Genomic DNA, 72089 nt, shown 5'->3' on the forward strand with positions numbered 1-72089 from the left:
CCCCGCACAGGGTGAAAGAACAGTTTCTATATTTAAGAAAATAAAGCACTTAGAAGCATAGATGCTTAGAGTATTAAAATGGATTATTTGCCTTGTTCGTTTGGGAAAGTCTCTATCAATAACAGGTGTGACTTAACTGCATTGCATTAAAAGGCTAGATTGTTCATTAATAAAGAAAGGAAGAAGCTAGAACTATACATCAACAGGGACTCCTAGGGAGTTTTATATTAGGTAGTAATTAAATAATAGTTCATGTTGCTTTCTTTCACTGGGAATTACATCCTTTTCACCTCTTCCCTGCTAAAGCAGAGACATCCATTACGACGAGTAGCTACAACACTTGTCAGATGCAATCAGCTCCAAACGGCTGAAGGCCAACTGACGTGTACTCTCTTAAAGCAGGGTTTCTTCTCCCCCACAAGCCCACTGTCCTTTCACGTGCATGCAACAGTCAAAAGGGATCACATCACCTAATGAAGAAAAACAGAAGCATATGGTAGGAAGGGGCCTCAGCAGGAGATGGCTGAAACGCCAAGGCTTGCACATAAACAAAATATATGCAAAAATGAGTGTTCACAGAAGCTGTCAGACACAGCTTCAGGAAATAATAAGCTTGCAAAGGAAGATAGAGTTTTACTGAGACCACAGTTACCTAGGAGTCTGTATTTTTAGTTTAATTTTTTATTACTCTATAAAGTGGTGCACCAGAGCAGGCTAGTCCCAGATAGTTAATTATGCATAAGCAGTTGCAAAGTTTGATTTTGCTGTATAATATTGAGCCACATATTCCTCGCAGTATATTTTGCTCATACCTACTGCAGACTTTCACATGACAGCCGAATTGCAAACTGTAAGTGACTTCATCGCTTGCCTTCTTTTTTTGCACCCGTCACTATCCAAGGGTGAATGCTGAACTCAGTTCACGAATTCACCCTGCCTTTGTAACTGAAACATAAGCACTCACTTTTCCGGAGGTGTATTAATTAGTATTTTAGATGTGCACCGGGCACATCTCCCTGTATTGTTTTGTTCAAATTTGCTTCTGTGCTAAGTTAACGGTTTTAATCAAAATCCTTTCTTCCCGTAATGGCTCTGATCTCGGGAATGCTGCTGCCCTGCTGCACTGAGTCTTTATCATTTGCCAGGGAAAATGCACATTTTCTCCCCTTGTGACTTGTCAGCTTTTATGTTGGGACAACCCTAGTGTTATTACTTTGGATAATCAGTTTGACTGGAACCTTCAAACTTGTGTGTCCCTTTACTGTGAACATTTTAATATTCTATGATGATATTATTAGAACCAGGGGATTTGTAAGGACAGAACTCAAAGACAGAACTACGTGTGATTTCTAAAATATGACTACAAGCATTTCATGTACCAATGCTGACAACAGATAAAACAAGCTATTGTTCTAAAAAAACAGAAGTGACTCTCCTGTGGACAGTGGCAGTTATAAAAAATATATTATCTTCAAATTGAGTAAAAATGCTTTGAGTTTTAAGTTTGAATAGCATAAAAAATATCCTTGTTCCATTTAATTATTTTGTATTTTATGTGAAGGATGATCACGTTTCTAATATTATATTTAAAAGACATTTTCTTAACCCTTAACCATCTGTTCTTCATGGCACCTAAGAAAGAAAATATCTATTTATTTAACCTAAGAAAGAAAATAGATATTTATTTATAGTTTGAGGATAATATTAAAATATGCCATATGCTTTTCATTCTTAAAAAGAATCCTTTATTGAAAATGTGCCTGGAATTTCGGGGCTGTCTCTGTAATTTAGTGTCCGTCTAAAGCTAAAATCTGAAAAGGGCTGCAACTGGTTATGTGACAAAAAATTGCCATACAAAGTTTGTTTTCCCCAATACTCCAAAAGCTTTATATCCATTTATTGATCCATTTGTTTCACTGTACGAATGTAAATGTATCAATGGTACTTGTGAGCAGTATTCTTTCCTTTGAAAGTGCTATGAAGACACTTCGCCAGGCATTGACATAGTCAGAGTATCAGGGCTTCTGTTGGAGTCTTTACTTTGAGCCAGACAAGTATCTGACAGAACACCTTCCTGTCAGATAGTCTTACTGTTGGTAGTAGCATGTGGGTAAATGTCTTCTTGGGTCATTTTTAAAAATGTCTGTTCCTCTTCTTTTCTCTCATCATTTCATCCTGAAACTTCCACTTTGAGTAACTGAGGATATCAGAAAACACACCATTTGGGAATATGCATCCTAATGAAAACCACTCCCAAACGAGCACTGACTGGGTCAAAATGAAGGCAGAGTTCAAACAGGTGGCAATGTACTGAAGACTATTCAGCACCAACTGATGGAACCTCGAATTCTATTCCCACTAAGGTGTAAGTTTTCTTAAATATAGAGAATTGGATTAAGATATTTTTTCAGAATCATTTTTTTTCTTTTGGCTATGATTCTTTAGGTGGATCTAAGACAGCTCTGCTTGGCCCAGGATTGTCCCAAATGTCCTTTTAACTACTTCATTACAGGCAACGGGAGAGCCAGAGAGAGCAACTTCAGGCAAAATGTTGACTCCTCGTGGCACGCCTTTGATTCCAGCGTGAAAGGTGCTCTCAGCATTCTGTTGCGTCCCTGATTCATCTCTTAATGCTTGGTGTGTTAGCAAAGCTTGGCCCTGAAGTGCCTTTTTTTTTTTTTTTTTTTCCCTGAAGTACAGTCTTTCAGACACTTCTGGCAATTTGGTTTTAAAATGTGGAGTAAAGAGGCTAAGTCAGTTGTGCTGGGGGAAGAGTTTTACTGCACAATTACTAGAATAATTCAAAATAGAAAAAAAGAAATTTGCCCGAATACTGTGGTCATTATGTATTCTGGTTTAAAGGAACTTATTGGGCAAGTATTTTGCAAGCGGGAATAAACATTTCTGAGCAGGCTCTAGGATAGGTTTGAATGCTGACTAATTTTTCTCCTGTTATCCTTTGAAAAAGTCTCCAGGAATAAAAGAAGGTAGACATCTAACAATATCTTAACACAATCAAAAACAAGCAAACAGGACCATAGCTTACCGGGTTCACAAACATATTCAGCTTCCTAAAAACTGTATTATTAAATAGCTCTTGGATAGATCGTTTTAAGGTTCTTCTCAATGGCTATGATCATGTGTATTTTGTAACAGATAATTCAATTTATCCTTTACTGAACAAATAATTGAAGAAATTGACAAATTTCTCATAAAAAGATATATATGGCAGTAAGAATTTTGGATTCATATTGAATAGTTGAGGATTGTTTCATAAACATGAAATTCTTCTTTTTTAATTATAATTGAAGTTATTTGGAGAAGTATGTGTTGGTGTTACAAAATATCTTAAATGTCAAATGCACTAAGAACAAATAAAGGTATGATTTTTAAGAAGTGAATTATTTGAATATAAACTTAGATTTTTAACCTCATCAAAGATAGTGTGAATGCAAATTAAATCCATCTTTTTTCTTATATTACTAGGATTGTACTATATCCTATGGAATTTGAAAACAATGAGTATTTTCATATCTTATTTGATCTCATGAAAATGAAAAGACTACTAACACCTGACTAGAGGCAAGTGGCAGGATCCAGCTGAACACAGTTCACAGATTCCACAAAATTAAGGACTGTTATTTGCCAAGGAGAGATGGCTCACATTCAGCTCGAGGCAGAATCATTTCTCTTCTCAAAACAATACTGTACCGAAGGCAATTCTTAGAGCGGTGTTCCAAAGCAGACACGCACTTTAGAAAATGCCTAGACACAGTGGTCTGTCACTGGAGCCTTGTTCAAACGGTACAAGTGTAATACTTGGAATTTTTTTTTAACTTTTGCTTGCTTTACTCTCATTTTCAGTTATAAATGAAACAGGAAAAAAGCAAGTCATATACAAGCAGAAAACATGAGACAGTGTAACTGTGGGAGATCAGGAAAAGTGAGTAAATAAGAAACTGAGCAAGACATCGATGATTCTCGGTACGGCTGGACTGCTGAAGCACCTCAGATGATACTGATAGAACTTTGGGACCATGTAGACCTTTCTTTGAATTCTTTTCAAACAGGACCAAAAAAAAGATAGACACTAAAAGCCCTCTCTTCCCTTTCTTGGTCCCTTTGCATTTCTAGATGTTCACCAAGCTTGCTGTTACATATCCTCTTTTACTAACATTCAGTGCACCTTGCTGCTATCTAATGATTTATTTATTTTACTGTTGAAAGTTTCTGTAAAGACTTTGATGTCTAAAATATGAAAATATAAAATACAAATAAGCCTCTGGATCAGTTTCCAATAAGCAAGAGGAATAAACATAGTTAATATAGATCCCTGGAGAAGATGTCTGAATACAAAAACAGAACAAAAACATTACATTTGATTGGTGGAGTCATTCAATATATTTTTATATCGAGGTGCCAAAGCTGGATGCATTAAATGTGTTTAACAAAAGCACAAAGATCATGTGGTATCAGAAACAATAGGAGACGTGACATTTTACTTTGTATTTTAGCAGGAGTTTCAAAACATTTGGGGCTTCATTTATTTTTAAACTTAGGTGTTTTAGCAGTGACACATTTGTAAATCTCTAAATATTAGCTCCTAAAGGTTATGCTTTTAATATTCTCTAACAGCATATATTATTTGAACTAGTTGACAGATATTTCAATTAAGAGAGCCTTAAGTTAAAGATTGTTTTGATAGAGTAGCTCCAAAGATTGACAATTTGGCACTACCTTTCAAAAGGCTTGGCATGTTGCTTTCAAAACAGGCAAAAAAAAAAAAAAAATCACCCACATAATCAATACTAATACTAACAATGATAATAAATGGGTCTAGTACAATTAATTTTCTACATGGATTGTGGCTTTACACCCCCTACTCTTTTACTTTGACAGGTAAATGGTTGAAGACAGAAGACTTATTATAGATTTTACATCCAGCCCATGAGGATTTTGACTGATTCCATTGAGCAGGCTCAGGTCAGCTAAGTCCTTCCCTTCAAAGCATCATGGGTGTCTCCAAGCATCATTGCAAGCTTGTCCTGGCAGTAAGCCAGGCTTCAAAAGCCTTTCACTGCAGTCACTGACTCACTAATGGGCAACTGCAGGCTTTCTGATTTTCCTTTCGTTTCATGTGTTCATTTGACATAAATTTAATTAAACCAAATCTGGTGTTAAAGCAAGACGAGATAAAAGTGATATGTCTCAAATTAAAGAACTGTGAAAGATACAGGAAACAGAACTATGCTTTTTTTTTTAAAAAAAATCTGTAAAACATTGTCAATTTTTGTAAGCTCACTACTTAAAGTCAGCCAAAAAAAAAAAAAAAAAGATACCGGTATGCATTATTAAGAATAATGTGTATCCAGGGTTAGATGAAGGTCTTGGCCCCATATTCTCTGTAGTCAAACCTTTCATAGAATTCTTACGTTTTCTTTCATTCTCACACTTCAGGTAGTCACCTCTTCACAGGATATAAGACAAGTCTGCCCTTCTTCTGGCTACATAGCTATAGTTGTTAGACAGCTCAAAAGCATACAACAGCAGAAACATGAAAAGATCATATATTAAATATAAAAAATCATCATTTTTCAAAGGTCTCTTTTGGTTTTTACTTAAGGCTAAAGAGGAGATTGAGAGAGTGAAAAAGATCATGTTGCTTAAAAAGCTCCATTTAATTGCTTTGAATGTTGCTTTAGGAAACATCCAAGTTTCTTCTTTTCAAAATCGTTTTTTCCCCATTAAAAGAAATCCCAGACTAGAAATACACTATGTGAACTAAAAGCGGTTTTGCAATCTTCCTCAAGAATGCTCAGACTGATCCCCTTCCTTCCTGCAGCTGAAAGGTTGTTACTTCTTAGGACCACACTGTAAGTCGCTGGATGTAAAATGATTACTCTGAGCAAAGACACACAAACTACCAAGTGATTGCAGTGTCCTGTGGATAAGAATCAGGAAAACCAAAAGAACTGAGCTGACAAACTGTGTGATGGAAGGTAGATTTCCTTGGAGCAGAAAACAGTATGTGGCATGGAGACCCTCCGCCTTTCTTGCGTTTCAACTTTTGATGGCCAACTTCTTTCACTGCAAACAGAACTCAGATGCCTCCTGCATACTCCCCTGACTTGATTACTTTCTGTAGAATTCACCAGGATTTAGACTCAAGGTTGTCAAATCCCTCTGTAACTTTTTTTATTTAAGAGATGAAAAAATTAAGACCCAACAAGATTGACTTGCCCAGGGTCACACAGCCAGCTGTTAGCACAGCTGAGACAAAATCCACATCAACTGACTCCTAGATGAGTGTTTTGTTTCAGTTTTGGGTTTATTTTTTTTAGCACTTTGAGTACATCATTAAAATGGGTCTTTTGGATTCTTTAAAATAAACTCTTCTTTGTATTTACAGGTGTCTGTCATGTCTCTGACCTAAGAGAAAATAATCCTAATGATATAGGAATAATTCAATCTATTTAAGATTCTCAAAAGCCTCATACGGTTTTCTTCTTTTAGCACTCACTTAATACATGTTATTGACTGGTCAAACCTTTGGTCTTCCAGTTACTAATGGGATCGTTTTTAAACTATCTATGATTTACACGGAGTAGACATTACTCATGGGAGCCATTTACATCTTTTATGTAACTATAGAACAAGCCTACATTTCATTAGCAACCAAGCAGAGCGGTGGCCCTCAGTACAACAGACATTTATTTAGTCCTTAAGAGATTTCAGTTTAAATTTGACTCTGAATTCAAATTATCACTGAAATAGAAAAGACAGAGATTGTTATATCCCCCTTAGACATAAGCTTTAAAAAAAAAAAACCATGAGGTTTTTTTTTTTTGCCATCGACCTAAGTTTACTTACAGACTTATTGTATACTTTCTATAGCTATATCTATTTATCTATCTATATACACACTTTTAAACATAGACTCTAGTCTTTATTAAAACTAAGACTTTTATGAAGACTCTAATCTTCCTTAAGTTTTAAAATGCTTAATGAGACTCTGACAAGGTCCACAGTGATAGTGTGTGTTAGCATAATTTTATCAGTGTTTGTTCAATTTACTGAGTTCATTTATTTAACAGGTATTCATTAAATGAGTACTACATGTAATTCACTGCACACACACAGCAAAAAAGGTGATACAGCCACTGAGCACTTGGTAATCACTCTACCTAGCAAAGATGCTGTATTTTTCTTACGGTATCTACATATTATATGTTCAAGTTTTACAGTGTTAAACTTGACATACTATTCAAATTTTTGTAATTACACAATCCTGGAATTTAAGTATTTTCTTTTTATAAAGGCTGAACTCCTAGCAATAGATTTCAAAGGTAGAAGTTCTTATAAGATGCTAGACGATTTAACCATTGTTGAGCTGATTAATCAGAATGTAACTGAGAGTGTTTATAAACTCGTTATGCTCAACAAGTGACAGTTTAAAAAACTTTTCAAAGAGCACAAATAAATTTCAAATCACCAGTGTTAACTATAGGGGCAGAAATAAAGTATCATTATCATCTAATTATTTAAAGACTATATAATAGTCTTCAAAATTTTCTCTTTCTTAATTGTTGCAAACCTGTCTTATTAAGTCTGTGTTAAAAAGGTAGACCTTTTAAAAAATGTCATACAAGATTCCTGTATATTTAAAAGATTTATATTTCTGTTTCAAAAATGACTTTATACAACATAAACTGAATGTCTTTTCAAATATTTAATAAGTGGATATTTGGGAGTTTAATTTTTAAACTTTGTATCAATTAATAACAAAAATTAAAACTTCAGATGTTCTTACCACAATATTTTAAAAAGCAGGTAAAATACAATATTGCATGGGCAATAAACACATGTATCCTTGTTGCAGGACAGAATCTTTGAAAAGCAGAGTGACTCCTATGGTGCAGGAAATTCTGAATGTGTCCCCACGAGGGATTTTTTTCCAAGATTCTCAACAGTAATAAAAGACTTCTGATAAATTAGCATCAAAGATTTCTTTGAATAAGTATGAAAAACTATCAGTTCATCACTTCTTAAGAGTGTTAAGATGCAAGTTGCTTATAAAAACTGACATGTGAAATAAAATCAGAGCTCAGAAAAACAAGTAAGAATTTCAAAAATACTCTGCAGAAATCATGTTTTAAAAATCCCTCTGATATTCAATGTATTGGCATTTAATCTCCAATAGTTAGAATTTGGCTTAATGTCTTAGCAACCATTATTAGGCAACTAGCTCTTGAAAATGATTGAAAAGTGTAGGCTGATCCTTGGCAGAGTCTATATCTTCCCTTGTTAAGAATTTATATAAAATTTGAGGCTTGGCGCCTGACATCTTGAACTTCCTCAGAGTGAAATGGGGGTGCGAGATAACCCAGTACAACACATGAAATGACATGTATTCAAAAAAAACCAACCAATGTTTGGTAACATCTGGATGAATGATTACCTTTTGAAGTCTATGTTCCCCCAACCCTTCATCTTAGTTGGCATCATATTAGAGTCAATCGTGTGCACAGGATTTCATCTGGGTCACATGGCATAATTTGTCCTACTCCTGTCCCTCCTCCCCTTCCGCCTGCCCTTCTCCTCCTCCTTCTCTTTTCCCTTCTCATCTTCCTTCACTTCCTCCTCTTCCTGTTTATTTCTTTAAAAATACAGTAAGGATGAGAAGCATCCATGCCTGCCATATTATTAATCAAATATATTCCATTTGGCTTATTTCCTCTCTTCTGACTGACAAAGAGGGTTGGCAAGGAGTATAGTCATCACAAAATTTTATTGATCTGTATCTTAAACTAAAGAAGAAATTCTTGGTAGAAATATGAACACAATACTAGGCCTTAAATACTGTTGAGCAGGAATTGGCGAGCTCTTTTATAAAAGCCCAGACAGCTAATGTTTTAGGTTTTCTGGAACATACAGTCTTCCCTGCAACTGGATGATTTCATAAAATTTTGATATTGTTGATAATTTTGATATTTTGTATATCACGAACTTTTTCCCTCATTATCTTTGAGCTTTAAATATTGCAATAAAGTGTTATTTATCTTTATTACTGAGTTTCTGAGTATCTCTTTAAATTCTGTGCCCAAGGTGAGTGCCTACTTGTCTAAACCTAGTTTTGGCCCTGTGTAACTCAAAAGCAGCCTTAGACAATATCTAAATAAATCAACATGGCTCTATTCTAACAAATCTTTATCTGTTGACACTGAAACTTGAATGTCATGCTATTTTCACAGCATTAAATGTTATTTCTTCTTTTGATTTTCAGCCATTGAAAAATCATAAAATCCATTCTTAGCTTGCAGGTTGTACAAAAACAGGCAGCTGACTAACTTTAGCACTTTGGTCGTAGTTTGCCAACTCCTCCTTCTGAAATTCAGGTATGTCTTGTTTTTTAAGAGAGACTACTCTGCAAAGGTCATATTAATATTAAGAAGCCTATAAAACAATAATAGTTTTCTTAGGAGTATGTAATTACGGATAACTGTTTCCTCTATAATGTGGTTATATTGCTTTCATAATTAAAACTACTTTAAATATTGATAGCTTATTTTTATAATTTGGTAACATCTCTCTATTGGAATGCATCAGAATCTCAGAATTGTGTGAGTTCACTTCTGAGTGATTTTCAGTGAGCAGCTATTCTTAACATGAAATTTCAAGCCAAACAATGCTTAGCCCTTAGGTCAAGTTGTTTATGATTTATGGACAAGAGTGGGCACACCACAGGCACTCAGGCTCTTAATTCATTGTCTTTAGAAACTAATTTATAAACATATATTTGTATATATATTTACGGTAGACATGAGTCATATTTAAGCATTCAAATATTTGGATTTTTCAAAATAATTATAACCATTTCTCAAACATGATCTACCCCTCTCCCAAACAGAAGAAGAATATTAAAGAAAGGTGACAAGGCATAATGAAAAAACAAACAAAAAATGTGGATTTGGGAGACAGAGAATCTAGATTTGTACCCCAGATCTGCTCCTTGAACAGGTGATCAGTACTAGAATTTCTTTTCTGCTCTTCAATGCTGGGAAAGAAAGAGAATCTGTTCACCATTCCTTATGTGCAGTGGGGAGAGAGGCTCATCAAATCAGAGTCAAATTTGAAACAAATTTGCTCATAAAAGGTCACAAAAAGTGGTTAAGACCTCTAGTGTTAGTAGTTCTATGTGGCAATCGGGCAGCTATATGGGGCTATTTAATTTACCACGCGATCTCCAACAACTTTCCCTATGCAAAAATATATTTCATACTGGAAACTCCTTAGTTCCCAGCACAGGTTTGCTGCACAAATTGTCTGTGAGTTTTGCTTTATCAATGCACATAAACTTATGCATGGCTTAAGTGATGCTGTAAACAAATAAAACATAGAAGATACTGCCTATCTGGCTACAGAAGTGAACTACCACCAGATTTCAGCCCAGTTGGCACAAGGTTAATGCTCTGGAGCAATTCACGTCTGAAGCAGCTTCAGCGATACCATTTAAGTTTGAGGTATACTGGCAGAACAAGGATATGACTAAACTAAATCTGGCTTAAGCCACCTATTACTCATACCCTCTTTCTACTGCATTCACACTCCAATTAACAAACTGTACATGATACACACACATATATTTATAGTTTATGTTTTTCCTGTGTTGGCAATGAAACTTTTTAAACTACTTTCTGTAAGCTGTAAGAATCTTCTATTCAAATCTATTTGATAAGATAAACTTGGCTCCGGAAGTGGTGGGGTGCATGGGCTTTTCCTGTTCATCTTGGAGAAGAGTTACATTTGTACCCATTACCTCTATCCCATTACCACTTTCCCACTTCTCTCGTATGTGGGACAATGATCATCTGCATCCTTTTCACAATAAATAACACTCAGAAGGTGGCTCTGTGCCAAACACTTTGTATGCACTACTATCATTTCCAATATAAAGAGAGGTACACTGATATTTCAAAGTTAAGAAACTCGTCAATGGTTACAAAGTCAGTTTCTTCTATACCAGTTTATCAATCTAGTTCTTTCTAAATCAAAACCCGTGTTTTTTCAAAGGGTAAGGTTTACTGAGGTATAATTTAGGTACGTTAAAAGTCACAGTTCTATGAGTTTTAACAAACATACTAAGTATGTACCACAACCGCGATCAGTATGAAAGATTCTCACCCTTGTAAAAACATTCCCTTATTACACTTTATAATCAATCTGCTTTCCCTTCTCATAGATCCTGGCTTTTGCTGATCTGATTTCTGTCCCTACAAGTTTGAGTTTGCTAGAATATCAAAAATATGGAATCATACAAAACACAACTTTTTGTGTGAACTTCTCTCACTTAGCATCATACTTTAAGATCTGTCTTCATTTTTGCAGTTAACTCTTTTTTATTGATTGATAAATTGATGAGCAGTATTCCATTGTACAGAAGAACTTTTATTCATTTATTCATTCACATGTAATGGCATATGGGTTGTGTCCAGTTTTTAATAATAATAATAATTAAGTCTCTATAACCATTCATGTAAGGCATTTATGTGGACATATAATTTTGTTTCTCTTGCATAAATACCTAGGAGTAAGATTGTTGAGTCATAAATATGTTTGTTGTGTATGTTTCACATTTTATCAGGAACTGCCAGACTGTTTTCCAAAGTGAGCATAACATTTTGCATTCCCATAGGCAACGCACACGGGTTCCAGTTGCTTCGCATCCGCATCAGCCACTTTAACAGATGTGTAGTGGAATCTCATTGTTGTAACTTTTATTTCCCTAATGAATAATGACACTGAACACCTTTTAATGAGCTTGTTTTGTCATTTGATTCTTTCCTTTAGTGAAATAGCTTTTCACATTTTTTTTGCTCTTTTTAAAATTGGGTTATTTTTTATTACTGAATGCCACGATTTTTAACATATATTCTGGATACAAGTGATAAAGCAAATATATGTTTTGAAAATATTTTCTCCCTGGTTGTGTGTTTTTTTTTTCAAGTTTTGTGTTTTTTAAAAACAGTTTGGGGTTTACAGTAAAATTCAGAGGAAGAAACAGAGATTTCCCATATGCCCCCTGCATATGCACAGCTTCCTTCATTGTCAGCATCCCTCACCAGAGGGTACATGTTTTAAAAATGTTGAACTTATATTGACCTATCATAATCACCCCAGATCCATAGTTTACCTTACCGTTCACTCTGGGTGTACATTCTATGAGTTTGGACAAATATATAACGACATGTATCCATCAATGTAGTATCATACAGAATATTTTTACTGTTCTAAGAATTCTCTGTGCTCCACCTATTCAACCCTCTCCCTCAAACCCCTAACAACCACTGATTTTTTTTACTGTCTCTATAGTTTTGCCTTTTCCATATGTTCAGATAGTTGGAAAGATACAGTATCAGATTGGCTTCTTCCACTTAGCAATATGCGTTTAATGTTCCTCCATGGCTTTTCATGGCTTGACAACCCATTTCTCTTTAGCACTGAATAATAATTCATTGTCTAGATGTACCACAGTTTATCTATTGAGTCTTTTACTGATGGAAATTTTGGATTCTTCCACCTTTTGGCAATTATGAATAAAACTGCAGTAAAGACTAGTATGCAGGTTTTTGTGTAGACATACATTTCAACTCCTTTGGGAAATACCAAGGAGTGCAGCTGCTCAACTGTATGGTAAGAGCACATATAGTCATGTAAGAAACTGCCAAACTCTCTTCCAAACTGGCTGTACATTGTTGCATTCCCAAAAGCAACAAATGAGAATTCCTATTGTTCCACATTATTGCCAACATTTGGTGTTTCTAGTGTTTTGATTGTGGCAGTATATGGGTAATTTGTTTCTAACATTTTGTTTTAAATAATCTTTTAAGAAGAATATAAATTTTTAATTTTGATGAGGTCTAATTTATCACTTTTTTCTTTTATGGTTTGTGCATTTTCTGTCCTAAGAAATCTTTGCATATCCCAAAGATACAAAGAGTTTCTTCTGTTTTCCTCTAGAAGTTTATAGTTTTAGCTTTTAAATTTATGTCTATGATCCATTAATGTCAAGTTAATTTTTGTGTATAATTCAAAGTATGGATACAAGTTAAGGTTTTTGCAATTTTCGAAACGACTATCTTTTGATAGCTATTAAATTGCATTTGCACCTTTGCCAAAATCAATTGCCTAATTGATTCTAATTGTCTAATGCTCTGACCTCTTTGCATATTCTTATGGCAATGCATACTGTCTTAATTACTACAGCTTTAATGTAGGTCTTGAAATCAGGAAATGTAGTTATTCAACTTTGCTCTTTTTTTGTTTTCTTTTAAAATAGTGCTTTATAACAGAGCTTTATACTAATGTACTCTTAACTAATATGATCTAAAATCTTCCTATGCTGTATGTTAGAATGAGTTTATAACTTTGAGACCTATTAATCTTTCTTGTACCTCAAAGAAGTTAAGTTTAAATTCTTCAAAGAATTAGATTCCTTATTTAGTAGGTAACATAGTTCTTCTAGAATAGTTTGAAAATTCAAGACTGTAGCTGGAGGAATCGTATTTTGAGTAAGTTCTCAAATGTATTACTTAAACACCCATTTCATAATTTAAAAATATATTTAGACTAACATAAGTCTCAAGACCTATTTCTATTTCTCATCAGGGAGATGTAGATCACAAACATAATGAGATATCACCTCACACCTGTCAGAATGGCTATCATCAAAAAGACCACAAATAACAAATGTAGGCAAGAATGTGGAAAAATGAGAACTCTCATACACTGTTGGTGGGAATGTAAATTGGTGCAGCCACTGTGGAAAACAGTATGGAGGTTTCTCAAAAAACTAAAAATAGAACTATCATATGACCCACCAATTTCACTCCTTGGTATAGCTCTGAAGCAAATGAAAACAAATTCAAAAAGATACATGTACCTTAATGTTCACAGCAGCATTATTTACAATTGCCAAGATATGGAAGCAATATAACTTTCTATCAACAGATGAATGAATAAAGAATATGTGGTATATATACAGTGGACTATAACTCAGCCATAAAAAAGAATGACATTGTGCCATTTCAACAACATGGATGGACCTAGAGGACATTATGCTTAGTGAAATAAGTCAGACAGAGAAAGACAAATATGATATGTTACCATTTATACAAGGAATCTAAAAAAATAAAACAAACAATGGACATAACAAAACAGAAACAGACTCACTGACATAGGGACCAAACAAGAGGTAACCAGTTAGGAGAGCAAGAGGGACGGGGCAAGATAGGGGTAGGGAATTCAGAGGTACAAACTACTCTGTATAAAATAAAAAGCTACAAGGATATATTTTATACAATATACAATGCATCCTTGTATAGCAAGACTATATTATATATTTTATAAAATATAGCCAATATTTTATAATAACATTAAATGGAGTATAATCTATAAAAATACTGAAATACTATGTTATACACCCAAAACTAATGTAATGCTGTAAATCAACCATACTTCAATAAAAATGATATGATCATTAAATGTGCCATAATAGCATCAGAATAGATATATTGATATTACAGAACAAAAAAATACAAAAGTAGACCAAAGTGCGTGTTTGTGCATGTGGGTGCACACATATTAGGAAAGACGTTTGTAGTCTATTATAAAATGTTATTTAAAATAATTTGGCAACATATCCAATGAGATGAGTGATAACCACTATGTAGGGGAAATATATAATAGATTATCCAAGCCAAGATACGTATGAGGGTGAAAATGTCTCCATTTATGATTATACCCGGTGGACCAGAATATACTTAGTCAGCTATGGTAAACCAGAGATTTGTCATCTGCTTACCTCTCAGTAATCCCGTTGACAAGGATCATCCTTGGCTACAAGAACCTCTGACATTCATTTTAGGTCCCATCATGTTTGGAGTTACCATTGTCTTCTATTATCGCAAAAGCGTTCATGGTGATTATCATGTCGTAGAGCCCATGCTAGTGGAAACATAGAGATATGAAGGTAAAGGAGGCTGAGTAATACATTATGTGCAAGTGTACAGATTGCAGAAGGGGCTATTTGGACAATTTAAATAGTCTTAGAAATCCACGGGAGGCTACCATCCAACTTAATTAAAGATAGGGACAATTTCACTCTGTATTAACGTACATAGTAATGTGTCTGAAATGTAAAAGGAGCCTAATAAATACATTGTTAAATGAATAAAAGAAAAATACCTACACAGGAGTCTTAACATTCCCTGAGGAATTTTGTTCGTGTTTAAAAATAATAACCTTACTATATGCCAGATACTGTTTTAAGTGTTTTAAATACATTAACCAATTTAATATTTATGATCATCCTATACCCTGCAAAGGCCAAGAGAAACACACCTGATATTGAAAAAAAAGTAGGATTATTAATTTTGTTTTCAATAAAAGAAACTGCACAACATTGAAAACCATGGGCCATCTCAGCAAGAAGGTATCAGAAGGAATTCAGAGGATTTGGTCCTGACTGGGTGATTTTAGAGAGAATTAAGTAAGTAGGAGTTTTCTCTGAATTGAGTGTTATCAGGAAGGATGGGGAATTCCATGATTGGATATATTAATTTGTGTGAAGAACATGTTAGAAATGAAGTGGGGCTAAAGTGTGATGGATAAAGAAGCAGCTGTTTCTCATGTTATGGGTGAGGGGGAATTTGGTAATTTCTGTGGTTTACCTTGTGATTGTATTTTTGTCTCTCCTCAGACATGATGTGGTCACAGAATGACTGTCTGATGGTGGTGATGTCTCGCACAGTTTTGCTCACTGGGAGAACACCAAAGCCCAGCTGTGAGCGCAGGCCTAGCAACAGGCTAGCTGCCAACCGGCAGAGGTAACTTTTATCTTTCTCGGCACTATTTTATCCCCATTTTTCAGTCAAGGAAATTGAGGTACAAAGAAGTCGAGTCACTTGAACAAAGGCATAGAGTTAGTAAATGGATAGAGGTAGGAAACTGGCCTTTCTGATTCTAGAGCCCCTATGAATTACTATGCTAGAAATGATTTTCTATAATATTCAAAACTTTCTTGGAATTTTTATGAAGGAAAGATGGAATTTTTCTTGTTGAACCTCAAGTTTTTGTTTTGTTGTCTCTTGAAAATGAAGAGTGTTGCTGGCTTCTCTTCTATAACTGATTCTATGTGAAGCTACAGTGAATTCTTTTTACTGTTTGATATTGATATATTTTCCAACAGTATCTGATATACACATAATCCTTTTTTGGTGTGTCTAAGTGACCTTGACCCTGTGTTTCTGAAGATCAGGAAGTCTCCAATTTAAGAACTTTTGACTTTAGACTTACGTACAGCAGGGACACAAAAGTTGGCTAATGTAGGTGGTGAGCCTGAAGAGAATATTGTTTTCAACTTAAAATCTCAGTACAAGGCATCCAGTCATAATGACAGCATGTTTATAGGAAATCAAGTCTCTTGTAATTCTGATTATATTCTAGTAATTGTCCTAGAAGATGACTTTAAATCCTACTGAAGGAAGAGGGAAGGGAGAGCATGGAAGAAATGATTACAATGCCTCCTGCCTGTTTGGGGGTTTACTGGGGACTGAAAAAGCATGGAAGGAGATGGCAGTGGAAGCAGAAGCTAAGAAGACTGGAAGAGAAAATCAGTCTGTGCTTGGTACCCCATCTCAGTAATAGCCTTCATATTTTACCAGTTCTCTTTAGCAGGGAGCCTATATTCTCTTCTTTGACCTACTGACAACCATTGCTACTACTTGCCTAATAATAAACATTATTTCTAATTTGTGATGGTTAATTTTATGTGTCAACTTAGGCCATAGTACCCAGATATTTGGATAACATCAGATTCAATATCTCTGTGAAGGTATGTTTCAGATGAGATTAATATTTAAATAGTAGGCTTTGAGTAAAGCAGATTACCTTCTATAATGTTGGGCTTTCTCCAATCAAATAAAGGCTTTAAGAGAAAACAGAAGTGCCCTGAGGGAGAGAAACTTTGCCTTCAGACAATCTCTGGACTGGAACTTTACCAACTTGGATCTTCAGCCTGCTGGCCTACCCTGAAAATTTTGGACTTTCCAGCCTTCAGAATCATGTGAGCCAATTCCTCAAAATCTATCTATCTATCTATCTATCTATCTATCTATCTATCTATCTATCTATCTATCTATCTATCTATCCATCTATCTATCTATTCATCCATTCATCCATCCATCCAACCTATTGGTTCTGTTTCTCTGGAAACTTCTGACTGATGAGATTTCAATCCCAGTTTCATGCTGGAGATTCTCATCGACTTCTTCCTTTACTATTCTTAGCTCTACTGCTGAAGACTTGGGATTCCCATATCTCTCCTTCCAAATCTTAAAATCAGAACTTCTAGAAGTCCTTTTTTTTTTCATATCACCACCACTACCAACCCATTTCATGTCATCATCATCATCTCTCTCCTGAATTAATGGAACTTCCTAACTAGTCAATTTTCCCCTTTCTTTCCTTCTTCTGCTACAGTTTCCACAATGCTACAAAGTTAACTTTATAAAATATAGATCTAACGTTGCCACTCTCAACATTAACTATTTTGGTGGTTCCCATAAATATTGGGAAAATATATTTAACAAAAAATTTTAGTTGAAAAATGCATGATTATAGCCATTAAAGGCACAGAAGAGCTCATAAAAAATAGAACCATACTTTGGCTTGTGTAAAAGCAAAATACACTTAAAATAGTCTAATGAATTTTAGAAATTGAAATAAGAATATATCAATGCATATTTTCCTTTCATATTCTTTAATCAGGCATATCTACTCTAAGATTACTTTACTGTGATAAAAAATGTTTATTCTTTAATAATAAGCTACTACAGATTACTTTTGTCTATAATTAGGATCAAGGTTTTATGGCTAAATCGAGGAACTAAATAACTCTATCCTTTCTCAAACATTTATTGTAGTTTTAAAAATAGATTTACAAAATTTTCCTGGAGAATAGAACTAGTTCCATGGTCAAAATTGTATTCGTTTAATAAATTTAGAAGAATATATATACATATTATTTCAGAACAGCTTCTAGAACACTTAGGAAATCATAAAGCTATCCTAAGCTAACTAATGTGATAGGAAGCCAGCCTGCCTTCAAGGTCCTCACATAAAATCTACATAGACTTGTATTATTTTTTCCTGAGAACACAAAAATATACTGTGCTTATGTCATCAAGATGATCATCCTAATAATTTCACATTTTAGTTTGAATGTTTTAAAGTTTGATCCTTTTTGGGGGTAAAATAAAGGTAGAAACATATAATGAAAAAATATAATGAAATGATCTAATTGTATTATCAGTGCCTATTCAGTTTAAGTCTAGAATTGCTACTTAGATATGCTGATATTTTATTTTCTATTCCAGTTTAGTTTATTTCATTTTATTATAAGGCTGATTGCTACCACTTAAATGATTACACAACTCTAATCTGTCATGATACATAGCTTGAGTAGCCTCACCTTAAAATATTTTATCTTTCCATTGGTGCTCTGGAGAGAATTATGGTAAGCTTTCTTACACACGTAATTGGTTTAAGTTCAAGAACTAAAAGGAGAGAGATTCAAATTAAGAATATTAGAAAATATTTTCTTGCTTCTTCCAAATTAAGATTTGTAACAACCATTTATAACAATTTACTATTTTAAGTGTTCAAGTATAAATAGTAAGTTGCAAAATCAAGTTTGGTTTTTGTTTTGTTTTTTCAAATCTTACCTCTTCTGACTTGAAGCCCACTTTTATATCCAGTACACTATGGCTCTCTCTCCTCTATTAGTAATAATCCACACATTTTCCTGATTCTGGTCCCAGATGACCCCACCATTTTCTGCCCATACTTTCGAGGCACCACTGAAATAAAAGTATAAAAGTCTATAAATAAATACAAACATAACAGTGAAGAGAGCCAGGGGGTGTAAATGGGTAAGAGTGAAAAATTAAACATTTCAATAAATTTCTATATGACAGAATGAAATGAGCATAGAAAGTCTCAGCCCAGAAAATATCAGGGGAGTGTGGTAATCTGGGAATCAGTCTGCTGGTTGGCACCCTAGTGAGTCTCTGGTCTCAGTCAGCAGGTACAATGAGGGCCAAGGGTGACAGAGTGAAAGGAAGGCACTGACTAGAGATTTGACTAATTGCCTTAAGTAGCACCAATCCCTTCCCAACCTCCACCTTCAGAGGGATATTTTAGCCTTTAACCCCAGGCTAAAATGAAACAAGTAAATGCCTCAAAACAAACAAAGTGAAAAAATGCACAATTACTCCTCTCTAAAAGTACTGAACAAATTGAACAAATCACAGATCTTCCTTCTGGATATTGGTACCCCAGAATCAAAGCCTTTTTATTCTGGATTTGGCATTTGGGGATTTCAGGTGCAAGAAATAAAGAGACACTGTCAAGCTTAAGCAGAAGGACATTCACACCTGGGACCTGGGCTGGGCTGGAACTGGAGGGTCACTAGGGAGTCGCCGCCCTTCTATGCATGGACTGGCAGAGTGACTTTTCTGTCATGAACGCCAGGGCAGTTGTCTCTCTGGTTCCTCTGTTTCCATTTCCCTGTTTGCTCACTTGTCCTCTCTTGGTTGGTTGACTTTGCTGGTTCACAGTTTTTGCTCCCAGATAACTTCCATTTGTTCTTGATTGCTCTTGCCCCATGTCACTTTTCCCCCTATTCATCCTTTCTATTTGTTTCCGTGAGGCAGATTGCATAGATTTCTTGATAACAGAATTCTAGATAAGAGTGAAGTTATCTTGGACCACATCACAATGATAGGTATCCCTTGGTATCAGATGTCCAGCTTTGATCTCAGATATGGCTAAGGGGTGACAAGCTATAAAGCATGGCTGTGGCCCCTTAGCTGGATTTTGAGCTGAAGTTTTCCTTAAAGAGTTAATAATGGTATAAAAATAATGAAATCCCTAGCACGTTTCATTTTTGCCCAGTTAAATATTTTCTTAATTATCATTCTTAAGCAAATTGATATTTGGTTACTTTAAATTCACTTATATTGATATGTCAGTGTGAGTCAACAATTTCTTTACCTCTGAATCTTTCAGTGACTCTTTCTTCTCTCATTCTCCTTCACTGATGTTTACTCCAGCTAGAGATGCATGGTGCTTCCTTTTTTAATCTTGCGTTGGTGGTACCTTAATTTTCTGAGTGACCATATACTGGGGAGTTTTCACTAAACTTATGCAATGATTTTTTTGGGAGGTCTATCACTTTGCTAATTCCACCTTTTGGTAGAAGGAAGAAGCAAACTGTTGTCTCTACAAATGTATTCTTCAAATACAAATATAACAATATTCCATAATTGTGTTTATTTTATATTTTTCATTAAAATTTTTTCTCCAGGTTTAAATTGTATGTACAGAAATTGTACAGCATAATGATTTGATATGGATATATTTTGTGACGTGATTATCACAATCAAGTTAATTATATCCATCACTTCACATAGTTACCTTTTGTGTATGTGTGTGATGAGAATGCTTAAGATTTACTATATTCAATATAGCATTCTTAACTATAGTCATCATGCTGTACATTAGATCCCCAGAAATTATTCATCTTATAACTGAAGACTTTTACCCTTTGATCAGCATCTCCTTCATCTTCCCAATCCTCCAGCCCCTAGTAATCACCAATCTACTCTTTGTTTCTATGAATTCAACTTTTTTTTATGTTCCACATATAAATGAGATCATACACTATTTGTCTTTCTCTTATTTCACTTAGCATAATATTCTTTAGCTTCACTCACGTTGTTGCAAATGTCAGGATTACATTCTATCTCTATCTCATGGCTGAGTAATATATATATATATGTGTGTGTGTGTATATATATGATATTGTGATTAACGCTGCAATGAACATGGGAATGCAGATATCCCTATGAGATGCTGATTTCATTTTCCTCTGATACATACTCAGAAGTTGGACTGCTGTAGCATATGGTAGCTCTTATTTTTAATTTTTGAGAACCCTCCATACTGTTTTCCATGATGGGTGTACCAATTCACTTTCCTATCATCAGTGTACAAGGGTTCTTTTTTCTCCACATCCTCACCAACACACAACCGTGGTTCTTAAACCCTAGCGTGCATCAGAATTGCCCTGGAAGACTCCAAGAGTGGATTTCTGGGCCCCATCCTCAGAATTTTTGATTCAGTAAGTCTGAGCTGGGGCTGAGAATTGCATTTCACAACAAGGTTTCAGGTAATTCTGATGTTGAATGTTTAAGAACCATATTTTGAGACCTACTATGTACACAGTTGAGATTTCAATATGTTTTTTGAGCCAGTAAGACCTGAATTCAAACTCCAGCATATTCCCACTAAAGCAAAATGATCTTGGAAAAATGACCTAAATTCTAAGAGTTTCTGTTTATTTTTTCTGTAAAATGAGGATACTAAAAGACTATTGTAAATCTTAAATAATATAATGAACAGAGCCCAGCACATGCTAAATAGTCAATAAATGTTACTGCCATTTAAAAAATGTAAATTGATAATATTTTTATATCATCAGACATTTTAGGTTTTCCATGTTTGTTTTCCTAGCAATTTCTCCCCGTAGGCAACAGTGGCAGACTCTAAAATATAAATAGGGAACTCAATTAAAAGTCTCTTACATTTATGTCATGACTTCATCTGAGTCTTCCTTGATTTTGCTGATAGTCTGTGCATTGGAGTTAGTGCTTTCATATGATGAAACTGTTTGAAGGGTAACAATATTCCACAGCTCTTCTGATTTGGTACTTTATGTTTCTAACATGCTCAAATACAAATAATTGTTCTTGCTCTCTGGCTATGGCTTGCCCCCTCTTCAATTTGACAGGGAGTCACGGTCTGCCTTTCAGCTGGGGATATCCACATAAAATATATCTGGGGTGGTTCTTTAATTAAGGACGTCATAACAAAGAGAAGCTACTTAGAAATGGTTAAACCCATTAAACCCATATGTAATGAGAACTTTACACATATATAGGTATTAAAAGATAACACAGATATACACATTTGCTGCTGAAATGCTTTTATATTAATTTTCAGTTCACCCTTGTTAAGAAAATGGTAATAGTACAAGTCCCTCTCTGTTTTGGTTTCATCAAGTCTCTGTTCTTCTTTTCCAAAGTCCTAAGACCCTTTCCTTGACAAGTCTGTTGGCTGGCAGGTCCGTTTTTCAGTTACAGGCCAATTTCTACACTTTGAACTTGTGGGTAATGAAAGCAGGGTAACCAAGTTCTTTCAAGCTCTTTAACTAGTTAGAACAAAGCTTCCTGTCAACAAGTGGTAAAATGAAAACTGAGTGAGATTAACTGGCTGAGGAAACAAAATTGTGCATGGAACTAAAGTTAACTTCTCCAGCACATCTCCAACGTTTACCTGTATTTTGAATATTTTCCCCACGTTACTTTTTTTTTTTAATCCAGAAGAGTGTTTATGGGGGAAAAGCGTCAGTGACTCAGTTCAGTTTTGCAAAGTACTAACAGTTCTTGAGAGGAAACATGCTATATTGAGTAAGTGCAAAGTATGATTATTAATCTTAATATAATATTTTTAAACTGCTGACAGATGGTGAATACAATGAAATATTTTGATAACTCCTTGTTATATTTTCAGAGACTTGGAGGCTTATTGAAAATATGAGGTTCTAAATATTTGAACATGTGGATGCTTTTTCAGATCAGTGTGACCGAATCTTTTTTTGCAAATAATATGTTATAGTTTAAAAATTAAGGTGGCGCTAAAGGAAAAGGAGATAAAAATACATACAAATGAAAGATTCCTGCAAAATTCCAGTGCAACATCAGGCATTGCACCTCCGGGGCAATCTATGCATCTTTTAAACAGAAACTCCCACAGATGAGCTTGTCTAGGGTCACTAAAAGAACTTGGGCCAAGCATGTCAGCATTAAAAATACTGAATTGGCTGGAAATACTGTTGTGTGTCAACCTTTATTTGTCCTTTAAACCAAGAAAAAAGAATAAAAGTATGCCTGTAGGCAAAATAAAGGTCCCCTCTTTCCTTCCCCTCCCTTCCATTCCTTTTGCTCTCTTCAACTTACACGAGATTTGTAAAATGAATTGTAATAGAAAGTTCATATGACAAAAAATTACAGTGGTGTGGCCAAGAAAACACCCAGGGGGCTTTTAGCTTCCGTTGTGCCAGGAATGAACTATCAGATCAGCCTTCTGGACTCAAATGCGACACTGTCAATAAGGATACATCATCTTTTTTGTGGTGTAGAAGAGCTGTCGGTTGTAATTCCCATTATTCCAAAGCCAGGATTTTCCATTAGTACAGCCACCTGCTGGGTTTCTCTACTCAGGTTTAATGGAGTCTGAATTTGAATTTATCACCATCTGTGGGAAGACAGGAAATGAGAGAGCATCACTAATTCCTTTCTTCATTTGCTAAGTGTATGTATAATCTTTATAAGGAAGCAGCAAAAGCAGCAGAGGTTGGAAATGGACGGGAGCATATTTTAGCTCATGTTGACATCAGAGCTCCAGAGCAAGGGGGACACATGCTGTCTGTCCTAAAGCCAATTCCAGCGACAAAAAGAATGTTTTAATTTCCTATGTAATGTAGTATTAAAATCATGCAGATTCAGGATGCTATTTCTCTTCAGCTTCCAAAAAGATCTCAGAAGATTTAATCAGATCTCTGGTGAAGATGAAAGACTTGGATACGTATCAAGTTCACACAAATGAGTTCAAGATTCCTAATTACTACATTAGCTTATAAATAGAACAGTATAGAACATAGGTATCTATTTTATGCGGTTCCTTCTTTTCCTTCACAGAATTAAAAAGAAAAAAGAAAAAGTTTTGTAGAACTCAATAAAAGAGAAAGACCAGAGATGATTAAAACCTTCAGGATGGTCTCTAGAATCACGGTAATGACTTAAATTCATAAGTGATTCTGACTTATCCAGAGTCACTGAAGGTGCTTTACTGTCATTTCCAATTAAAAAAAAAAAGAAACAGTTGACAGGTTTACAGGAAAGGGGAGCAATTTGCAATTAAATTCTGGCATCGGCTAGTGCATGAAAGTGTGCAAGTCTGATCTGCCCAGTGTTTTACACTGCTCCACCAGGGCAGGGTGTTGCCTTCTGGAATCTGCTGTCCAGGCAAAGATGTGGAGAAAAACTAAACCATTCCGACAAACCAGTTGGGATAGGTGTTGCTGACCACTCCAGCTAAGACCAAGCAGAGGATAATGGTAGTTCAAAAGACAGGGGAAAAAAAATCCTCTCAGGAAAGGGGAAGGATTTAAAATCAAAACACACACACACACACACACACACACACACAGAGCCTCTGAGAAAACACTGCATGCCATTGTCTTTCTTCAGGAACCATGAGTTCATCCCTTTCTCATGAATCTCCCTCCATGTTTATAATCTCGGATTAACGACTCTAAACAGTGAGTCTGTTCTAAAGTCATGGGGGTCAGCGCTGTGGACTTGAGGAGCTTGGATAATTGGAAGGAATGTTACTTATTACAGTGAAGCAACAATTCCAGGGGAGGAGAGGATGAAGCACAATAAATAACTGCACTGTTGTTCCTTAAGAATACCAAGAGAGCCCGCGCCCCTGTCAGGGAGGCTGTGAAGGCTGTATTGTGACAAAGCAAAACGCCTCCTGGGTGCCTGCTTCTAGTGGAAAGCTTTTGATGTTTGATCTGTAATGAGATGGAAGAGGAAAACAGTCCCTTGGTTAACTAATATAGACTGGATATGAACAGATTCAAAGATTTAAGTTTCAGTTCTGGGACAAGATCCCCCATGCCACTAATTTATTATTTAGAAAATTCTGTAAGTTCTTCTCTTTTTTTTTTTGGGATGGAATGCGTGATGGGTGTAGCAAACCTCTCCTCTCATATTTGGCTTGGATAATACTCCTAATGATCACTATGCCATATTTCACTTTTGCTAGTTTAGTTCTTTCCTCAGTGTGGAAATGATGTGGCTTTATGTAATTTCCTTCGGCAAATATGAGTGGTCGGAACCTTGGACTTCATATGGGGCCCAAGCACTTTGAACTGGAAAGCACAGGGGCTTTAGCCTGGCATACGTGTGAGAGGTTGCATATGACCAGAGCTCAAGATAAAGACACAGATAGAATGAAAAAAGCAAAAGTAACAACAACAAATAAATAAGCAGTTAATTTTACTCCACATGGCATGCTATGGTTGATGTCACACATATGGTGATTCATACCAGGAGCAGCAACTTCAGAGACCAAGTCAAACCCTAGAAAATCTGTCAGCTTGGGTTAACAGAACATTGTTATTACCTCAAGTCAAGCAGATGGAGGGCAAACTTCTCTGCTGGATTCTGCTGCTCTTTAATTAATGTCCACATTTATTATGTCAATATAATGCATCACGTTTGGTCTAAAGGTTGTTTTAAGTTTTTTTTTAGACGAGAATGATTATTTCATTTAATTTCAACATTTAAACAGTTGCACAGGATTTTAGAGGCATATGTACATACCCAAACGATAATGTTTATATCAGTGTATAAAAAGAAAAAGATGGAATCAAGCTGGTTTTACTTATTTCATTCCTAGTGTAGAGATGGATTTGATACTTCTTTTATGGGCTTTTCCAAATGAGAGATTTTGAGTACATGCATGTGTACATATAAGAAAAATAGGAATCTCCGATGATAAAGCTGTGCAGATCTTGTTATTCCTTCATAAAGAAATTAATAGTGGCAATTCATTTGGTGCTCTGTTTACTCTTGTCAGTGAAGAATAGTAAGAAGGAAAATAACACAACAGAGACATCCTATCTCATAAACTTTGATTTTCTTAGGTGTGTTCAGAAGGAACAAGGAATCCCCGGTGTCTGATATTATGCATGTGAAACTGTGGTGTTAAATCTTAAGCACAATTCTGAGAGTAAGCCTGTTATGTAACAATGAAAGAGGCCGTGGACCATAACTACAAACATTCTTTCTGAAATAGATGACAGGCTTGCATTGTTCATTTTGGGAAAACACTTTTTCACTGTTGGCTCTAGCCTTTAATTACTTAAGTTAACAAATCCAAAATCGTTAAAATGTGCAAATATTACCTGGAACCACTCCAAGAGGAAACAGTAGGCAGTGATCTGGCCCCTCGGATTGAGCACTCAATTGCTGCTTAGTTTCCTTTCAAATTCTAGAATAGATATGCTCTTATACCAAAATCAGCGCTCCCACTGATGACTGGTAAAAAGTACTTGGTGGTTCCACGCAGGGTTTCTGAGTGGCTAGCCCACACCACGGCCAGTGCAGTCTCTGCTGACTTTTAGAAGGTGGCCACTGAATCCTTAGATGAATACAGGTTTTCAAGTCAAACAGTCACTTTATATACACACACACTTCAGGATTTCAGCATCCTGAAGAACAAGGACTATGTATTCTAATTGTTTTTTCTCTACAACACCCCATTAGAGTACTATATCCCTTCATAGTTCTAAGATTTTAGAAGCTCAGAGATTTACTGTAGTGACAGGGAATTGAAGAATAGATTCTAAGATCCTACTGTGAGCTTCACATTAAAAAAAAAATTATTGATAATTTAGGCCAGTGGTTCTCAAACAGAGGCAATCTTGTCTCCCCATCAGGTATATAAACTCTAGTGAGTGTGAGTGGTGCTACTGAAATTTAGTGGGTAGAGGCCAGGAATGCTGCTAAAAACCCCAAATGCACAAGATAGAGCCCCAAATACAGAATCGTCTGGCTCAATATGTTAATACTGCTGAGATTAAGAAACCCTGGTCTATGTCAATAAAACCACCAAGATTTCAGGATTTCTTTGTTACTTTTGGAATCAATCTGGTTGTGACTAATACAGTATGAAATAACTTTCGCAAAGCATTTTTCTTTTACAAACATAGGTATTATATGTGAATAAATAATAATGTATATATGGAAATACATAGGGGATGAATTGTAGGGAAGGAAAAATAACTTGCTTTCTATCCTTCTAGGTCCTTGGCTAAGAACCCCCTACAATAAAAAAAGACACATTAATAGGAGAAAAACAAACAGAAGTTTAATAACAGGTATACCTCCTGTATTCATGGGCAAGATGCAGGAAAACTGAGTAACTCCTTGAAATGACCCAAGACAACACCTTAAACACCATCTTCAGCTAAAGACAAAAGATGTTGGCAGAGGGGTCGGGGGAGGGGAGGGGCCAAAAGGCCAGTTATGGGAGGTTGCAAGGCAAAGGACAGTAAAGAAGGTTATGGTTGTTACGCAGATTTCAGTCCAAGCCCTCTCCACTGATAACAGTTTCTAGAATTTGGTCATCCTACTCTTCCTGGTACAGAGAGGGAGACACCCTTACGAAAGGATTTCCCTTATAAATATAAATGTCTCTTATAAAAGGATATCTTCTGTTCATTTTTCAGATCTTCTTCTGTGTCTACTATTTCTTAAAAAATAATCAGCCCCAAATAATTAATTTACCAAAAGAGGCATATTTTGGATGGCAAATTCTGCTCCTATTTATTATATATATGAATGATATTAATAGGTATTATTAATGAAAAATTAATCATTTGATCTAAGAAAGAAATTGAAAATTTTATCCAAGCCAAATTGAGGATTATAACCCAGGAACAGCCCCAGAGAAAGCTCCAAGAATTGTTCCACCCATTAGAAGCTGAAGCATAGTTATGCAGTTTTTTTTGAGACAGAGGGCTGTACATTAAATGATGTATTATTGACAGTTTACACAATCTAGATCTGCAAGTACAAAGTGGTGGGTCATGTGACTCCTTACAAAATCCAGAAGGGGTGTTACCTTTTAAGAGTTGTCCTGTTGGTGCTAAGAGAATGTTGCTTCTTATGGTCGAGTGCATATTTCTGCTGCTGGGGAGGTTTGCAGACACACAACGCACAGTAGAGAGGAGAGAGGAGGCCAAAGAGCAAAGAGAAATTTTTCATGTTTAAATGTATCTTGCCTTGCCATAAAATATGAATTTTATTTCACAGTATGCAGAAAAGCCTATACGCAAAGAAATAATTTATAAATGATGGGTTAAAGAAAATTAAATTGTGTTCATTGCAAGACTTCAGAATCTAGTATACTAGAATGCACTAATACACATTGCAAATATTAAGAGAGGGATTTAGTAACTGTCTTTTTCCAAATCTGTTAGATCACAGAACTTTCTCTTACATGAACTCTACTAACATTGATGAAATGTGTGGTCTGAAAAACATGCCATGACCGTGCAGGGCTCATGAGTTGTCTACAACGTCCTTTCCCATTGCTGGGGAATCCATCATCTACAATTCCACTTTCTCACTTTAATTATTCCAAAGCCACTAGGAATCTAAGGATCTGATACCTTCTAGAGAACAGGTGCATCCACAGGGCAGATCACAATACAATTCCCTTGCTAATCCTCTACTGTTTGTAGTCCACTCCACTCCTGGTCCAAAGGAAACAATAACAACCAAACAAAATCTGGAAGTGCAGGTCAAGCCTGATGCAGCCGCCTCTTCTTTGACTTGCATGTTAGTAATTAGCCGGCCTGTCTCTGGCCGTTTAGACTCCTCAGCATGAGACAAACATTGCTCGCCTTGGTCCCTCATACTGCAGAGCATGTGGATTAAATTTTTGAGTAATCCCATTGAAGACCTTTTACTAAGCAGACAGCCCATTCCAGGTGCTAAGGACTCACAGCACAGCCTCCCCTAATAAAGTCTTTTCTGGAATTTTCTCCTAATTTCCATCCTAGGGTCTATTTACAGCTTCAATACAATACTTCACTGAACTATCATACTATGTTTTCATTGGTTTTCATCTATTTTTTTGCCAGTCTTATAGGCTGGCCAGTCTCATAATTCACTCAGCTATCTCAGCTACTGTAATTTGCTGCTTCAGCTTAAAGTTCTAACAAACTGATAGGTACATCTACAGGCTGTACACACAGAATCACATACACTGTCCTATACTTTATGGGTAATTTAGAGAAATTTCAAAGATAATGTTATCTGTACTTAGTTTTCACCAAATACGCTATTATTAAACCAGACTCCAATTGTAGTATTTGACTAATCCATGTAGAAAAAACCAGATAACTGAACGTTTGGAGCCTTACTTTTTAGTTCTGAACTTTTGACCAACTGTCTGAGTGAGCTGACTGACTCACTCTTCCTCTTTGACCTGTTTCTGCCTGTGCAATAGAGGTATTTTCTTGTCTTAATTTTTAGTAACAACTTAAAAGAACAATAAGATATGATGACTGACTAAAACATGGTCTCAAATGTAATATGTCTTTAATATATTCATGTGTATATTAAAGTCAGTTAAACGTGCCTTGGAATTTTGAAGTTTTGGTTCATGTTCTGTTTAAAATGTATGTACATTTTGTAGAAGATACGGCTTTTTCTGTAGAGAGGAATTCTAAAAATTTTAAGGAAATAACATAGATATTCAAATTCCATTAAAATGATGAATAAAATAGTGAAATGTTCTTTGATACAATAAAAAAAATTCGTATTTCCAGAGTTCCTAATAGATATTCCATGTGACTTTAATCACGAGAAAAGGAAGGATATAAAGAGACAGCAGAGGAAAATGGCTGTTAACTCTATAGATAAGTTGGAATTTTTTTTTCACTTTAATTTGATCAATAGAGTCAAAATAGGGGAATATATTATCTTTGTAAATAAATATGATATAAAATACAGGAATATACTCATGTCAAGATATTCTTATAATTCTAAATACTGGATGTCTATACCAATCCCTAAAGAAGTAAGAAACAAACTAACTTCCCTGAGGCTCAAACTGGTTATTGATTCTGTCTAAGGAATCCTGCCTTTTGCTTTCTCTCCTTTACTACTTTTATGCTAAACAACCCCCCAAACTTTTCCCTTACATTCAACAGCTTTAACCCGGAAGGAGGTAACTGGCCACAGATAATCCCAGAGGAAGGGGCAGACTCTCCCAAGCTCCTCCGGGATGTCAGGAAGATCGTGGAGGTTAAAAAGAATGCAGCACCCTGTAAAATGTCCCAGTTGTTATCACCTTTTCTGTCCCACCCAGCTTTCTATAAACCCTCAAGACCCCAACCCCAAGAGCGGCTCACAGTCGCTAAGGCACGAGCCTGCTGTGACTCCCCTTTGCCTGGCAAAGCCATAAAGCTGTTCTTTTCTAATCCTCCCAAAACTCTGCCTCTGAGTCTCAATCCGTTTTCGGAGTACAGAGGCTGGTTTTGTGCCAACATTCTTAGCAGAATGTGAATCTAAGTAACGGATTTATAATGTCGCAAAAATCCAAGTCTGGAAGTAAAAATAATCATGTATGAATGAGAAAGCTAATATAACATTTCTGACAGTAGAAGAACTAATAAAACACAAAATGATGTTTTATAGTATTTAACTGCTTCAAAATTATTATTAATGAAAGTAATAATAGTAGATAACATTTACTACATATTTACTAGATTTCATTTTTTTCTAATTGCTTTATAGACTGTTAATTCATTTAGTCCTTGTAGTTTTAACCCAGCAGGACTCTATGGGGCCTTCCCAGGACAGACCCTCCCCCCGCATATCCTCTGTTTGGCTCCTCTCTGAAGTACCTAGATGGTAGTATCTGGTGCACATTTCCTGGGCTTTTTGCAGATTCTGGAACTCCCACCAAATGGAAGAAATTGACATATCCCTCTGGAGTCCGGCCAAATCCAGAAAATATTTGCAACAACTTAACCATGTTTTTACTTTACCTCACCATCAACCAATCAGAGAATTGTGCATGATCTGATCACACACCCTGGGACTCCTCTCACCTTGCCTTTAAAAAGGCTTTGCTGAAACTCTTCAGGGAGTTCAGGCTTTCTGAGCATTAGCTGTCCAGACTTCTTGTATGGCATCTTAGAATGAATGATGCACTTCCCTTTCCTCACAACCTGGTGTCAGGTGTCAGAAGATTGGCTCTACTGCACGTGGGTGAGTGGACCCAAGATTTACTTCTGTAACATAACAACTCCTTGAGAGAAGTTTGCTGGGGAGGAAGAAATTTTCCTCTATCCATCTAAATTGTTCTAGCTGGTCTAAGGATTTAATTGACATAATACAGATTAACAGAAAATCAAACAAAAGTTTAATAACATGTATATATAGGAGAGACCCAGGAAAACGAGTAACTCACCACAATGGCCGAAGCCTCACCTTAATCGTCATCTTCAGCTAAAGACAAGAATGTTGGGAGTAATGGATCTGGATTTCAACAGAAAGGAAGGCAATTCACATGAAGACAGAAAAGCAAATGTTTGGTAAATAAATGTTTGCTAGGATGTGCAGAGACAACAGGACACAGAGTGGACTTTGATGAGTCTCCCCCACCACACCTACCCCATATTCTTTGCAGATATTTCTGGTGATAGCTCTATTCCGGCAAAATGCCCTTTACCTAAAATTTTTAGGGAGCTAACAGGGGTAAAAAGAAAGACTTCCTGAGTCTTCTGTTTCTTAAAAATAATCAGCCTAAATTAATCCTCGTACCAAAGAGACACATTTGGGGGAGCAAATTTTGATCCCCTACAAATTCTATTATTATCTCTAGTATATAAGCAAAAAGGTAAAACACAGAGTGCCTAAGTAATTTTTCCAGAGTCAAACAGCTAAAAAATGGTAGAGCCAAGGCAAAAAACTCAAGCAGTTTGGCTCTAAAGTCCTCATTATTGACCACTTTGCAGAACAGCCTAATAGAAGCAAACTGCCAGTAACATGCAATGAGAAAAGGAAACTTACAGTCTTAGCAGATATTTTGTTAAACTTGGGTTTTGTATTTGAAGGCTTTGGGACTACATTGGCTTATAAATTGTTTTCACAAGTATATTAACTTTTCAAAATGTCAAAACACTCTACAAAGACACTAATGTGGTGTGAATATTAGCTATTTCTATTGTCATCATCATTATTTACTATTACTAACTTTCTGGTTGTTAAGTTTCTCAGCTAAAAGAAGGTGCCCCCTAAGCTTACAGATACCATATATTTTATCTATTCTAGGAAAGCAAAGATTTTAGTAATTGTCCTTCATGAACAAATTATGTCATATATAGAGAGATTCAAAACAATGAGACTTGGGACTATGCTTTTATTTTTTGTATTTTCAATGCTTACCTAATACCTGCCACCTGATACACTAATAATTAATGCGTTTTGAGTAATAAGTAAATGCCATCTGAACAAATCACTCAACTATATAATAATCTTATTGGTTAGCAGTTTAGTTTAAAGGAAGGAATTAAGGCTCCTTTAGAATATGACCTCAGCCCATCACTCCTTAGTTGTTCAAATCTTTTCTATTTGGTTTTGTGATACTGTGATTATTCAGAATGGTTAAATAATCTTGGAAATTACTGAACCTGATGATAACTTTAATTTCAAGACTTTGAAGTACTCTCCTTGATGCCTCACTACTTTTATGGTTGTCTTCAAAGTTCACACTGTCTCATTTACAAAAATCTCTATGTAGATCTATTGCAAATTGTATATAATGTTTCTGGTGCTCATCATACCCTCATCAACATATTTTGAGGTTATTAATAGCATGATAATTTTGAAGTGTTATGTAAAAGAAGAAGCCTTTTATGTAAAGGAGATCACATTAATCCAAACTGAAGTTTATGCAGTATAAGCTTGAGGGAAAAGAAATTTGAATGCAAATCAAATTGGATTTTTCTGGAAATATCTCTTTAAGTCTGGGAGGAAACCACTGTCACTGTGATTAAAATTTGTTCTCTTATTCTCTTATGTTTGATTAGGGAAAAAAAAGTTCCTGTTCTTTTGGAAAAGTGTTTGTTAAAAAGGAACTTTATAACACTTCCAATTCCATTTAATTATTCATTCCATAGGCACTGACTTTCACTAGAGCAATGTGAGCAGAATTGGGAGTGGAACAAATACACAGGAACAGTCAGTGGATTGAACAAGAAGAGATCATAGAGACAATAACGTAAGACTTCCTGCTCTTTTTAGATTTTTTATAAAGAGAAGGGGAAATAGGTCATGTTAAAGGAGGACCCAAATCACGGGCCTAAAAATCCCTGGCAGCCTCACAGATGTCCTTAATGAAGCACCAAAGCAAGGAATGGGGCATCATCTACCCTTTGATAAAAACGGTATTGGTCTTTACTTTATTTTTGCAAGAGAGCTGTTCTTTTATTTTCCTCATGATCTCTTGGTTAGCCTTACAACTTCCTCAAAAACCATGATTTCTGGCATTTGAAAAATGAAGCAGGATAAGGGGATGAAGTGTTACAGGAAGGAGAGGAGGAATGCTATTTTAGACGGCAGTCAGGGCGGGAAGGGTTCTGTGATGGGTGACATTTCAGTAGTAACCACAGTGAAATGAGGGAGCAAAACAAGCTGATGATTAGGTAAGAGAGCTTCAAACCAATAGAATAACAAAGGCAAAGGTGTTAGGTTAGTCTGTTCATGGGAAGTCTGAGAAACAGTAAAGAAGTTAGTGAGGAAGGGAGTAGTAAAATGATGTTATAGGAGAACCAGGGCCACGATGCAAAAAAATTTAAGGCCAGAGTAAGAACTTTGGACTTTATCTAAGTGTAATGGGAAATAATCTGAGTACTTTGAGAAAGTATGTGTCATGATAAGAAATACATGTTAAAAGGGTTATTCTGGCCACAGGGTGGTGAAAAGGCTTTTAGTATATGTCAGACTGTGTAGGGCCTAATGGACCACGGTAAGGCATTTGAAATTTAATACAAATGTGACTGGAAAGCACTGGCGTTATATAAACAAGGTATGAAATAATCTTATTTATGTTTTAAAAGGGTCATTTTAGTGGTTGTATGGATAATAATTTTTAGGAATAACAGGAAGATCACCTAGGAGGCCATTTTGATGGTCCAAGGAAGAGAAAGTAATGGTTTGGATTAGATGAAAAGGGATGTAATAAGAAGTGGTGGTTTGGGGATGTTGTGAAGGTTGAGAAAAAGAAATCTGATGGCCAACTGAATGTGTGATTTATGAGAGAGAAGAGTCAAAAACAACTCCAAGGTTTGGGGCCTGAGTAAATAGGTAAGTGATAGTTAATGTTGATGAGATAGACAAGTTTGGAGGAGGGGTGTGTAGGCCTGGGAATGAATCCTTCTTCTTCTGACATTTGAGGCACTCTTATGCTTTCAAACTGGAATGTGGATTTAGCAGTCGCATAAAAAGAGTTTATTCTAAAAGACTGAATTTATTGAATCATCAGGAAGAAAGAGATGATGCAGGATGAGATATTTCCAGGCTTCTGCTTTCCATGTATACAGTTGAGATTGTGTTTCTTAGGTCCCTTAAAGTTAATTGAGGCCTTGAAAATAGCTTTGGGAGGAAGCTATCCTAGGCTGGACCATTTAACTTCAGTACGAGGGCCTCAAGAACCCTTTCATTCTCCTGCCTTTGTCTACTAACAGTTTTACAGGTGGTGGCTGCTCCATCTGTCTGGGTCCCAAAACAAGGGCAAGGTATAATGTAAACTCTCAGCTGACTTGTAATGACATAGTACAAGTGAGACATCAACCTCGTCTCCTCAAGTGTGGGGCTTATTTGTTACTGCAGCATAGCCTAGTTCATCCTGAATAACACAGAAATAACTAAGTCATAGGACTCAGTGAGATCACATAAGGAGCAAGTATAGAAAGAAGACAGAACGGGTCTGAGGGCTGACGCATGGGGAATGCCAACATTTCCTAATTGGAAAGAGAAAGAAGATGAGGATAAGGAGGAGGCAGAGGAACAGACTTTGGGTTATTTATTTATTTTTAAAATAAATAAATACCATTATTACTGTCATTAAAGTTGCTTTAAAACAGCCAGAAATTTTAAAAGCATCCCCCCCTCCTGGGGGGAGGAGAACCCTTCTTTAAACTGACCAATTATAGTCAATTAGAGCATACATTTGGCTGTATAATTAATTATAAAACATTATGTCTGTATCAGAATAAGTGTGAGTCTAAGGCATTTTTAACTTTAGTCTATATAAATTCTTTTGAAAAAATTTTAACTATTGGGTCTGGCATAGTCACATGATAACCCAATGCTCACAGTCTTTGCTTAACTTCATCATTTCTTCAGTGTCTTTAAGATTATGGTAAAACTTTATGGCACACTTTAGTATGTGCATAGTCTAGTATATGATATCTAGTAAAATTTAATATCATCTACCAGTGTTCTGATTGCATTTCCTACTTGATTAATTGTAGAATTATTTTGTTTTACTTAATTGGATAACATATCCCTGAACTTCAGTTTTACATGAATATTTGGGGTGATATTTACATGAATTGCTGGGAGTGATAGGTATTTGGTGCCTGAAAGACAGTATTTAGAAAGACTTAAGTAAGTGTGCGCACGTGGGCACACATACACACACACACACACACACACACACACACACACACACAACCTATTTGAACTCTATAATATAAACTGAGCAATGTGTAAACTTTTCTGTCTTAAATTTTATTGCTTGATATATAGTAGGCAAAAATGTTGCTTTCATGTGTTTTGATAACAAAATGAAACAAAGCTGCAAATGCAGTCACCTTCCCTTGTTAGGTTTAAAAAGCTTTACAGCACATGTGAAGGTGCCTTGTTTCCATCAGTGACAGATACTAGATTCACTTATAAATGTAAATTTTTAAACTCTATTCTATTGCTCTTCTTTTGATACAGAGTGTTCACTTCTAAGCTGTCATAATTTAATATATTTGAAGACAATTTAATCTATACTTATGAACCCAAATTATGGTTAAAAAATGAAATGCTTGTGATAATACTAATGTAAATAGCACTACTGAGGTGATCAGTGGATAAACAGATACATTTTTAACATGGCTAAGCACACACAGACAGGTGCTGACAATTATGTCACAACATATTCCTCTCACTGTCAAGGTGCAAGTTTTCTTTTGAAGTTAATTTTGAAATGAGCCACACTTTCAGAAACATTGGCAAATTCTGAAAGGACATAAATTTTTACTGTTTGAGTACTGCCCAATCATTTCTCACCTCTCATTGCTAAAAAGAATTCTGATTTCCTTTTCTCTGACCCCACGCCTGTTAAATAATCCAGTTATTGCCAGCTTGATTTGGGTCTTTTAATGATGCTAAATCACAAAGAGGGAGGGGTAGAAGAACAAGAGGGAAGGACTGAAGGACAAGTAGTAGGCAAAGGACAGGAATTCTGTGATTGGAGGGGAACTGGTAACAGAAGGATTGGCAGCAGGTGTGATTACAAATTAGGAGTGAGGAAAAAAAGGGTGACGTATTGCCAAATGTTAGAAACTGAATTTCCTGTATAGGCTTTTGGAGATGCGATTGAAAAGCAGAGCTCGTTTTGACCTATCTGAACTCTGCTTCTTTAAAGACAACTCCTGGGCTGAAACAGGCTGTTCATTCATTTAGTCATTCTTTCTTTTAACAATTGTTTATCAAGCTCCCACAATATGCCAAACATTTTTCTAGGAATAGGAAATACAGCAGTAAGTAAAATAATGCCAAATCCCAGTCTTCAAGGAACTTACGTGTAGGGAGATATTAATTTAACAAATAAAACGGATCAATAATGACTAAAGAGACTGAATCAGTAAGTAAAAATTTCTCAACAAAGAAAATTTTAGAGCCAGATGCTTTCACTGGTAAATTCTACCGAACACTTAAAGAACAGTTAACACCAATCATTTTCAAACTCTTCCAAAAAAACTGAAGAGGAGGAAGTATTCCCAAACTCATTTTATAAGGCCAGCATTACCCTAACACCTAAGGACACTACATGAAAACTACAGGCCAACATCTCTGATGAATACAAATGCAAAAATTCTTAACAAAATGCTAGCAAATTGAATTCAGCAGAACATTAAAAAAATACTAGATCATGATCAAGTGGGTTTTATTCCAGGAATGCAAGAATGGTTCCCATATGCAAATCAATAAAGGATAAATCAATAAACAGCACATTAACAGAATGAAGGATAAAAATCATATAATCATCTCAATAGATGCAGAAAGAGCATTTGGTAAAATTCAATAACCTTTCATGAACTCTCAATAAAGTGGGGGGTATAGGAGGAATGTACCCCAACAGAATAAAGGCCATATATGACAAATTTGTAGCTAACATCATACTTAACAGTGGAAGGTTGAAAGCTATTCCTCAAAGATCAGGGACAGTATAAGGGTGGCCACTGTCAATACTCTTATTCAACATAGTACTGGATATCCTAGCCAGAGCAATTAGGCAAGAAAAAGAAATAAAAAAAATCCAAATTGGGGAAAAAAGGAAGAAGTAAAATTTTCTCTCTTTGTAGATGATATGATCATATATACACAAAACCCTATAATTCCACCAAAAAAACTGTTAAAACTCATTAACAAATTTAATAATGTTGTAAGATATAAAATTAATACATAAAATTTACTTGCATTTCTATACACTAAAAATAAACTATCTGAAAAAGAAATAAAGAAAAAATCCCATTTATACCTGCATCAAAAAGAATAAAATACCTAGAAATAAATTGAATTAAGGAAGTGAAAGATCTGTACACTAAAAACTATTAACACATTGATAAAAGAAATTAAAGAAGACATACATAAAAGGAAGGATATTCTGTGTTCATAGATCTAAAGAATATTGTTAAAATGTCCATATTACCTAAAACCATCTATAGATTCAAGGCAATTCCTATAAAAATTCCAATGGTATTTTTCACAGAAATAGAGCAAAAATTTTAAAATCTGTATGGAAGCACAAAAGGCCCTAGATAGTCAAATCAACCATGAGAAAGGAGAACAAAGCTGGAGGCTTCACACTTTCTGATTCCAAACTATATTAAAAAGCTACAGTATTCAAAACAGTACAGTAGTGGCATTAAAAAAAAGACACACAGACAATGCATTCAATGAAATAGAATTGAGAATCCAAAATAAACCCACACATATATGGTCAACTAATAAACAAGAAGCCAAGAATACTCAATGTGTAAAGGACCATCTCTACAATATATGATGCTGTGAAAACTGGGTAACAACATGCAAAAGAGTGAAACTTAGTGCCTATCTTAACCACTTACAAAATTTAATTTGAAATCGATTAAAGACTTACATGTAAAATCTGCAATCATAAAACTCTTGCAAGAAAACATAGGAAAAAAGTTCCATGCAATTGGTTTTAAAATAAATTTTTGGATATGACACCAAAAATACAAGGAACAAAAGAAAAATAGGTAAGTGGGGCTATATCAAAATAAAAAGCTTCTGCACAGCAAAGGAAACTATCAACAAAATGAAAAGGCAACCTATAGAATGAGAGAAAGTATTTGTAAACCACATACTTGATAAGAGGTTAATATCCAAAATATATGAGGAACTCATAAACTCAATAGCAAACAAGTAAATAATCTAATTAAAAATTGGGCAGAGAATCTGAATAGAAATTTTCCAAAGACATAACAAGTGGCCAACAAGTATATGAAAGGGTCCTCAACATCACTAATCATTAAGGAATTGCAAATCAAAACTACAATGAGATATCACTTCATACCTGTTAGAATGGCTCTGATCAAAAGGGAGAGGTAACAAGAGCTGGCAAGAATGTAGATAAAAGGGAATCCTCATGCACTGATGGTGGGAATGTAAATTGGCACAGCTACTATGTAAAACAGTATGGAGGTTCCTTGAGAAATTAAAAATAGAAGTACCATATGATCCAGCAATCCTAATTTTGACTTATATCCTAATATAGCCGAAGGAAATGAAATCATGATTTAAGAGCTATCTGCACTCTATGTTCATTGTACTGTTATTCCCATAGCCAAGAAATGAAACCATCTAAGTGATCTACATAACTTATTTTACTACATTGCTATGTAGTGAAATATTATTCAGCCATTAATCAGAAGGAAATCCTGCTATTTGTGAAATGGATGCAACTTGAGAGCATTATGCTAAGTGAAATAAATCAGACAGAGAAAGATAAATACTGTATGATCTCAATTATATGTGGAATCTAAAAAAGCTACACTCATAGAAGAAGGTAAACTCACAGATTGGTGGTTGCCAGTTAGAAGATGAATAAATTCTGGGATGTAAGATGCAGCCTGGTGACTATAGTTAACAATACTGTATTGTATCCTTGAAAGTTGTCAAATGTTTTGACTACAAAAAACAAAAATGAAAAAGGAAAAGAAAAAAAGGTAACTATGTGAGGTGATAGATGTATTAAATAACTTTATTGTTGTGATCATTTCATAATACGTAAGTATATTAACCACCACACTGTACATGTTAAACTTACACCATGCTACATGTCAATTACATCTCAATAAAGCTGGAGGGGAAATTAAATAAAGTAGTAAAGTAGATAGTAGAGACTAATAAATTGGCTAATATGAAACATAAATCAGGAAAGACAGATAGGAAGTGTGGGCTGGGGGAGACATTCTAAACTGGAATATCAAAAAAGGCCTCACTGAGAAGTTGGCATATGCGCAGCTTTGACATTGAGGGAGACATCCAGGAAGACAGCTGGGAGAGGAATCCTCCAAGGAAAATGCTCAACAAGGGTGAAAGCCTTAAATTGGTGGAATTCTCCTCTGTTCCAGAATGAGCAGAGGTATGTGTGGCTGGAGTAGGGGAAGCTGGGGCCAGGGAGGAGGAGAGATCAGAGAGGCAACAGAAGCTGGTCTTGTATGTTGTCTGGGGCCAGTTTGAGGACTAGCTTTTACTCAAGATGAGCTAAGCCTTTGGAAAGTTTGGAGGTTTGTATGTGAAAGAAATCAAAGAAGCATGGTTCTATTTACATCATTTTCTGTATAGGGCCACCAAATTAAATGTTATGGTTCAAAACATTTGTTTTCAATGTCAGATGTAAATTCAAATTAGGTAGGTAGAATCACTTATATTAAAATATATAGTTATGATATTGTTTTTGTGAAATTACCTTTGGAAACTGTGAAGTTCTATTTAAACATTTAAGCTAAAAAAATATGCAGAATACTTTGTAAAGAGCCTCATTCCTGTCAGGTTCAACAGAAAAGAGGGGTATTATCATTGCTATCATCAGTTTCCCTCTCTCGATGTGAGAGCCATCCAATGGTACCAAGACATCAGTTACATAAAAATATAGAGTGAATAATGTTTTACGTGATGATAATATCCTTTATACAAATGTTTTTTCTTGGTTAGTTTTAAGGGAAGAATTTGCATTGTCATAATATTTCCCTTTTATCACAAATAGTTCTTCCCCTGACATAATTTATGTTGGAGGACAAACGCAAGAATTAAGTAACCATTACATTAAGGTCTGGGACAAGTGAGATAGGTTTGTCTTCCATTAAACCCAGGTTTGGGGTGAGGTGGGTAAAAGACTGTACTCTGAATTCAATGTTAAATGTGCACAGAGAAAACCTAAGTCCAACCCAAAAAAGCAAGGGATGGGGGAAGTTCTAAATTTTAACAATCCTGAAGGGCTTACATGTAATTCACAAGATTTTTTGTTTTTTGTTTGTTTTTTGCTTTTTGTTTTTTGGCTTGAAACTTTGATTCAGACCTGCCCACTCCCAGTGCCCACTCTATGAGGTAATAGACAGAAACTCCACCTGGGGAACTGAGCCCAAGTGCCCGTGCGGCAAAATGGCTACAGATAATGGAAATTAAAAGAGGAGGCTAATGAATGATGTTCTCTGGAGGTCAATAGGTCTAGTCAATATAAGGGACCAAAATATTGGGCAGAAGGCTTGTCTACAGTCTCTGCTGACTTGCAGGGAACATTCTAATATAGTACCAAGACTAGGCTTAGTGGGCACTTCAAGGCAGATAGGAAGGGAAAATCTACCACGTCCAAATACTCTCCAATTCTTCCAGAAGCCTAGGCCAGAGTTGGGAGAAAGCTGTTGAAAGCAGGAGACTTCCCACAACACAGCTATGCATCACTGACTGCAGTGGTATCTGTGTAGTAGAAACACATTTGTTTCAGGGTCTTGGGTTTGAATCCCAGTGTAGTCACATATCAGTCGTCTGGCTTTGAGCCATCTTTCTACCTGCTTTAGTTCATCAGTTAAGGAATGTAACACCTCCACCTTCGAATTAAATAAAATAATGTGCAGTGTGTGATACATAACAAGTATGCACTGCAGTGTGAATAATATTACTCAGTTTCAGTGAGCCAGGGTCAATGAATCATGGATATTCGGGACAACTTAATGTTTACAATTATCATTCTTCTCTGTTCAAATAATTGAAGCCTTGTGTTATGGTCAACCATAAATAAGTCTATCAGTTTTACTCTCCCCAACCTACCCACAAAATAAAAAAAATAAAACCATCTTTTAAGTAACAACCCATTTTGGTGACAACTCTTATTTTCACTAATTCTCCATATCTTTGGGGGAAGGTAAAAGAAAGAAAATATAAAGAGCACTTACAAGTGTTACTGTATCCCTTACTCTAACTTTTATGTCTCTCCTCTTGAAAATTATCATTTCTATACTTATATTATGCATCAAAAAGAGAGCCAATTTAACTCTCTCTGTCTCTCTCTCTCTCGGCATACAAGGTCATTAATTGCTATTGGGACCTTCATAAACCCTAGTCTGCCGATGGGGTGAGAACTCTATTGTTAAATGTATTATGGCAGGACTGTCTTTGGAGATTGCCTGCTTGATTGCTTTGTAAAGGCCCAATGGCACACAGCAATTAAAATCCATAGACCTCTATAACCCTTCTGATGTTTTATGGGCCTTTTTGTGTCCTTCGGTGGAGTTTACCATTTGTGTATTTCCCACTGGGTCTCTCTTTCAAAACTCTAAGTGGGATTCTTTTTATCCACTGTGATAAAGCTAGTAACACATCATGTGAAAGGTTAATGAATATTTTCTAAAGAAGCATATGCTTTAAGTCAGAGGGTAAAAGTTACAGTAAAGAACAGTTATATAAAAACTAATAGTATTTTCCCAATCTCATCTGAGTTAATTTTTACAAACCTCACCAACACCTGCGATTCCTAAAGTAAAGCATAGCTTGTAAGGTTGAAATGACCTCAAAATTTAAGGAAGTGACTTGAGTTTACGTGAAAAATCCACTTTTGAGCTACTGCACAGAAATTACACTATTCTACCTGTCAGGTTTATACCATATGCAGAACAGATACGTCTATTTATTTTTTATTTCATTGTAACTAGAAGTTTCACCTGAATAGAGGGCTTTCCAAACAAAGATTCCTAGCTTGTGTCCAGATGTGAGAAATCTGATACTGTAATAACTGGGGAGAAGCCAGAGAGAAGACCACCAGAGTCATACTAAGGAAAGCAGCACAGCTAAGTATAAGCTGTGGCTCTAAAAAGTCTCACAGTACCAGGAATCCTATTTTCAGCACTACTATCAGAAGCTCCCATGACCCTAAAAATGAAGTCATTAGACAATTCATAACGCTTTCAGTCATTTGAAATCGTAATTGCTTTCTTTCTCTACTTTCTTTCCATCCCCCACCCCCATTTGCTCACTCGTCTTTACTTCTCTGTGCTCCCACTCTCACCCACTCAAAAGGCATTTAGAAATCTTCATTGGAAAGTGATTTGTACACTCTGAAAGCAAATTGTTCAGTGCCTGCAGCTCTTTGAAGGAAAAGCATTATTGGACTTCAGAAAGTGAACACTGAACTTCAGATTGTACTCTGCATGAAGCACACATACTCTACAACTTCACAAACTATTTTTTTTAGGTGTAAATGGTAGATATGTGAAGAAGACGAGTCCCTTCTTATGAATTTTCTAAATCATTTTCTGAAAAGCAGTTTGTGTACCGTAGCTGGGAGAAAAATGATTATCCCATTGTGGGTAGGTGATGTGGGAGGAAAGGAGGATGAATGTAATGATGATGCATTATTACTTAATAGAGAGAGGACTAATTCTTAATCCCCATTACCAGATGGTCACAGATGAACAGGAATAATTCAGTAACTCTTTGTCTAGCTCCACGGGGTTCTTATCTACTTAAGAACACATACTGCAATATGCTTTTTAAATATTATTCTTTTAAAATTTCTAAATATTATTACTTTTAAAATTATGTCAAGTGTCAACTGCTTGAACTGTGAACAATTCACTCCAGTTAACAACGTTTTCTAGAGCTGTATTTTCTAAAGGATATGCATGTTCTTTATGCATCTAGATCACCTATTATGCTTGTTTAAGAGATAGATCCAGATCACCTATTATGCTTGTTTAAGAGATAGATCCCTGGGCTACTCAGCTGAATTGGTTTATTTGGGAATATTCATTGAAGGCAATCTCCTTATATGGTTTTTAAGTACACACAAGTATGAAAAATCTTGTTCTAGACCTTAAATGCCCAGTATCTTTTGTTCAACACAAGTTGGTCCTGAAAATAAATGCATATTCCAGGCACTAGGTAGATGTCTTACATATAACCACTCATTCAATAGTCTCAGTATTTTTGCAAAGTAAGTGCCATTACCTCTAATTAATAAATACCCCTTAATGTTTTTCATTTACTCATCAAAAACATTTTTTGAACATGTAAGGCCTTTAAGGTATCAGAAAAGTTGATGAATTAGACAGTAAAAACTGTTCTTGGGTAGCTTTCAGTTTGCAAGTAATCTGAAGAGGAGGAGGAGGAATTAGATTTTCTCTTAATCTCTCACTTTGCCATATTTTAAATGACCCCAAATCTCCAAATGAATATAATATGAATTATATAGGTATATATATGAATATATAATAAATATATGATATATATTTTATCTTCTTGAAAACTTTACACTAAGAGAATGTTTTTACTTATATTAATAATCTTTAAGCATATGTGAATTTGTCACCTTTATAATAAATATGTCAATAAAATCTTTAATATATCTTTGAATATTAGAATGTTAACCAAAAAAGCATAAGGACTTTCCCTCTAGAAGAATATGTGAAGAGATTACGTTACACTGGAACAAGAATAGACTGTTTGAGTGGGTTCCAATTATGACTGCAAAATCTAATATTTTTGTGACTTTAGGTAAATATTGTAACTCACTAGGTTAATCTAAACAATTTACCTATTTTAGATATTTGGCAAATTAGTAAATATTTCCGAGAATCAGTTTTCGCATGTAAAGTGAGTATAATACTATTGTTTTTGAAGAGTAGCGTTAAAAAATAAACATTAAATAAGTAAAATAGAATATGTGTTTCCTAAGAGGAAGTTAAGATAGTTTAGCTAATTAAACTATCTAAGTTAAGATAGTCATTGTAGCAGTAGCATTAACGACTTAGTCCTAGCGCACTCTCCCTTGTCAGAGACTATCAATGTACGTGTGTGTTTCCTGCAATGGAGACTCAATCGATTCTATCTTACTGTGGCATTTTTGTCTACGATGTACCTACAAATTCACACTTGTTAGACTGCACTTGGTTAACAGACATCTATAGTATAGTTATTATTGTAGAAAGACAAAGCAAAAATAACTATTTTAGATGAGGCTGCACTCATACTTCACCTAAGTGACTAAAAAAACGAGTAAAGTAAGGATGGCAAACGTGATATTTATAATGCCAATCCTTTCTTCTCTTCCTAGTGTAACACTGATAATAAATCATTACACATACATGAAGAGCTTAAGTTAACCTTAAAATGCTTATCAACAGAGGCAGCCATTATCAATAAATCAGAATTGACAACGTAAATGAAACAAAGTATTTTTAGCTCAGTTAGCAATTCAGAGTTGATCAGTGTTACCATAATCCAAATCTATATCAGATTCATTTTTTTAATTTGGAAATCTGTCTGAGTGTAGAATTGCATAAGCTTCAGTTCTGATGGTGATCCTTCCCAGACTTAATGGTGGTGATGTTTTTCCCTAGATTAGAGTCCATTTCACTATGGATTATGTTGTCCACTATCTGCAAGTCTCATTCAAGATAAAATCTTTTGTATATGACTCAGATATTGTTTTAAATGCATTGTATCTCACTATACAGATCATATAATCCCTAACTTATACAAACTGTGTTAAAAATAGAAAAAGTAGGGAAAACTACTGTGTTTGTTTGATGAAGCTAGTATATTTTCAGTGCCAAAAGTAGATAAGAACAATATAATCAAATAAAATAATTATAAACCAATCTCATTATTGCATAAAATGGTTAACATCTAAATAAAATAAAAACAGATCCTCCTTTGGTAATGCATATAAAATGTATTATAGCAAGTGCAACAAAATTTAAAAAGTTTACCCCAAGAATGCAATGGGATTTTAACATAACTACACTTATTAACAAACTTTACCCAAACAAATTACATGAGAAAAAATCAAAAACTAGGACAGGTAGAAAAATCATAGACTTCAACAACTAATTATGATTTTAAGAGTATAACTTAGCAGACTAGAGAGAGGATGGAACTCCCTTATAGGTAAAAGTTACGTCTTAAAAAAAAAAACTACAGAAAACATTAATGTATGAAGCTTTAGAAATATTCCCACTGAAATCATGAAACACAAGGCTGCTTGCTGTTATCTAACTACTGGAGGTCCTATCCAATTCAGTAATGCCAAAAATAAATAAAATAAAATAAAATAAGATGGAAAAAAGGCATGGGAGTTTTCTTCTGTTGTCATTTTTTTTTTTTTTTGTGCAGAGTACAAGATTGTACCTACATAAAGAAGAGAACTCAGCAAGATTGCTGGATACACACATACACACACACACTCATCTATATCTATGTCTATATCTGTACAGATAAAGTAAAACCTTATTCAGAATAGCAACAATATAAGTTATCTGAGATTAAATCTACAATAGTAGCACAAGAAATTTAATGGGCAAAAGTACAAAAATTTTTTTAAAGGGCATAAAAAAATGCATGAATAGATGCACTATGTTCATGAATAGATGTGACAGTATTATATAGTATTATAAAGCTATAAGTTTTACTCTAATCTATACATCCAATTCAATTTCAATAAAAATATCAAAGGATTTTTCATGTATCTTTACAAACTTTACAAATGATTTGTTTTCCTAACAGAAAAAAACATAAGGAGTAAACATATATATATATATATATATATATATATATATATATATATATGTATGTATGTAAAAAAGAATGCCAAGAAAGTTTCAAAAATTAACATGAAGGAATTTTAAAAAATGATACAGAGATTGATTTAAATCAATTTTTTTCTATATTAAGTTACATAAACACAAACATAATGTGACTAGTAAAACTTTAAAAGTTACAGAGCAAAATTTTTTTAAATATACAAACATAGCTTAGTGGGTAATTTCAAAATGAATGTTGAGCGAAACAAAAAGTCATAGGATGTAAATAAATATCACATCATTGATACAAAACATTTAAAACATAGGAAACAATAGTGCATATTGATGATCTGTTTTTACCAAATGATAACACTGTATTTATTTGCAACAAATCCTGCTAGTCTCTTCACTGGGAAAATGACCAGAGTGAAAGACTAGTAGTTTATTCTGGCTGCCTGTTACATGGTATTTTAATTTAATATAATCTTTAATGAAAACAAAAATAACATACTTCTTGGCTTTGCTGTATTCATGAGTGGAAGTGGCTGAAAAAAAGAGCACATTAATGAGGAAGAAAGGAATACCACTTTTGAAATACAAATTCAATCAGTCAATAAATTAATATCTATATCAATTTATTATCTATCTGTCTTCACTTGAATCATTTCCTTCTTTTTTACTCTAAATTTCATATTATTATTTGCCAAGAGTTCATTGTGATCTAGATGTATTAATACAAGGCACAAAAGATGATAAAACAGGATATAGTGAAAAAATGCTATTAAATTTAACTGAAGTGAGACATTTATTTTGATTTTTTCTCAACATTTGACTTTTTAGAAGAAAAAGATTAAAAAATCATTTTAAGTGGATTAAAAGAATTCTCAGACATCAAATGACTCTTACAAAATAGCAGTTAATGATTTAAGTCTCAATGATTACAAACATGTGGAATAAATACCAAAAAATGAACTATGATCCACCAAATTAAAATGCAGAACAAAACATGTTTCAAATTATACTGTACTTTAAAAAGTAAAATTAGATCTTACACCAAGCTATGGAATAAAGGAACAGAATAAAGTATAATAATGAAAAACGAGTACCAATTTTTCTCATAGACAAAACTAATTCTGTTGGCCACAGAGAATTTTGAAAACAGAAAAACAAAAACAAAACAAAAAGGTCTTTTTGTACCAGGAAGTAAAGTCATACATAATAACTACATAAAAGTTAAGGGTATTTATACCCCTTTCCAAAAAGAATAGGTTCTTTGGACAGTGATAATTCTTCAAGCAGGTTGATCAGAGGCTAGGCTCACTATTGAATTTTAAAAGTTCAGAAATGTGCCAGGAGAAGAGTGGATATATTCAGAAATGAATAAGCAGGAAACTATAAATGAAACAGGTATTTTCTTGCTCATGCTAAAATACTAGAGGAAAACGAGATACAATTTTAGTTTTGATATTACCAACAAATAGCTCTATGAACTTCTTTATGACACATCCCTGGGCCTCAGTTTACTCATGTCTAAGATAGGAGTGGTAAACTAGTAATTTCTAAAGGGTCATCTAGTTCTAAATTTTATTATTCTTTGACTGTAAGATTATGGAATTCATCGCTACCACTTGACAATGGTGTTAAGTAAAATAATGCTGCACAGATTTAGGCTTACTGTTAGGTTTGCTTAATTTCTGACACAACCTCTCTCAATATTATACTAAAGAAAAACAAACAACAAAATATCAAAACAAGGAAAAAGGAAATAACTTATTTTATTACTGGACATTTTGATCACAAGTTCATCAATCAGTCACTTTATTGCAAAAACCTGGGAAGCATCACCACTCTGGCTTATGTATGCCTACGATTTAAACAGAGAACAATTTGTAAAGTCTAAACTAAAGTCAATCTAATGACTTGGGGAAACACACTTTGTATATTAAGAGGAAAAATCAAATTAAGAACCCATATGATTTCAAGAGTTTAAAATGCTTGGGAGTTTATATAGTAATATATTAAGAAGCAACTATTTTTTGAGAGCTGGGATAAGAGGTAATTTCCATTTTGTCTTTTATGATTTCCTGAATTTTTCAACTATTCTATAATAAACATATTTAAGTAATGCAAGTCTGTTACCATTCTGAAACTGTAATAGCCATTGCTCTTTTTTCATGGAATGATCAAAACAATTTTTTTTCAAATAAATTGCTTGTCTTTTTCTTCATCATTCTGCCCATCACTACTTTCTTTTCTATACTGATTCATAGATTAAAAGTCATAGAAAAGTAGGAAGAAAATTGATAATACCTGTTGGTTGCAAATAACAACCTAAATCATATATTCCTAAAGTAAAATGCTGCAGCTGGTATGAAAACAAGAAGAAATAAAAGTACTAATATAGGTTTAGAGTTAAGAATATATACATATAACTGTGATTTTTCCTGTAATTCATTAGCTCAGAATGTCAAAGATGTATTTAAATACAGATACCACTATAGAATCCATAGATGAATATATCCTATATGCTTGACTTTGATCAAACACACCTGATGTAGATTTCAGAAAGTCATGAAGACAACAGATAGGAACACTGAATGAGGCCAAGATCAATCTAAATATGAACCTTTCATCTTTAAGAATTATTACATAGATTTTTTTTAAATGTGAGGGAAGAGCCTAATTCTGAGTGTCTCCCAAAAGAACATACCTCTTGTATTAGTTTTCTACTTGCTGCTGTAACAAATGATTACAAACTTAGTGGCTTAAAACAGCATGCATTTATCTTCCAGTTCTGTAGGTGAGAAGTGCAGTACAGGTCTCACTGGGCTACAGTCAAGATGCTAGCAGGGCTGCATTTCTTTCTGGAGATTCTAGGAGAGAATTTATTTCCTTGTCTTTTCGAGCATCTAGAGGGTGCCTGTAGTCCTTGGTTTGCGGCCAGCTACTTACTCCATCTCCAGAGCCAGAAAAGTCAAATCTCTCTCTGACTCTTCATTCATTATCACATCTCTTTTTTACCTCAGCTGAATTATCTAGGATGATCTCTCCAACTCAAGGTCCCTAACTAATCACATCCACAAAGCCCCTTTTGCTGTGTGAAATAGTATAATCAGAGGATTAGGATTAGGACATCTTTGGGAAGTCATCGTTCTGCCAATCACAACTCTGAAAAAAAAAATATTATGGAAACAAAAAATCATCCTTAGTGAAAAAAATACAAATAACTAACTAGTAGTAAGCAAAATTAAAGTGGAGAACTAACACATGAAGATTACTAAATGTAGAGGAAAACAGTAAAGAGAAGAAACCAATAATGAGATGATAACTCATTGAAAAAAAGAAAACAAAACTATGCCTAATAATTATAGGTACACATAAGAGAGAGAGAGAGACAGAAGGAGAGAATGAATAAATGAAACAAATATATTAGTCAAATATATGCAGATAAAATACATCAGCTGAACAGTACTACTTAATAGTAATATATGCCTTAAGAGGACTTATGTTTTCCCTGATAAAATTATAGAACAGAGACCTACATATAGACATGTTCTAGACAAATTTATTCATTTCAGGGATAAACAAATACATACTGCAGGCATTCGAGTAGAACAGTGCTATTTCCAAAATACGATAATGTAATTCTTCCTAGATTTCTTCTCCTTCATACTTAATGCTGAAACAGTATGCCACAAACTTTTTTTAAATATGGCTAAGTCTGATAGAAATAAACATTTCAGTTCCTGTTTTAATGATATTCGAAAATAAAAACTAAATACATATTCTGACTAAATGTAAATCAAAGCACATCTCTGGTATTTCTCAAAAGGCAAATTTGTTAACCCACTGTACTAGATATGATAAGACAATTCACAAAGATGAAATACAATTAGCCACTTAACACAAGAAAAAGTGCACAAACTCACTCTCTAATAATCAAATAAGTAAGAAGATATTCACATAATATGATATAACTCGCCTCTATTAAATGATACGTTCTTTCCTTCAATTACAATATGAGATATTAAATATTACAGTCATATAAGCTGTAGATGTTATGATTTAGCATAATCTTTTAGGAAACCAATTTTGTATTGTGTGTAAAAAAAATCTTAAGAGTTTATCCTTTGAGTCAATAAATTATTTGCTAGTAATCTGTCCTAAGGAACTAATTAGAGAAGCCTGAACACATGTATATACATAAACATTCATCAGATGATTTGTTATCACAAATAGGAAATACTTTCAATAGCAAAGACTATAGGAGTGCTTAGTTAAATTGTGACAACAATAGGGTGGATAATTAGAAAATCATTTAAGACTATGGTTTTTAAAGAATATTTGCAAAAATGAAAAAGAAAATTATGATCTAAGAGTGGGAGAAAAATGACCAAATAAATTGTCTATATAGTATAATGTCAATTAAATATATAAATGTATAGAAATAAAAAATCATCCCGTCTAATCATCCTATCAGCTGCTCTTGGATATTTGGATTTCAATATGCAGTATTTTAATCTGAATTTCAATTCAGAATTTTACTAAAGCACTGTGTCTCTGGACTCAGCTAATTCTTCACCCAGGACAAGAAACCACTGTTTTAAAACTGGAATTGAATGTAAAAGCAGTGATTCTTTTTGGAGCAGGAGAGCCTGCTCCCACCCCTACCCCCCAACTAGAAATGCTTAATCTGGACTCACTGAAGGGTCAAGAAATGGAGTCTAAGATCCCAAAATGTACTCTGTAGCACTGATGTTCAGTCTTTAATGCTTAGTAAATAGATCAAAACATGTGAATTTATAAAAAGAAATTAAAAACAACCATTTAGATCAGTGCCTCAAAGTAAATGGTAAATTAATGATAATTCATTTGTTTTTATTGTGTCTTAAAACTGATTAAACAAGTTACTTAATTTCTAACTGAAAAATTGAGAACAACACATAGGTAGAAAAATAAATGGTTTTATATATTTATGATTCTATCTCATTTAATAACTATGACATCATATTAAATATTTTCTTTGTTTAATTAATATTACCAAGGGGAAACGATATTTGTAAATAGTTTTAAATGAATGAAAAGATCAATATTTTAAAATTAACCCACCTTTACCATATTATTGTTTTTCTTGAATACGTAAGTTAAGTTAATAAAATATTATAAACAGCATAATCATTAATAACAATAGGCATTTGAATTTGGAGTACTTATATTAAGAATTGGATTTCTAAATATAAAAAATTTATAAAATATGTGTAATTTTTCATTTACAGAAGTTTCCTATTTTAATATTCACCATTTAATTATATCATACTTGCAGAAAACATAAACTTTTTAGAGGTGAAAGGAAATATTTTAATATATGTACTAATTTAAAACTAGGTATATTTACATGCATTTCAAACAACATCCTCCAAGTCTGATTAAAATTGGATAGAGATAGGGGAATGTAGGTTTTTTCTTTGATGATAAGTCCACTTGCTCTTACAGAGGCCCTACCTATTTTGACCAAAGGATCAGGAGACCATAGCCAGCAGTCCAAATTTAGACTGCTGCCTGCTGTGTTTTGTTTGTTTTTAAGTTTTCTGCACCTTCTAATGCTTTAACCATCTCTCTCTCCTTTTGTGTGTGTGTGTGTGTGTGTGTGTGTGTGTGTGTGTGTGTGTGTGTGTTTGTGTGTGTGTGGTTTTGTTTTGTTTTGTTTTGTTTTGTTTTCATCGTTTGCCACCTGTCTGGGGGGAGGTTTCATTGACGCAGGGCCATTGTTTACACGTCTATGGCTGCATTCACACTACAGCAGCAGAGTGACACAGATGTAAAAGAGACCGCGTGGCCCGTGAAGCCTAAAATATTTACCATCTGGCCCTTTGCAAGAAAAACTTTGCCAACTCCTGCTATGGACAATAAAGTTCGATCTACTGTAGGAAGTTCAGTATATATGAATTTTCTTTTCTTCTCCTCTCCTCCCCTCCCCGTCCTTTTCTTTTCTTTATACTCTGAAGGTTGTTTAATTGTGGAGCATTTTTTTAAACATTTTTTTATTGAGTTAGAGTCAATTGTGGAGCATTTCTAATTGCCCTTTCTTCCCATTTTTTTTATTTCACTATGCTTTTTTACTTCTTTTGCTCCTTTTTCTCACCCTCCATTTTTCTTTGCTTCTCTCTACACTTTACTCGACATCTAACTGCAGTTTACGAGTACAATATGAAAGGAGAAGATTTCAGCAAAGGAATGATAATCATTTGGCAAAGCCATCTTGCCAGTATACAGTTTTGACAGCTCCAAAAAAGCCATGGGTGAGTTTGAAGGGCTATAAACAGGAAGGAGCTAGAAAAAGCATAGGTGCCACCAGCAATTCTACTTTAAGTTTCCTCAACAATCCCCTCCCTTCATGTCATATGGTATAGTATCTCTTCACTGCTGAGATAATACATAAGAATAAATATTATAGGAATTCAGTAGAAAGATGTTCATTTTCTGTATCCATGGGTTTTATTCTAACTACTCTTCCACATTTGAATAATACTGAGTTAGGAGATACTGTTTTCATCTTGATTTCCTCAGGTGTTAGAACATGTACATTTTCATATTATACAAAGATGACCATATGTAGGGTCATATTTCCTAAATTTGAATACCATACTACCAGTTGTTAACTGTGTATTGAACAAATTATATAACCTCCTAGGCCTCAGTTTTCTCACGTGTAAAAGGTATCTGTTCTGAGGATTAAAAGATACAACATACAAACAAGACATACAGCACTATATAAATACTTAGAAGAGAGTTGTGCACATAGAAAACATTAAGTACTTGTTAACTATTTTTAAATAGGCAAACAAAGCTACCGACTTTATTGAATCTTCCTTGTCTAGAGTTATCTGAGGAATTCTTAAGGATCCACAGCAGCAATAACCCTTCCCTCCCCTTTTAGTCAATAAAAAAATTATACCCTGCATTTATAAAATTTGATGATGTAACTCAGAACCCATTTCAAGGTTTCAGATATTCTGAGTATCCTATATGTAAGGAAAGTGTCTCAGATTTGGATCCATCATTGTTCCTGTCTCTCAGACAATAGAACCATTAGCAATAAAGACCTAACTGCTGATTGCATATCTTCTATTAGAAAAATCTTCATTGAGACAGCATTTCATTGAGAAGCTTGACAATTGCTTGAACTGGTAGGAAATTCAGAAGAAATAAGTGACTCAAAGGAATATAATTCTGAGTGTATCCTGTGGTCAGACAATAGATATAAAAGGATCTCCTTTGACCCTATGACAATGGTTATTGATTATCTTGTGATGAAAATGAACAACTCTAATTCCTAGATGCTTTAAATACACGCTTCTATGTCATCTTTGGCTTTCACAGGTGTCTGTGTGTGTACCTGTGCATACGTCAATTTTAATAAGTCTAAAAGAACCAGAGAAATTAATATCCTCAGAATTTTTTCAGGTTTTATTGTGAATTGATAATGGATAAAACATTAGTAAACGGTGTTTTGTTTTTGCTTGCTGAAAAAATCTTTATTACAATATTGTTAAACACCTCACTGTATGCATTGCAGAATGGGTATCATTTTCATTCACTGAAAGAACACTGTGCGGAGGGCAGCTTGCAAAGAGTTTGTAAAGCAAGTGTTTTTTATAACTGACTGATCTTTCACTTGGGTTATGTTCAATACATTCAACACATTTCAATACATTCAATATATTTCAATATCTGAAGTTCAGTATCTAAAAAGGCTGTTCTTTGGCTGTGTTCATAATTTTTATCAAGTAAACCAATAGTCTCTCTATGCTCCTTCACGCCTGTAGGATTATGTGATAATGTCTGATAGTTCTGAAAATAGATTATATATTCTTCAGTGTGTACAACTGATCCTCAAATCTTCCAGTTTAAAGAAACCTCTAGCTTGGCTTAACAAAAGGATCTTGATGCTAGAACAGAGTGGATATACATCTGAGAAAAATCCCTGTTTTGATGTCATGGTTTCAAACCAGATGATAAGGCAGATTATACATTGGCACTTGGATGAAATGTTTCTGGAAATCAATAAACCTTGAATTTCTGAACCTTAGTTTTCTACGTACAAAATGTTACCTATAATCAGCAGGATAAAAAAGTGGTACTCTTCCCAAAACTCAAAAACAACAGATATCGCTAACATAACCCTGCCGCTTACAAACCATGTTCTCTTTATATGGGATGATGATGAGGCTATGGAGTTATTTATAAGTTAAGAAATGTAGGAATTAATTGTGTGTGTACTGAATTGATCATTAAATGGACTTCAACACAAATGCACTAAGAATCTTATCTATATATATACATGCATATGTATGAATGTAAGTATATACATACATGGTTGCACACACAGGCATATACACACACAGAATCTAAGCGCTAAAGTTGTCCTATAGGAGCACCAATTACACTGTATAATACAGAGCCATATAAAATAGCAGCCCTGTGCCAGATGCTTTATATACATTGGTGAATCAAACCAATATGCTGTCAGTATACAGACAATAATCTATGTTATAGAGGGATAGGAAAGTAACAAATAAGGGAATAAACATAAAGTTGCTATGGGTGATATACTTTGAAGATGATAATATGAGAAACAGTGATCAAGGGAAACTACGTTATAGAATTAGCAAGGGAAAGCCTTATTAAGGCAGTAAGGCCTGAAATTTGAGAAAGTACTGGTCAAATGAAGAGCCTGGAGACTAAGCATTAAAGGCAGAAGCAAATATATGTGTTCAGAGAACAATGAAGCCGAAAAGAATTTAACAATATTGAAATTATCAAAGACCAGCACAGATGGAGAAGAGAAAGGGGGAAAAAAGACCTCAAATTGAGATTGGTGCTGTCTAATGTCTGGATCATACAGGTCCTTGTAAGGTATATTTAATGGTTTGGATTTTATTCTTAATGCAATATGGAGCCACTGCCAGCCTTTAAGTACAAGACTGGTAGCTGAAATAATTGACTCGAGATATTGTGTAATGAGAGCCTGAAGCAAGGTGAGCATAGAGTAAAAATGGGAAGAACAGTTAAGAAACTAAGGAATCCATCCAGGTAAGGGATGGTGGTGGCTTCACTGTGATAATGGCAATGGAATTAGAAACAGACATATTTAAGTAATATTTGAGGACAAAAAAGGTCAAGAATTGGTGACAGACTAGATGAGCTGTGATAAATAACTGACATGACAAAGAATAGCTGTGTCTTCACAAAAATATTTCATGAAAAGAATTTCTGAGTCAGATTAAAAGGCGAATTTTAGAAACCACATTTATTTCAAGTGCCTATGACAGAGATGTCTAGCTTGGGATAATAATGGGGATCAGATTAGTCATTTTTATTTTTAATATTTAAAAATGTTTCAGGACTCACACTTTCTTTAACAAGGCAGTTTTAAATATTTTTGTTTTTAGGCGGATTTTTAGGGCTTAGTATGTGACGACTTGTTTAGCCTTTGATAATGGAATGTATTTATGGTCTGTATATGATTTGCAGTAATGAGAAAATAACTGTCTTTATAAATAATATTTAGTGTGTGTACATGTGTGCATATATATAGACTAGTAAAGTAACGCATATTTATCATTAAAAGTGAAAAATATACCAAAAAAGGAAGGATGAAGTAAAAATATTTAAAATTCTAATGTCTAGAGATATTCATTATCTAGAGATATTCATTATGAACATAATGGTATGTTACTTCCAAGTGTTTTTCCGTGTATAGAAAAACATCCACATGAACATATTTAAAGTGGAATGGCTATGGGAAAAATACCATGGACTTTAGAGTCAGGGAAAACCAAGTACAAATACCAGTTTGGTCGCTTGCTAGCATTGTGTCTTTGAGAATGTTACTTGGATATTTTAATTTTCCATATCTTCTCCTCTAAAAGGAGTGAAATAACATTCAGAGCAATAATATAGAATGAAGTACAGTACTGATACATGCAACATCATGAATAAATTTAAGTGAAAAGTACAAATGAAAGAAGCTAGACTAACAGACTGCATTCTGTATAATTTCCTTTACCTGACATTTTACAAAGCAAAACTATAGAAGTACAAAACAGATGAATGGTCTCCGGAGTCTCAGGTTGGAGAATGATTGAGTACAAAGGGTGAGAGTGTATGAGGGGTAGTTGTGTGTGTGAGGAGGTGGCAGTGGAGCTGTTTCACATAGTGATGTGGTGGAGGTTAAACAACTATATATTCGACAATACTCACAGAACTGTACATTAAAATGGATAACTTTACTGCATATAGTTTTTACTTTAAAAAATAAAACAAACAAAAACTGCTCTGAGCAAACCAGGAAAAGAAGGGAACATCAATATCATAATTAAGAGCAACTACAAAAAATTACAGCTTTATCATTCTCAAGATGAAAAACTCTATACTTTATACCAAAAGATTAGGAAAAAGGTAAAGGTGTCTGCTCTTATTACTTCTACTGAGCACTGTTCTGGAAAGCCTGGCGAGTACTGTAAGTCAAGAAAAAAAAGTTTTACAGATTGCAAAGAAAGAAGTAAAACTTTCATTTTTTGCAGACAACATGATAATGTATGTACAAAACCCTAAGGAATTTACCAAAAATCTATTAAAGTAATAATTGAATTTAGCAATGTTGCAGGATCCAATGTTGCTATGCAAAATCAATTATATTTCTATATATACGCAATGAACATTTCTCAAATGAAAATTGTAAAGCTAGAATATTTATAGTAGCATAAAAATACTTAGGAATAAATTGACAAAAGTTTTCCAAGCTCTATATACTTAAAAATACAAAACATTACAAAGGGAAATAAGAGAAGATATAAATAAATTGACAGTCAGATCAAGGTCATGGTTTGGAAGACTCAATATTTCTAAGATGACAATCCCACACAAATATATCTGTATATGTAATGCACTCACAATCAAAATCTTAACAGGTATTTCTGACAAAACTGACAAGTCAGTTTTAAAATATTTATGAAAAGAAATAGAATGTAGAATAGCCAAAACTATTTTGAAGACAAAGCAAAATTAGAGGATGTAAAATATCTGATCTCAAGACTTACTATAAAGATAAAAGTCACTGCTGTGCAGTATTGATGTAAGGATGTATATTAATCAACATAAAAGAATGGACCACATTTATATGGTCAATTGATTTTCAACAGGATTGCTAAGGTAATTCAATGAGAAAGAGGTGGACTTTTCAACATATTGGTGTTAGAACAACCGGATATGGGTGCAGAAAAAAAAAAAAAAAGCTTGAACTTCATATCATAGATACACACATATTAACTCAAAATGGATCATAGAACTAAATGTAAGAGATAAAATGATTAAACTTATAGAACAAGCACAAGAAGAAGAAATCTTTATGATATTGAATTAAGTATTTTCATTAAAAATGGAACAAAAATGGAAAATATAAAGAGAAATATATGATAAAATGGAGTTTCTGGATTATAAACCTTTGCTTTTCAAAACATATAGTATAAAAAGGTAAGTTAAAGGTAAGGGGATTTTTATAAAAACATATCCCACTAAGGGCTTGTACCCAGAATATATGAAGTATTACTCAATAACAAGAAAAAAAAGAACAAAATATTTGAACAGAGACTTCATAAAGCACATATAAAAACAGCCAATAAGCACATAGATTATAGTCATCAGAGAAACACAAAATGCAATCACAGAGTTACCACTGTGTATCCAATAGAAGAGCTATGTTTGAAAGACTGATAATATCAAGTGTTGGTGACGCTGTGGGAGATTAGAAATCTTGTACATTGCTAATAGAAATGCAAAATGGTACAGCCATTTTGTAATACAGTATGGTGATCGCCTATAAGTTTAAATATACATTTACTATATTACCCAGTAATTCCACTCTTAGGTATTGACCAAGAGAAATGAAAATATAAATTCATGAAAAGATGTGTATATCAATGTCCATAGAAACAATATTTATATAAAAACCATAAGCCCACAAAATGTCCAGCTACAAGACTCTAATGTATTTAGGAAATAAGTTGACAAAGAACTTCAAGATATTTTCTTTTGATAAAATTAGTTGGATAATGGTACATGAAGACCTAAGAATTTTTTAAAAGAGTAGAAAAAGTGTGACACCTTACTCAATATAAAGATATATTTAAAAATCATATTTTTAATGTATCACTGATGCAAGAACATATCAAAATATCAGTCAAATGGAACACAAAGTGTCCTAACAATAGCAGATTTCACCTCTGTCAGGGAAAAAGTGAGACCAGGAGCTCTTGAAGGTCATGGCTGTATGAAAGAATAGTGACAATACTTATTCCAGCTATTCTACTTCACATACTTCTGATTTCAGAAGATCTTCTAATCATCTAGAGTTGTGGTTTGTAATGAAAATAAATTGAACAAGTTATAATCTTACTAAACAAATGTAAATCATGGGGCCAAACATGAAAAAAATGTAGACTCAGTGCCACATTATTCATGGCAAGCAGCCATTTAATTTTATTCAAGTATGTCTTTGAAATTGACTAGTGATCAAGGCAGTAATTGTAGTTCAATATATTTGAAGAAAGGAAACATCAACATGTACTTTCTTTGTTATCATAGATGTGATTAAGGAGAATTGAAAAAAAGCTTTGAACTTTTTAAAGTATAGAGTTTTAAAGGAAAAAAATTTTTCCACAGTAATTTCTAATAACTAAATTAAACCCCAAGACAAAAAAAATCTTAGTAATACATAGTTATTCTGGACAGCGTGGAATTTCATAGATGCTACAATTAATGTGCCATAATAGAAAACAATTTTGAGTCATGTTTAGATATCTAAAATTCTAAACTGTACATTCCTTGGGTTAGTACTACAAGACTCATCTGGTAAACCAGGAGAATTTCGACAAGAACCGAAAGATCTGTTCTGTCTTTGCCGTGTAATCATCTCTAAGAACCCCTGAAACGGAAGATCCACTTCAGTTGCAGAAAAGTGAATTCTCTGCTAAATAAACAAGTCATCCTCAATGTTTTTGAGGAATAAAAACCGCTACTTCTTGGCAAAGAGATACTTTAGAATGAAAATGGAAAACACTTCTTATGCTACTGATGGAAGTAGAAGATAACCAACCGTGACAAGAAGCTGACTGAATTTTCATTGCCTTGTGGGATAACACTCCTCTTGGAGATCATGCTTTAAAGGCTGAAAAATAAGCTTACACTTGGAATATTACATCTTAATAATCTCATGGAACTCATAGCTCTGATTTTTTAAAGTAAGAATTCAATTACACAGCAGCTTTCAAATGCCTATTACTTACTCTTATGTAATTACCATTGACCCCAAGCATTGACTATTTTATGAGATTTAAGTAAAAATTGGTCACTAGCATGGTTTGACTTTTTAAAGACTTCAAAAATATGTACGTTGTCTTCAAATAATCTCTCAATATTGTCTGAGCCATAACACTAGGTATTTATTACGCTGAAATATTTATTTATTCACAGAATCATTTTTGTGCATACTTTTCCATTAGGTGGCTATAGATAAGTTTATCAGACTGAGGAAGACAGTATAGCTCTTGGCCTGAGGAAAAGGGAAAAATAGTACAGAAAGAAATGGGGATAAAAATCATTGAAGGAAAATATATCTCCTTCAAAATGTCAATTGTTCTAGGCCCAGTGGGACACAAAATGTAGTCACAAATATATTCTCTCTATATATACACACACACGCGCGGCGCGCATATACATACACGCACTGTGTGTTTGATTGTTTTAGGTAGCTGATTAATCATATTGACCAGATCAGGAGATCAAGAGTGGCCATTGTTTCCCAATTTAACTGTGCTTGTTTTACCAGCAGTCCAAGCTCCTAATCTAATCCCCCAATAAAGACTGAATTCAAGAGGGTTTGAAAGCTGTTTTCCCTGGCAGGTAGTCCAGAGTTTTCCCAGAACACTACCTATACATATGAATCATAATCATGAACAGTTTCATTAGGTCTTTGTGTAGTAGACTGAATTTCCTCCAGTCGACGGAAAGGAGGAAAAGCCCGAGGAACTGCTTCCTGAAATGCTTGCGCTACGTGAGAAGCTGGTATCGCCACAATGATGTTCTTTCTATGGGTATCTTCTAAAGGCTGAAGCCAGCCAGTGACAGTTTGCAAGTATCTGGCTTGGCTTTCTCTGAGATGCGAGTTAGTTGATACAAATCAGAGAAGCCTGGATCATTAGTTTGCATCACAAGGTTAAATTCCGCTAAGTGGAGGGGGTACAATAGCATGGATGAGATTAGCCAGATGTTTAGTTAACGTAAATGAATAGATGTCTGATGAAAGAGCAGAGGACGAAGGAAAATCCAATCTGGTTTAAGATAACACTTGGCTACTTAATTCTGGAGAATTTTACACTTTCTGAACCTCAATTTCCTAAACAATAATGTGAGGGAAAAGATAATACTTTAAAGTTCTACTATAAGGATCAAAAGATTTAATGTAAGAAAGGGTTATTTAAAATGTAAATCATTAATTTTGTTATTAAAGATAAGCTGGTTTATAACTAGGATGCTAATAAGATTATGTTATTTCCAACATCTCCATCAAGATACATGGGTCAGTTTAGTCTTGAAAAATTGCAATTTAATGTAATAATTCATGTAAAAACTCTAACCTAGTGTGCAATGTATTTCACTCATTCAACAAATATTTACCGAGTATCTATTATGTGCCAAGCACAGGAGACATGGCATTAAATAAAATATACAAACTCCTTGCCCCCTTAGAGCTTTCAGCAATTTAATACACAAACTAAATAAACAAATTACTATGCTAGAATATAATAAATGTTATTGAGAAAAGGAAAGCAGAGAGGGAGATTTTGGAGTGTCAGAAAGGCAGTGGTTGTGGATGTGATACAACTGGAAATAACTGAGGCTGTGAACCACATAATCAGCTGGAATAAGATTTGTTTAAATAGAGTAATAGACAGGACTGAAGAGTGCCTGGCATATGAAAGGAAAATTGAAGAGGTCAGTTGATCTGCAGAACAGAAAGCAAGCGGAAGAGAATTGTAAGTGACATAAGAGATATGAGGGAATGGGCAGGCATGACCACCTAGGTCCTTTCAGCTGCCATAAATAGGGTTTTGACTTTAACCGTGGATTAGATGGAAAGCCACAGGAGAGTTCTGAGCAGAGGATTCCCTTTTTTTCCCCTTCGTATTACTTTCCTACTGTTGCTATAGTAAGTTACCAAAAACTTAGTGACATAAAATAACATAAATTTGCTTTCTTACAGCTCCGGAGGTCAGAAGTCTGAAATAGATCCCACTGATTAAACTCAATGTGGGGCTGCATTCCTTCTGGAGATTCAAGGAAGAATCTGTTAACTTGCCTTTTCAAGCTTTCAGAGGCTGTCTGCATTTTTTTGCTCATGACCCCTTCCATCATTTCCAGAGCTAGCAGTGGACCTTCCTACCTCCCTCTTATAAGGATCCTTTGATTACATTGACCCCACCCAGGTGCCCCAGGGTAATCTCCCCATCTCAAGGTCCTTAATTCAATCACATTTACAAAGCCCTGTTAGTCATGTAAGGTAACATTTATTTATAGGTCCTGGGGATTAGGATGTGGACATCTTTAGGGGGCAACTATTCTGCCTACTACAGTCTGTCAAGAGGTAATGATGCTTCTGAGGCTACCAAAAGGCAATAGGGGACTGGAACACTCGATAGAAAAAAATGTGGTGATATTTATCCAACATTTAATGCTATGCAGGAAAAAGAGTGTTCTGATCTGGACATGATAACACTCACATTTGTGTTACTAGAATCCTCTTCAGTGCAGAGAATAAAGAGAATCAATTTATCTAGATGTTCTAGCTTATTAGAACTAGGGTTTTCAAAAACCCAAATGACACATCTCTGCGTTAACTAGGGTGCTTTTGCATCCATGTGTTGATTTTACAGGCCATTTATTCATAAGATGTGAGTGTCCACGAGTGTCCACAGGAGATAACTGATGCCACTGACCCTTCCACTTCCCTACCATTTTAAGTAACTTAGACATTCTTCTGTTTAAATCAGTGCCTTTTCACCAGTGGTCCTCAATCTAGCTGTGCATTAAAATAAATTTGTTAAATATAAAGATTCCCTGGACCTTCCCCCGACTTTTTTTTTAATTCTTATTTTTTAATTGAAATGTAGTCAATTTACAATGTTAGTTTCAGGTATACAGCAAAGTGATTCAGTTATACATACTACCAACTTAGGAAGGCTGTTACTTAAATTTGTTTTGCTTCAATTTCCTTATTTTTAAATGGTTAATAAAGAAACCACTGTTTGGTCTTGAAAAAAATCAATCAATCAATGGCTTTTGAGTTTGGTTAATTGATTCTGACTTCTAGAATTCAAATCTTATTTTGAAAACAAAAACCAAAAAGACAAAAACAAACAAACAAAATGACTGAAATTGAGAGCTGTAGGCTGAGAACAGAATCCTGGGCCAAAGTGACTCCATGAACTTAGGGATAAACTATAGGACTTTATCAGGAAACAAATCATCTGGTTTCCAAAGATCTGATAATTACTCTGTTTTAGTGTCTCTCATTTAATAGCAAACACAGCAACAATAATAATCACTATTATGTGTTAAGCACTTAAGTGCCACCACAGTACTAAATGCTGTTCATGTATTATCCTTCATTATCAATCCTTTGATACAGGTATAAAACTTGAGTATTAAAACACACGTAGTATAATAAACAAGTTAGTGATAAATACTTATCTGAGATGAAATAAGTCTCCCAGTTTTCATTTATTTTGCATTCAAACTGACAGAATTTAAGTTCAAAAATAACTTTATTTTCCATTTGTCCTAACTGAAAGGAACAGAACAACACTTGGTAGCTTATATATTTTTTCTCTCAGTGCTTATAGAAAAAAAAAAAAAGACTAGTGTTTTTGTTGTTTGTTATTACCACCAAAAAATGCTCCATGTTAATATCTTAATAATGGTCATTTATAACGCGTTTGTAGAACTAATTACAGAGGAGGAATTTGTGCTAAAGACTTGATTTCTGTAAGAATGGTGCAATTATTTAAAAACTTTCAATTTCTTTTTTCTTCCTTTCAGTCATAACCATTTAAGAGAATAAGATTTTTACACCTGAAACTAGTTGGTGAGGAGACTAGATTAATGCTTTTCAGCATCTTAATTCTTTAAAGCCAGTTTTTCACAATGTGCCAAGCATTCTTTGCTTACAGTAAACAAGAAGGCAGACCACAGTATCAGTCTGGAAGCAGTAATATTGAAATTAGGGTGTCAGAGCTCAATGTTTTAATGACATTTCAGAGACACAAACATGGTCTAAGTGAAGCGAGGCAAGCTTACCACCACTGTAGGTGTTGAGACTCGTGGCAACACGGGACCAGGAGATTTAGCTGGTTGTACACATAGAACACAACAATCTCTCATCATCCCAAAGGAAAACATTAATTTCTTACATCAAATTCTTATCCATGGTGATTTAGTTTGTGACCTTGCATATGGGAGGCATCGTTATGAGTAAATGGTAAACGCCGTAATATGGTGTGTTCTCCAATCTACCATGACTCATGAGCCATATTTTATAATGTCTGCTTTTGGAGCATGTTTCCAGTTGTGTAAATAATAGGTACCTCATCAAAAGTTAAAGAAAAACAGCATTACATGCAATGACAGCATTGTAGAACACTGACCTTTTCACATTTATCATGTGCCTCTGATGCCTCTCTAATGGATATCTTGACATTTTCATTTGAAACGATTGTTGTGTTCTCTGACATTTTTGTCTCTGTCATGGAAATCACGGGAGTTAGCAGCAATTGTTTGCTATTACTGGGCATACAAATCATTTGCAGGTATAAGAAACATAAAAATAATTTTTAATACAAAATGTTCCAGGATATATCTCAGAACACACAGATTTTTCATTTCTCTTTGTAAGTGATCAGCTGGTTTACCTGATGTGATAAGCTTGAAACTGTATATGTTAAAAATGCACAGAGCGTACCACATTTTCTTAAGAGCCTAAATATTTTTTCAAATAAAAATTGAGTTGAATGCTCATATTCCCAATAAATTTCTTCTGAAGATTTGTTTTTATAAGTTAACTCATTTTATATTTTGCATTTTGAATTTTAATATAAAGAATGCAAAACATGGATTTCAATTACATGTAAGCATATGTGTATTTGTTTATAGCTTGTTTTTCATCTAGGATTTAAAATTGTTAGCAAAATAAATTTAAACAGAGAAGAGAACAAATATTGAGAAAATTAAGATTAAAAGTATGAGAAAATTAATAAAGGCGAGATTATAATATGGAAAGACATATTATGTGATGATATAGTTAATAAAGGTGAATTCTGTATTTGATTCCTGAGGTTTCTGCTTTGAGCAACGCACAAAGGAAAAACGAAGAGTTATAAGGTTCATAGCATCCAGTAAACAAGTTGTTTAGAGGAAACAAAACTTTTCCTCAAAATGAAACCCCGGTCAGTTTTTCCCATGGGTTTTTATAAAGAGAATAATGTCTTTGATATCCCAGGTTTGTTTTTTTTTCCCCATAACACGTGCTCTGCATGATTAAGAGAGAACGGATGAAATCATTTTCTTTAGGATTGAATCCTGGCTTTAGAACTACTGAACTACTTAACTAACTAAAAGTTCATTGCTTCATCTGTAAAGTGGGTGCAAACACAGTTATTGCAAGGTTCTTGGGAGAAAAAAAAATGGGTTAAGTTTAGTGCAGTACTTGGTTCAGTGCCTGCCATAGTTTTAAGTGAATGAATATTAACTTTTAGCAATTCCAATATCCTTTGATGTGTAATTGAGTAAAAGCATATTTTACAAACTTCTAATTAATGGGATCTAGGAAGTCATTCTAGTTTAGCCTAAAGGAATAATTTAGAACATCTAGAACTCTTTCCGGAGCATAATCTACAGAATGCTAGTATCATAACATAGTTCACACAAATTGGTTTGTGAAACTTAGACTTTTATATCCTTTTTAAGGGCTGCAGAGTCCACATTAGCATATTTGGGGATCTGAAATACCCTTCTTTGAGCAACCTATTTAACTGTGTTTAATGTAACATTTTATTAGTTTTTTGTTTGTTTGTTTCACTGCTGACTAGGGCCCTAAGCATGGGATTTGGCTGATGACCAGCACTGAAAATTAATGAGCTTGAATAAAGCACACATCTGAAGGGACAGTCATCACTGTCCTAAGTTTATATGGACCAAGAAAGAACCAATTAGCTGGGCCAAAATCTTACTTAAGACATCAATTCCTGCCCACTTCATGAAAACCAGCCTATGAAGTTTAGTGTAGAACATTTCCAAACCAGTAATCTACCACAAACTGAGACCACATAGTTAAATATTTGAAAATGAATTAGCTCTCAATTTTACTATTTAAGGAACTGAATGATTTTACCTCTTCTTGAAACAGATGTGATATGTGCTCCTCTCTACAGAATTTTAATACCTGCCAACAATCTTCTTTTCTAAGTAATCATTCTTAAGTCATCTTTCTTGTTCTTAACTAAAACATATTTAGTAAATATTCCAAGAGATAGGGTCAAGATGGCATCTGACCGTCTTGTAAAAAATAGGGGTTTTTTTTGCAGGTTGTTGATATATGGAGATGTGGGTTTTAAACATACTATTGAGAGTTTAACTAAAGCTACTCTATGGTATTGCTGCTTAGACATCTATTTTGTTTGGCTAAGCAGCCTGTGAAGAGCCTGAAACTGACACCAAACCCCTCATGTAACTGCACGCCCTAGATAATAACCCAGAGTCACAAGCAAATATAAGTTCCTGATATGTCTTCTCCAACAGCCTTTGTAATCAGCAGCCCTCCCCTGCCTCCTAGGATCTTCTTGTGTACCTCTTAAATAAGACCTTCATGGTGCTTACCAAAATCCTGCTAAAATGTCTGATCTGAATTGACTAATTGGCGTTAGCCTGAGAACACAAAACACCCCACCAGGACTCTATTAAAAGGACGTGCCCCAGGTCCTGCCTCTGTCTCTGCCTGCATCCTGTCTTAACCTCTTTGTATGGAACCTTGAGGCATGCCAGGTACTTCCTCCAGCACTGATGAGTAATAAACTTCTCTATTTCAATTTCTCTTGTGGTCTTCTGTTGAACCAAAGCTCACCATCCAGTATCCTGTGCCTCCACTTAACAAATGTTATTTTAATACCGTCATAATACATACTGTGATTAATATATGCAAAAAATCAAGAGAAAACTGGGTAATTTCTATGGAGAAGAAAATCTTTAAAAAAATGGATTTAGAATTCAAGAACTTAAAAATACATTAACTGAAATAATGAATCAAATTGATGAGTTTAACAGTATTTCAGATACTTCCAAGAAGAGAATTAGTAAATAGAAATATAAATCAATGGACAACATTCAGATAAAAGCATATAGAGAATATAAAACAAAAACATGAATACTGTACATGATGAGAAGGATGCAACTGCAACTCCTAAAGACAGGTGAAACATTTTCAGGCAAACAAAAAACAGAAAAATCAACCCTGACAATGCTAAACAAAAGGAGTTTTTAGGGCAGTAGAATATTAATCCTAGAAACAAGCATGGAAATGCAAAGGAATGAAGCAAAATGAAATGGCAAATATACATGCATACTGACAGCATTAAAATAATTTACAATCTCTGGGAGTTTAAAATATATGTAGAAATAAAATGCATGAAAACATTAACAAACAGTGGAAATGGGCAAAAGTAATTAAGAGTTAATTAGGGTAACTGCATTTTTCAGGAAGTGTTGAAAGCATTAATTTAGACGCTATGGACCATTTCTTGTAGTCAGGTAACTTCCTGGAGCTGCATCTCTAACAGATTTCTTGCTCTTTGTTTCAGGTAGGCTGCTCTATCGTGAGCAACTGATTTCCCTGTGAATTAATCATTTAAAGCAAATTCCTAAGTAGATGGCTGATACCTAAGATGTGTCAAGATGCCAAACTCTGTCTCCCTGCATCTTTTCCATGTTTCAATGTCTAAAAATAGTTCATTCTGTAGGGAAATCAGATTTCCTTCTGATCATTACGTCATATGTTCATCTTGGGTCTTAAGCATTAACCAAAAAACCCCTTAGTTCACTCATTGCGATAGGAACTAGAATCTTTCTACTGTGCTTCCGTTCGTATACATTTTTCTACACCTCTCAAAGTTACACTCACTAATGTAATTTTTTACAACAGGGAGCTCTGTGAGGGAATCCTCACCTTTTGTGAAACTCAACTGCCACTGACTTCTATTTTTTTCAACTCAAGTTTTGCTTACAACATAACATATTATATACTACTTCTCAAACAAGTCAATAATACTGTTTCTTCCATACCTTCTTACTCAACTTCCAAAGGATGACCTTGCTTAGCTTTGCTTAGAGAAAATAGTTTTGGGGAGTTTCTAGGAACCATAATCACAATAATTTGTTTTACCTGCCAAATACTTCTTGTACTTTAAGTTTTCAGAAGGACATGTGACTAGTAATTGCTTTTAAAAATGTAAACAATTATTATGCTCATGATACCACCCACCCTATTGCCTTTTCTTGTTTTTCTGCAATAATTTGGAGAGTGTTGCAATGAGAGTTTCAAACATACTTCCTTTCTGTGAGATAAAATCTACATAATTTTGCATTTTGAGAGATGCTAGTTCACAAAAGAATGCTTCAAAATAAAAATCAAAGGCATTCTCAATTTTTCTCTTTTCAAAAACTTTGGCAGACAGGTTGTCTCACCTGGTAATGCTTAACTTACAATGTATGTATTAGTGTCAGTTTTTTTAGCTTACTCTTTCTACTGTGTTAAATAAATTCACACACATGCTTTCATTTGGTTTCAGAGCTTTGTGAAGCTCGGGCAGTTGTTCTGTTTCCTCATTTATATGTATGGCCCATCTTCCAGTTTCTCAAATGTTAGAGATAATTTATTAGAAAACTGAAAGTTAGATGAATTGCCCAAAGTAAAAATCTACAAGCAGGTGGTAAGAACCGACCAATAGGTGGCAAAAACCAAGTTTTTTTATTCAGAGTTTCTCGGGTGTTCTTACATCAAATACACCACAGGATATGTCAAAAATAATCCTTAAATCGTTCAAACTGCTTCATGGTGGCTTCTTCCCTATATGTGAGCTTTAGTTAGTGTTTAAATAAGTCCAATTCAATTGAATGGACCTCCCACTCCCAGACAGACTCACATGATATTTCCCCATTCTTCTATCTTTGTATCTTTTATTTTACTTCATTTCATTTCATGCTTTGCTCATCTAGAGTATCAAGGGCCATTTTATGTAAAATTTTTGACACTTTCCAAAATTATTCAGCCTTATACTTTCTCTCCTCTGAGCGCACAGATCTCCTTGTCACTGTGCAACTTACAAATATGTTGTCTTCTATTATTTTCTTATATTCTTATATTTATTATTTTTCTTGTATTTCTTACATATTATTATATAGTTGACTTTTTTGGTTGATTATTATTGTTTTGGTTTTTTTCCTCGAATTTCTTCCTTTTTCTCCAAACTAGTCTGAAAGCATAGATTTTTCTCTCTTTATAGAAAGAAAAGTGCAAAACATTTTGTTTAAACTATAAACGTAAAACTGGTATGCACTTTAAGGAAATTCTAGGCATGACAAATTTCTCTTTCTAAATGGAAACAAGAATATAGAGTACAAATGCAGCTGGGGTGGAGATCATGAGGAATAGTTGCTCCATCGGTGATAATCAGCGTAAGATTTGTCCAGGGAGCACCCAGGGATTTGCACTGGTGACTCACTTTTTTTTTTCAGTTTAAATTTATCTTTAAAATAATTTCTGGAATTTAGTTACGGGACATCTGATGACTTCAAAAAAAGTTTCATTCCTCAAAAGTCCACTTGAAATCAAATGATAAAAAAAAAAATGAAGGATCGTGTCCATTTGTTTCCTGTGTATATCTTGGTGTGTTAGGGTTAGACATTGTAACTAAAGGTCACCTTCTAACCCTTTCCTACCTGTTTCCAAACATGAGCTGAAATCATGTGTCGATGTGCAGGACTAGATAGTTTAGGAAATGTCAATGCCTCCTCAGTCTTCCTGAGAACTACTCTGCTCATGTATATTCTTGAAAGGTTAAAAACAAATAGTTCCACCAAGACCCTAATATTTAGTAAATTTTAAATAAAAGAGACTCTGAATCTTTGTGCTCATCTCTAAAAAGGATTTTAAAAATTACTTCATCTGAGGATTACTGTGGGGATCTGAAAATGATACCTAAAACAACTGTCTCATTCAATGACCAGGGGTTATTTTAATAAGGCTTACACAATCAATATTTTAATTCACAACACATACTTCATTTCTAGAAAAAAAATTATCATTTGCTAATGATTCTTATGTCAAGGTTATCCTATTAGTGTTTTGGAAATGTTTAGTCTTATATTTAATCTTAAACTCAAGCTAAAATCTGGAAATTCGAACACCTAATACCCTGCAACACCTTCCTCCCCCAAAACATACCAGTCACAACAAAAGTGACTGACTTGACAGTTTCAAGTATACTGAAGAAAGCTTTCACACAACAAAGAAGTGAACGTCAAAGGCAGACTCATCCATGAAAACTCACAGAAAATGCTCTTCCAAAGTCAGTAACTCTCTTTTTCCCTAAAGGCCTCTTCTGGGAATACCTTTAGGAATCTTGCCGAAGAGGCAGGATCCAACTGTGCCACCAAATCCTCACTTCAGCCTTTAGCATCCCTACTTTAAAGATGAAGGGGCCTTGGGAGCAATGATGCCTGGATGGCCCTTGGCCCCATAGGCAGTGTCTAGAGAGACGGACATTTTCCCTGTTTAAGACCACACTTATTATCATCATACATTCATCCAGTCCTCCAACCACTTTCTTCTTGGCCATCACAAAATTGCAGGCATCTCTCCAGTCTCAGGAGGGATCAAACATTTCCTCTTTCTTTTAGCATCTCTGGCAGGTGGACCAGGAAGGCCTGGCTCTAGTTGGACTAAGGTCTCCAACTGCAAATCCATCCCAGAACCTTAGTAGTAACTGAGGTACAGCATCTGGGGAGTAGCTTCTAAGGATGCAGACCTAACCAAAAACACTAAATGTGGTAGTGGGTGCCCAGGGCATGCTCCAGTGAGCAGATGGGCTGCAGCCTTTGTACTTAGTTTCTCTCTATTCTCACAGTAGTCAACAGGGAGTGACCCAACGTACCCCTCACATGGCCTTGCAGTGCTTTTTCTAGATAGTCCTCCACCAACACTGAGGAACATAATACTACATGCAGTCTCATGTAGTGCACATCTACACAGGCCAGGGGAAGTAAAGAGTTAGACACAAGTTGTGGTCAAAGGGCATGCGTGCATCCTGATATATTAATGTTTTTATTATACTAACTATACTAATATTAATGTAACCCACATAATATATATTTATATGTATAATAATATACTTAATTTATAAACATTTTGTTCATACAATAAAATTTATGTAATGTATTTGATTTAACTATTTTCATATTTATATAATATAAAATATATATATTACATAACATATATAATACAAACACATAGAAGTACAATTACAATTTAAGGAAAGTGCCAAGCATTTTGCATATATTACGTGCTTTAATTGACACAACTCCCTGAGGGAAGTGTTGTTCTTGTCCTCACTTTAAAGATATGGTTACTGAAGCTTAGAGAGATTAAAGCTTAGGGAGATCTGGTATGTGCCCCTTAACAGTGACACCATGCTTTCCACGTGTCATCTTTACCTTTGCAGAGCATGGATAATAATGATATCATGCCTTCATGTGCCCACGGCTGATGTATTGAAAAGCTCCTATCAGCAGGTTACTACCAGTAAAATGTAGTGAGCATTTTTAGCCAGGCATTCTTATAAGCTCTTTAGGCAATTTACATCATTTTATTCCACTAAAAGCTCCACAAGGTTCATAAAATGGAATACTATATAGCAATGAGAATATCCAATCTATAATGCACTTAAAATTACAGATGAACCTTGTAAGCTTCATGTGGAAGGAACAAGGCCAGATACATATGTGGTACTGTTTTCTCAAAGTACAAACACAGACAAAACTAATCTCTGCTATTATAAGTCAGGGCAGGGGATACCTTGGGAAGTGACAGTGACAGAAAGGGGCCAAGAGGGTGCTTTATTGAGTGCTGAAGAGGTTTGCTTCCTTGATACAGATACCAGTTATATAAGTAGGTTCAGTCTGTAAAATTTCATCAAACTGAATAAAATAATGGTTGGACTTCTCTGTGTGTATAACTTATTTCATTTAAAAGTTTAACACATGCAGGCATACCGCACATGCATGTACACACACACACACACACACACACACACACACACACACACCATGAAGCCTTTAAATAAATTCTCTGAGGTATGTGCTTCATTACGGTTTTCAGTATTACCATTGTTTTGATACTGAGACACATAGAGAAGTTAAGTGATCTCCCTCAGGTCACACAACTAGCAAGTAATGTAGCCAAAACATTTTGAACCCACATTTCAGTTATTACAACAGTAGTTATTGTTATTACAACAGTACTTGGAGACCAGAAAAACAAACTATTAGTTTTTAAATATATCAAGATGCTTTACTAATTAATAAAACTCAAGCTTATTTTATTGTTTCTGACACCATAAAAGCGTTTAGACTTGGATTTTTCTGAATCCAAAATTATCAGAAATACATTTTTATTATGTGTGGGTGTGTATAAAATTAAAAGGGATGCGCTTATTGGAAAAAGCTGGAAACAACTGTCTTAGAACATAAACATGAAAAATCAATTAAATCAATT

This window comes from Camelus ferus, chromosome 4, assembly GCF_009834535.1.
Source record: "Camelus ferus isolate YT-003-E chromosome 4, BCGSAC_Cfer_1.0, whole genome shotgun sequence".
In the NCBI taxonomy this organism is placed as follows: domain Eukaryota; kingdom Metazoa; phylum Chordata; class Mammalia; order Artiodactyla; family Camelidae; genus Camelus; species Camelus ferus.